This window comes from Phyllostomus hastatus, unplaced genomic scaffold, assembly GCF_019186645.2.
Source record: "Phyllostomus hastatus isolate PE091 unplaced genomic scaffold, TTU_PhHast_1.1 phas_contig_196, whole genome shotgun sequence".
Taxonomy (NCBI): Eukaryota; Metazoa; Chordata; class Mammalia; order Chiroptera; family Phyllostomidae; genus Phyllostomus; species Phyllostomus hastatus.
Genome location: NW_025333709.1, coordinates 4,653,546 through 4,724,684, shown reverse-complemented (window position 1 = coordinate 4,724,684; position 71,139 = coordinate 4,653,546). Strand labels below are relative to the sequence as shown.

The 71,139-nt window shown below is 50.5% G+C and overlaps 1 protein-coding gene across 3 annotated transcripts; it reads left to right on the top strand.

The window, feature by feature from the left end:
• The first annotated feature begins 32,680 nt into the window (after positions 1-32,680).
• HS3ST1 (heparan sulfate-glucosamine 3-sulfotransferase 1) lies at positions 32,681-61,962 on the top strand. 3 transcript variants are annotated; one of them, XM_045834386.1, is made up of 2 exons: positions 32,681-32,794; positions 59,608-61,962. In XM_045834386.1, exon 2 carries the CDS (start codon positions 59,717-59,719, stop codon positions 60,641-60,643), a length of 927 nt encoding a protein of 308 aa, XP_045690342.1. In that variant the 5' UTR covers positions 32,681-32,794; positions 59,608-59,716; the 3' UTR covers positions 60,644-61,962. The 3 variants fall into 3 exon arrangements, with proteins under 3 accessions (XP_045690342.1, XP_045690341.1, XP_045690343.1); XM_045834385.1 differs by lacking the exon at positions 32,681-32,794 and adding an exon at positions 33,190-33,534; XM_045834387.1 differs by lacking the exon at positions 32,681-32,794 and adding an exon at positions 36,303-36,384.
• The last annotated feature ends 9,177 nt before the right edge of the window (positions 61,963-71,139 follow it).

Below are 71,139 nucleotides of genomic sequence, written 5' to 3'. Positions count from 1 at the left end.
ATGTAGGAGAAAACACAATATACAAAGGGTTTGGTGCTATCCACAGTGTCAGGCATCCACTGAGGGGTTGAATTGTATGCCATGCAGATAAGAGGGGGCTATTGCAGTTCAATAGCATTTAACTACACCAGTCTTGGGTCACGGTCTTCACTCCCAGAGGGCTTGGATCACATGGGTAAGAAATAAGGAGAAATAATTCTCCAGAAGAAAAATAGAGATTCTGTTACAGTAGACAATGAGTACTGGGGCAAAAGCCCACAATGCCTGCACATCAACACTGGTTCTGTTGCTGCCATTTTTTTTTGCTGCTGTTACTGTTTTTTTTTTTAATTCTGCATGAACAATGCTACCATAGCTGAACACGTTCTTGAGTCGCTCCGCCATAGTGGACTTACTTCACCTTTTGTGTTTGTGCATTGCCTCTTTGAAAGGGGGTATCTCTCCTTGTCCATCCTGGACATGTATGAATCAGGGATAACAATAAGGTGAGGTGACCTGTATAGCTGGTTGGCACGGGGTCTTCCTATTAGTATTGACCACGTCACAAAAAGCCTTCTGATAGTGGGAACGAACTCGGTCGGACAGATGTCCAACAAACTCAGTTATGTCACGTTAAGGGCTAGTCCTTCTTTCTCCAACAGGCTTGCTCATCTCAAGACCCTGCTTTCCTTCTTTGAGTTGTGATTTCGTGGTCTACAGAGCATCAGGAGTTAAGTGAACAAAGTGAGCTCAAAGGTGTCTACTAGTTTCACAATTCTTATCAGTCAGCCCTCAGCAGTGGCATTGCTTGCGAGGGAAGTGCAGTGTCTTTGGGGACCCTGGGAAAATCTGGGGGTGTTGAAGTGTTCTGAGTTTGTCAGGACAAGATTAAAAAAGAAAGCTGATCAAGAGGCCAGAGGGAGTAAGCCCCAGGGCCCACTCCACCATCCCAGTGTCCTCCTCTGCATAAGGCAGCAGCAGAATCGTTGATCCACGGCCGGGACAGAGAAAGTGGGCTGTTGAGGGTTCTCTTTCTGAGGGTGGAGCAGACAGGGGTATATTAGAATCACCTGGGAGATCATTTTTAATTACAAAGAGAACACTCTCAAGTACCATTCTGCCCCTACCCACTCAAATTAATTCTGATATTCTCCTATAAGAGCCTTGGATAATTTGATAAAACCTCGCAGGTGACTTTGATGCATTCCCATTCTCCAAGGCCACCCAGCCCCACCTTGCCCACTGAGAACCACGGTCTAGATGATGTTTAACTCCCATGGCTGTTCCCTGACTTGATTCTGACTCACCATTCTATGCACTTTTTTTCCATGTATGGGAAATCAGTAGAAAATGCAGAAAGATCTGGAACCACCTCCATCATCCTACTTTCCACCCACTGCCTTCATCTGGGCCAGATTGCAGACAGGGCTCCATGCCACCAGGCGCGCCCAGAATTCAGGACACTGTCCCAGCCTTGCAGCAGCCTCAGCCTGACAGGCTCAAGTGACGGAGGCTGCCCCAGGCCTCAATGCTGACTTTCCCAGACAAACACACTGCAGTGAAGAGTCCAATTCTGCAGCCCCAGTCACCGCCTTCCATTGTGAGGCTCTGACCGAGATAAAATATGGCAGGTTCAGAAGCTCAAGTCTGCCTGACAGTCCAGCATCAAGGCCTGCCAAGACAAGCTGCTTCATTATCTTTCTGGCAAAGAGGGGCAAATAATATTGTTGAGTCAGAAATGGTCAACAGTGGTAGACGCTTTATCCAGGGAAATGTTTGTCATCTAATGCCATGTTGGGCTGTTAACAAGTCATTTCCAGAACTGCTCTAAAAATAAAACCATCTTTGTCTGATGTGATATCATTACCACTATTTATTACCCAAACAAAACAAACAGATCATTGGAAGACTGAGAATTCATCAAATGAGAAGAGATTAGAAAGCTAACTGAAAGGACAACTGTGGCATTGGAAATCTCTGCTTTACCAGAGATACTCACTTTTAAAAGGGAAGGACAATTTAAAAATTAGACCATCATGGGTTTTTCCACGAAAGAAGGGGTCAAAAGAACAATATTGAGTGATTATGTCAAAAAACCATGCGGCATCCTTTGCATTTATCATCTTATTTAATCTTCAGAATAAAGTCATGTTGAATTTATAGGTGAAAATGTTAAAATGCCTGAAGTCACCAAGTAGAATGAATGCCAAGATTTCCCAGTGTGTACATGGGAAGAAACTCTCCTTCTTCCTTTTCCGGCACAACCTTGATATGTCTCTCGGTTTAAACTGGAGGATATTTTCTCTCCTATACAGAACGTTCTGCCGCCTCCTCTCTGGAAGGGTGGAAGTCGTGGCGGTGTCTAGGAAGAGCTTTAGTCATAACCACAAATCACTGTGCATCGGACCACACACTCGTCTGGGACTCTTTGATAAGCCATGTGTGCGACTTGCAGACTTTTGTTTTTCTGTGACAGAAGCCTACATCAAATTGGCAAAAATAAGAGGGGAATTTGGTGAACACAGGTTGGGTCATTTGACCAAAGGGCTAAGTAACTTCATGGGAGAAATACAGGGATCTGTTGGTCTTTAAGAAACCTGCAACCAGAGGCTCAGGATGCTTCCAGAATACTCTCTCTCCATCCCTACCCCTCCTGTGTCTGCGGTCTCTGCACCATCCTCACTCTCTTGCTCCAGACTGAAGCAGGAAACGTGCCCCCCAACCTCTGGGTAAAACTGACTCACACTCATCCCAGTCACAGTTCTCCCAGTGAGCTCACCTTGTGTCGGGTGCCCATCCTTGGGTCATCCCCAAGGGCCAGAGAAGTAGTTCTGTATGACCATGGTAGCTTCTGTGCCAACCACAGAAGTGAAGTGGAAAAAGAGAACTTTCTAGAACAGGGAGGCTATTGGGATGCCAAAACCACTGACACCTAGCACACAAGGGAGGTGCCTAGGCAGGAGGCAAGGGAGAAGCTCTGGGAAGTGCCTGTCAAGACTTCGGCACAGGCACGTACGTCCTGATTCATTCTTTAGACTGTTACTGGCACCCAAAATAGAAGAAAAAAACAGTAAGACTTTGAATAGGCACATTTCCCCCAACAGGAGGCTCCCTCAAACCTATGTAGCAGTTCTTTAAGTGAGTTTGAGGCACGATGCCAAATAAAACTGGATTCACTACTACCCACTATGTGCAGTGGAGGAAGGCAGTCAGGTGTTGTGGCCAAGAGGCTGCCAGGGTTCATATCCACTCACGTGACTGTGACTTTGGTCTAGTTACCTGCTCTTTCTGTGCTTCAGCACGCTCATGGGGAAAACCAGTATCTATGGCAGCCAGGGCAGTGTGCTCCTCGAGTCTTCTTTAGGAAAGAATGCGATGTTCAGCTGAGAGTAGTGTTGTCAGCTACCACCGGGCCCACTGCAGAATTCGAGTGGAGGCCACGCTCTTCCCAGCAGCCCCTGGTCAATGACAGGGCGTGGGGGGCAGTGCCACGGGGAACTCTGCACAGAGGCAAGCTTGGTTCTGGATCTCCGCCTTGGACTGGCCAGAACTTTGTCCAAGCCGCGTCATGTCAGAGGCCCATGCTACCCAACCCTGCTTTCTCCAGACTCCCCTTTAGGAAGTTTCAGATCTGTTTCTGGATCTGAAGCCTTTCCTCACCCAATCCTGCTTCCTTTTTCTTTCTCTGTTCCAGGCAAAGTGTCTGCAAGGCCGCCTGCAGTGTCTGGGCCTGTGTTTCCATGGATGGCCATGTTACCCCAGTGCCATGCTGCTCCAGGTCTCAGCCCTCAGATCACGGCTTTCTACACTCATTTTCTGGAAAAGACCACTTAGTTTCTAGAGTTTTGATGCCCTGTCTACGTTGAAGATGCAAAGTTGTGACTCCAGCCCCCAGCAGTCTCCTGAACTCCAGGCCCGTGTGTCCAATCCTTACTTAACGTCTCCGTTGGCTGTCCCATAGGAGCTCAAGGCTTAATGGTTCAAGTCCACACTCTGATCTTTCTCCTAAACCTATCCTCTTTTTTATCTTTCCCGTTTCCATAGGGACTCTATATCCACAGTTGTTAACAGCAAACATGGCAGTGTCATCCTTGATTTCTCTCATTCTCTCATAGCCCACACCCATCGTAGCCGCAAATCCTTGGGGCTCCGCCTAAACATGCAATCAGAGCCTCACCAGTTCTCAGCTGCACCACGTGCTCTTCTCCAGATCACTGCAGTATCCTCCTATTTGGACTTTCTACCTCTGACCTTGACCCATTCGACCTATTTTCAACACAGCAACCATAGCACCCTTTAGAAGGACAAATGCTGTATGAGATCACTTAAATGTGGAATCTGAAAAAACCAAATTCATAAAAGCAGAGACTAGAATGGTGGTCACAGGGACCGAGAGAATGGAAGGACAGGAGAGATGTTGTTTAAGAACACAGTAAGCCCTGGAGATCTAATGCACAGCAGAGTAACTATAGACAACAGTGTTGTGTTATGTCATCAAACTGGCTCAATGACTAGATCCGATTATTCCAACCACAAAATGAAATGATTATGGTACATGATAGAGGTGCTGTCTGTACAAAGGCAATAATAGTACAGTATATAAATGTACCAAATCAACATGCTGTATACCTTAAATCCATACCATGTTATAGGATACATATAGTTCAATAGAAATTTAAAAATAAAGCATCAGTCCTCCAAATAGACCCCATGTTTTCTGGCCCCTCCTTCACAGCTGTCCCTCCTGGTTCACTCACTTCTTTTGCTCTAATCATGTGGACTTCATGGCTGATGCCCTACCTTGGGATTTCGTGAGTGACATTCCTGTGCCTGCAATGTTCTTCCCCAGATGTCTGCAGACCTCCCTCTTGCCCCTCCTTCACATTTCTGCTCCCACGTCTTTCTCCAGTGACATGTTTCCTGAGCTCTGTCTGCAAAACGGCACACCCAACACACCCCTTTCCTTTCCCTGCTAGCCTTGTTTACAACACTCTTAAAGTCTAACACAATTGATTTCTGTCGTATTTCTCTCTTTTCAGTCACTAGGATGTAAATTCCAGGAGGGCAAAAATTACACTTATTGTATTCCCCGCAGTATTCCTAATGCTTATTTCAACATCTTGAGTGTGGCAGGAACCCAATAAATGTCTTGTATATAAATTAATGAGTTAAGATAATAATAGTGCTGACTGCATAAGAGGTTGTGACCTCCAATAATTAATGTAAATTACTTAGTCCAGTTCCTGGCACACAATAAGTACTCAACACCCATAAGTTTGTGTTAATAATATTAGCAATTTTTAGTCATGGTTGCCTTATGAAAGGTGGACATTTAAATAATAGTGTCCATTCTGGGGACAAAATTTGAAAGCAATGACAAGGTATAAGCCACAGAAATCTGAACACCTCTCTATAAATCTCTTTGTTCAGATTCTTGAACAAAAAACTTTAAGATAACACATCCTATGTAGGTGAACCATGATCACAATTCACTTACAAATGAGAACTCTATTTTACTGTTTTTTAATAAATTAACTGCATTGTAATACTACACAGTAGAATTCTAGTGTAAATGTCGACCTCTTTCTTAATAGTGTGAACAGTTTAGCCACGTGTAACTGGAAGATGAAACTGGTTTGGTTTACCTGGTTTTTTCTTCTTTGTTGCCTAAATTTTGGGGCTGTTTTTTTTAACAAATATATTTGGAGTGCCTGCTCTGTCAAGGCACTGTGCTAGGCAAGAGGGGGTCCATCATCTAGTGACACAGGCTTGGCTCCTCTCCCCGAGGAGCAGCTGCTCCACTGGTGAAGAGGAGTCACGAAATAAGGAATCTGAACAGGTAGGGTTGGCATAGGTACAGAAAGTACAAGATGCATTTGATAGAAGTAACTTAGCTTATGGTGGAGAAGTAAGATTAAAAGAGATCATACTTTGCTTCTCGTGAGAGGTGGTATTTAAGAATGTCGAGTTGTCCCAGTAAAGATGAAGTTATCCTGGTAGAGGGCAGGGTGGTTCCAGGATGACGGGAAATATGTAAAATGACTCAGAGCCGGGAGAGAACATGAGGCCTCAAAGTCTTGGAAGCTCTGCAAGGGGGTTTGAGGGCAAAGCAAGGCCTCTCTGCTGTGTCTCGTGAATGGCTTGTCCACAATGAGGAGAACTTCCTAGAGTCTTGGTAACCATAGAAAACCCTTAATCTTTCTTTAATATATGCTCAAAGTTAACTTTTCATATTAATGGAGATTTTCTTTTTCTGCAGTACACTCTGAAAAATGTCTCCTGCTCGCTTGTAGACCCTGGCTAGGATTTTCTCTCTGTCATCAAGATCCTTCAGTTCTGTCTCACTCAATTCCAAGAACTTGCAGCTGGACTTGGTCTTTGGACCTGATCTTGTCACTGGGCTGGAGCACGGGCTCATCCCCCATCCTCTCCATGGAAAGAGTAACTTCCCGTGGAGACAGAGGTGGACATAGATCTTGAATGTAAGCAGGACCTGGGAGCCTTGGCTGTTCCTTCTGTTACCAGGCCTAAACTAGGCACTGGGAAGACTCCTTGATCCCAGGAAATGTATAATATAAAAGAAGAGACAAAGCATAAAAACGCACAAGAAGAAATGATTAACAATACAATAAAAAAATACAAATGGAGTGGGTCACCTACAGAACAAAATAGAAAATCAAAAATAGAGAGGCCATCACAATCAGAAAGGCAGCCCCACGTCAAGACAGGGTGAACTGGGTCGTGAAGAATGCGCAAGATTCTGGTAGGTGGGCAACAGCTGGGTAATCCAGCAGAGAGGAGGGGGAGATGGCGGGGCCAGGGGGCCGGGAGGCAAGGGAGATATGGTGGAACCCGCAATGAGTGTTCTGGCATGGGAACGGACCCTCTCTGCTTGCAAACTTAGACTCATTTGTTCATTCAAACGGGGGCATGGCTGTGAAACACCTAGGATTCTGCAAACTTTTACAAAAGTATTTTCAATCAAACCAAGAAAACAAACAAACAAACAAAAACCCCACAATGTTTAAAGAGTAAAGGCATGAGTCATAATCATCAGCTATTTTACAGTGTAAGCTACTTACGTTTGAAGCTCAAGAAATTACAGGCGTAAGTGCCTAAGTACTCTTCAGTTGACTTTTAATTAACCTCTTTTCCCATTTCTCATCTAGGGAAATGGAAAAATATTTTATAGTCCAACAAAAACTGACTTTATAAAAGAATTACACATATTTGAAAGTCACTTATAATAATCTTTCAAAACATGTAATGTTTGCAGCTGACTCAGGCCTAGCTGTATTTATTCCTTATCAGTCCTCCTTATTTTGCCATCGCTTCCTTCTTAATAAGATTCAGACAAAGCCTAGCCTTCTGGATAAAAGGGAAAACCCACAGTGATTTCAAAATTATTTCCCCTCATCAGCCCACATCTCATTAGTCGTGATTCCTTCCTTTTAGATTCTGATCTTTGCAGGTGCTTTTGTTGAAACATTATTTAAAACATGTGCTCCCAAGTGGGTGCCCACCTCTTGTGCAATTATTCTTCTTTTATCCTTCAAGTGGGAGATTTGTTTATTCAGCTTAAACTAAATCTCAATTTTTAAAAAAAGGAAGAGATTCTTTTTTTTCATCTCCCCACTACCTTTTAAAAGAACAAGATGATGCCAGATTTGCCTAAAAGCAATTATAGAAGCCATGTCATTCAATTTTCATTTTGATGATGGCGAATGACATCACCTAGCTTCCATGGCCCCCAACATAATGAGGTTTTTGTACTTCCTCTCACCACTGGTCACCAAAAAGGATTCACTATTGAGTCAGTCAGGGTGGGCTAGGTTGTGCTGCAGTAACAATAAACTTGGCAGTCACAGTGGCTTCACACAACAGAAGTCGGTTTCTTCCATACACAAGACTAATGTGGTTTGTGTTGGATGCTTCTTCATCCAGTCACTCAGGGATGTCAGCTCTCTTCACTGTCACAAAGCTTCCTTAATATGTCACTTCTAAGGTCACTTCACACGGGGGGGAGAGAGAAGGAAGAAACATACTGGCTGGTAACTGCCTCAGCCTGGAAGTAACTCATGTCATTCTGTTTCTGATTCTCAGGCCTGCAGGAGTCACTGGCCTCAAGCAAGGGAGAGTAGGAAACGAGGGGAACACGTAGGATACTGAGTGAGTAAGAACCTCTTCTGCCTCAGGTACGTGATTGGTTACATTGGCTCTATGCTAGGCCATGTTCAGAAGAAGCACATGGACAATGTGAAATTTTCAGCAAACTGCAATCATTGTTCAGGCGTGGCCCGGACTGCAAAGTACACACATTCTGGAAACAGAGTATAATCACCGCCTGGCTGGCCACCTTCCACCACATTCCCTTTGGCAGGTCTCGAAGACACTCTGAACCTCAGTGTCTTCATCTGTGAAATGGGGAGAAAACCCACATAGCAAGGTAGTTGGGAGAATTCGTTTTTTTTTAAAACCTCACTCAAGGATATGTTTATTAATTTTAGAGAAAAAGAGAGAGAGATAAACATGAATCTGTTGTCTCCACTATGCACCCGGACCGGGAATCGAACCCGAAACCTAGGTAAGTGCCCTGACCTAGGATCTAACCCACAATCTTTTGGTACATGGAACAACGCTCCAACTGACTGAGCCACCTGACCGGGGCCAGTTGGGAGGATTACTTTTATGACCATAAAGCATCTAAGGAAGGGTCTAGCAAATACTGCATATTCAATTTTTGAAGTAGCAATTAATATTATTATATTTTAGCAAGAATAATAAAATGGCGATATCATTATCATTTTGCAAAATAATTAAGTAGTTACATTTAATTTACCAAAAATAATGAAAACAATGTTGAAATATAAGCGTCTCGGAGACTTTCTAGTTGAGTTCAGAATCAGCTCTAACCCTGCATTTAATTTACTTTTAGCAGAAAATGTAATATATCATTACCTTTAGAGTTTCTCATTTCAGATGAAAAAAATTGAGCTTTTAGAGTAATTGCAAAATTTTTAAAGGGACCTCAGTGAAAGCAGAGAGGTGAGTTTCCATGGCAATATCCGAACAACACGAAGGGGAGGGCAGGAGGAAAGGAGAACATTTAATGAGCACTTACACCATGTTAAGCGGTGCTCCTGGCTCTTTGCATCCAATACCTGTCTAAAACCCAGGAAAGAGCTGTGAAATCAACATGAAGGTCATGGTTTCATGGAAGAACAAATGGGCTCAAAGGTATCAAGACTTTGCTCAGTCAACCACATACAAGGTGGCCGGAGTGGGACCTCACTGTGGCCTGCCGCAGGCGTCCAGGCTTTCTCTCTGCACCAGTGAGCCTAGGACAATTGCAACTCTTGTAACTTCTCATGCCAAGTACCGAGGGTTTCCCTGGCCTTTCTTGGAGCTTCTGTAGGGTGAACATGCAAGCGCCCCTCTCCAGCCTGCGTTCTCACAGCCTACCAGCCTCCTCTTTCCTTTTGAACAAATTTCCTCTGCCTACTTGAAGCGAGTTCTTCCTTGCGGTAGAAGCCCGTGATGGAAGAGGGAGAGTGTGGGAGAAGAGCGAAGTCACCACCACGCTGGTCCATCCCGGTAAGGAGGAGTCGGGCGGGGTTCATCAGTGGAAGCCAGATGCAGGGGACCGCTGGAGGAGTAGCGGATGTGGGCGTGGTCTCAGAGGGTCTCCCCGCAGACTGCTTATTAGTTGGAAGGGGAAAATAGTAACCACAAGGCGGTGAAAAGAGATGGCATTTTGCGCGATCCGAGTCAGCCTTTGCAACGAGGGACGGATGGGCGTCACAAGCCTCTGGTGTGACGCCCCAAGAAGGGAGCACCGTCGTCATTCACACGCATTGCCGCTGGGAGGCATGCGCCCTGAGTCCAATCAGAAGGAAACATCAGACAAACCCCCACCCGAGAACAAACGACGACAGAGGGCCTGCATTCTTCTAAAATGTCAGTGCAGGAAAGTCAGGAAGATCGAGGGACATTCCAGATCGAAAGCGATGACGCAGACATGGCCACCGAATAATGGGCCAGATCCCGCGTAAAGGACATTATCGGCACAATGAGCAAATACGCAATAGTAGAAGGTGGATGGGATAAAATTATTATTGTAACAATGTTAGACTCCCTAAAAGGAAGAGTATTGCGATTAAGAGAATATCCTTTCCTTGTTTTAAAAAAAGTTGTTTTTGATGACAGTTGACTGCAGTACTAGTTTCAGGTACACAGCACAGTGGTCTGACATTCAATAACTTACTCAGCGGTCCCCCCAATAAACCTAGTATCCACCTGGCACCATACATAGTTATTACATTACTGACTATAGAGAATATTTTTATTCTTAGGAGTTGCAATATTAACAAATGAAGGGGAAGAATGAAGCAACCTGCTTTCAAATGGTTCAAATAACAAATAACCATTTAGAATTGATAACATGCACACACACACATGTGCACGGATACATGTGTCTAAACAATATATGTGTCTATATAAATGTATGCGTATGTATATATGTAGAAAGAGAGACAGAGGTGATAATAAAGCATATATGGCAAACTGTTAAATATTGCTGAATCCGGAGAAAGTATATCCAGAGGAAGAGACTGTATTTGCAGCCATTCAATGAGCTTCAGACAGTTAAACAAATGGACGTTTCTATGAATAGCGAGCAATTACCATGTGCCCATCACTGGTGGTGGATTGGCTCAGGCAGGTCATCCGAATTCTTTCCCAACTCTTTAAACAACTGTTCGAGTGGAAACTCTGTCCTCATTTTCACGGTTAGGCACGAGGACATTGAAAGAGGACACGGCAGGGTCCTGGATTTGAATTCAGATCAGACTCACCTCCTTCCAGGACGAGAAGGGACGGTGCGTGGATGTCAGACAGGGAAAGGAGCAGCAGCCCCAGCCTGCAGGAGCTCCCGGCCCCCGGGAAGGGCAGTGAAGGGAGGTGGACAAGTAACCAGAGGCCATAGTGTGGGTTAGTACGCTGTTAAATTCTCCCAGCCAGTACTTCCAGAACACCCCCCAGGTGCCAGGAGCTCCACTAGGCCCTCTGGGACCGGAGCTGTGGACGGCGGAGGCCGGGGCTTTGTTCGCCCGGAGCTCCACTGCGGGGCCCTGGATGTGGCCGTTACAAGTGAGCAGAGCGCCGTGGAAGCACACCTCTGGGGCCTGGACCCAGAGCACAGGGTAAGGCAGGCTCCCCGGGCACGCGACGACCGCCACTTGAATGGATGTTCAGACGTGGATGAGCCTGTGAGAGTTTGCTCATCCACACTGAAATTCGCCTGCTGGACAAGGGGTGACACAGGTGTTCTCCGGGGTGCGCAGTCTGTGCTATTGCCGGACTGAATGGGTGTGTGTGAGTGGGCGCATCCCCCCCGGGTGAGGAGCCCAGTGGGAAGGGCTCCCCTAGGAGGCTCGCCCCTGTGCCATCCTTCCCGGTCACCAGACAGAGCTGGCGAGCCCCAGCAAACCATCTGCGAGAAGAATCTGTGGCGGTAGCCTGGTGACTAACCACAGCCATGGGGGGTTCCCTGGCTTCTGTGTGTCACTTCTAGATGAGAGGAAATCTTTTATTAAGAAAAGCCATTCAGATAGCATTCTCGCTCTCTCTCTCTCTTTCTCTCTCCTAAGTTGCCCAACACTTTTCAGGCTCCTGTTCTCACTGAGGGGAACAAAGCTGCCTTCCGGAAATTGTATCTTGAGGTTCTGTTCCCCCCAATGCCGTGCAAAGCCGGCAGCCCCATGCCCACGTAGGTGAGGAACAAGGGCCCTTGGCTCCAGCCAAATACCACAGTCGCCATAGTCACCAAACCATAAGCTTTCACTTTTATTCAGTGCTTTGCCTTACATGACCTCACTTCGTTTACGGAGGTGACTTGCAGAATGTCAGAGACCCTTGTGGGTGACATGCCTGGGCATTTCCACGCTCCTTCTGGGGATGCCCCGGGAACCTGTGACAGGCCTTGGGCTAGTCCCTGGCGAGGGTCAGGGTGGGGGTCCGGTCTGGGCAGGGAGCCCAGCTGGCTGCGGTGCCGCCTCTGCTCAGCCAACCATGCCAACCAGGCTGGCTTCCTTGTGCTGGCCCCACACACCGGAGTTCCAGCTCAAATTTCACTTGGAAAATAGATCTCATCGCTGCGGACAAAAGGAAACTTTGGCAACTACTGATCAGTTTCAGGGCCTTTACGAAAAGAAAAAAAAAAGCAGAGGCCCAGAAAGGGAAATCATATGCCTAAATTAACAAAGCTAATTAGTGGCAAAGTAAGAACTGTGTGTTCCTCCTAGGTATTCTCTTGGTTTCTACTGTAGGGTATGGGATTGCTGGATCTGGCTACACCATCAGAGTGATGGAAAGGCCCAATGATTAGGTCTAGGAGGGGAAATAACATATTTACTAACTTCGTAAAAGCCCTAAAAGCTATAGTTCCAGCATGTGCTCTGCACCCCCGTCCCCCACGGGCCTGTGGGATCTGAGTGGTCCGACCCTGAGGGGCCCAGAAGGTCCGGTGCCCCCACCTCTCCCTCCCGGAGCCTCACTTTTCCCTCCAGACGTTGATCCGGGCACATGAGGCAGCACCACAGCCAGGTCGTCTGGCTCCTGACGGTCCTGCCACTCGCCGCTCCCCAAACTAACTAGAAGACCGAGTGTGAGGTTGAACAGAAATGTCAGATGGTCTTTTCCAAGGTTCCAGTTTCTCCAAGCTGCCGTCGGGATCCCAGGAAGTCAGCTTCCAGGCAAAGCAGTGAGGCCTCGTGGGCAGCCTTCAGAAACCGCGGCAGGGAGGAAGTGCCCCCCCCCAGCTGCAGGAGTTCCTTCGAGAGGGCCAACTCGGGTCTGTTTTAGCTCCTTCCTCTGAAGGTGTGGTGGGCCCAGGGACCTCACTGAGGGCACGGCCACCAGAGTGGCACTGTGGGTGCCATCCGGAGGAGTGGGGCAGGGGGTGGGGGAGGCTGGGCACTGGCTGCAGTGGGATCAGCAGCTCCAGGAAGGTGAGGGACCACGATTCCCAAGCCCCCAGTGGACCCAACACACGTTTAAACACAGTCCTTTCTTCTGTAGAGAAAAAGCACTGTCTTGCAGCGTCCTCACCTACAGCTTCTTGGGGTGGTTTTCACAGCCACTTCTTTCCTCCCTGCCCAGTTGTTCTCCCTCTGCGTCTCTCTGCCTCTAGCCCCCTCTCTCTCTCTCTCTCCTTGGCTCTCTTGCTCTCTTCTCTCTTTGGCAAAACAGCATCACTTCTTGTTCTGTCCCCGCTGAGAGCACCAATTATATTTATTTTTAAAATGATGGCAACAGTGAAATTACCGAAAGCCATAAAGAGCAGTTAAGAACTAAAAGCTTGAAGTGCTGATGCTCCACGAAATTAGGCTGATTTGATAGATTCTAGAGTCAGGCAGCGACTTCCTCTGTCGTGGGAGCAGAATGTGATCTTTTTGTTTCAAAAAAAAAAAAGTGGTTAAGTCGGTATTTCTTTGATGGTGTCTGTGGGTCGTTTCCTCGCTGGGAAGACAGAACGCTCGTTTTCATAGTCACAAAGGGAAACAGGATTGCCTACTCGATTTTCACAGCTCAGGGCATGTACTAATAGTCTCGGTTTCTTTTTCACTCCGACTGCTCAGAGGAGCCAAAGATAAATAAATGTTATTGCTGTTTGTCATGTTGTAAGATGATAATGTTACTGTAGGTAGTTAACTAGATATTAATGAAGAGAGCAAAGGGAATTAGACATGGAGCTTAATAAACTGGGGAGCAGGAGCCTGTTTGCTTCACCGGGAAGCTACAGCTTCACACCCCAGGGGACCACAGCCTTGCTCTGCACGGGGATTAGCACTCTTCCCTCCCCCTCTGTGGTGCTGGATTATTGGGGGGCACAGGAGAAGGTGCTGGACTACAGAGGCCTGCTAGTCCAAGTAGGGCATGGGCCCATCAAAAAGCCCACAAAAGCTTGGGAAGTAGAGTAGTCATTTTAAAAAGCACCTGTTCCATTCCAGATCCAAGCTAATATAACTCCAAGGGAACAAGAAGCACACGCGCTCTCTCTCTCTCTCTCTCTCTCTCTCTCTCTCTCTCTCTCTCTCTCTCTATCTATCTCTGTGGCACACTCATTCCATGCATTCACGGACTCCCTTGCCCCAGAGCACATGACCAGGTGAGTCTAGCCACTACTGGGCCCCACAGGACTAACCGTTACTATGAAGCAAAAACTCTGGAAGCTGGCTTTTGTTTTGGACATGTTTGGACTTGTTTCATGGCAGGACAGAGAGGGGAGACAAGGGCAGCCTTCCACCCTAACAAACCATCTTGCCACACCACAGTCTCCTGAGCCTGAGTCCTGGGACTGCTTCCCTCAAGATCCTGTGGAAGAGCCTGATTTCCACCGATAATAATGTTAACCAAATAAACAAACGGTGTAACCTGTCAAATATGCCGCAGGTACTAGCCTATAGGCTAGAGTACACCAAATGCCTCATGTTCAGCTTCATGCATATGTATGTGTATATGTATATGTATATGTATATGTATATGTGTGTACATGTATAGGTGTGTATGTGTGCATGTGGCAAATACGGGCATATTCAGCTTCCGTGGAGTTGTTTTTCTTAAGCTTAAGGCCGACTTGCCCTGGTGAGTAGTTTCCAAGCTGAATGACCTTTACCCACTCTCCTCCCCGCTGTGGATCTGGCTTGACTCACCCACAGGGTATTTGCTTTTACTAAAACGGGAAGGGGAAAGGCCACGCCTCGCATTCTGTGATTCAGAAACGAACGAGGCCCAGGGTCGAATCTGCGTCGGGGGCTGAGTGAAGGCCTTCACAGGATGAATGTGGAGGGAAGGACAGGAAGCCCGGCGCACCCCAGACCCAGAAACCCAACGCGGAACCCCCCTCGGCCGATGTTTTTGTCCGAACCTGGAGATTAAAAGGACGCTGCGTGTGAAAACACTGTATAAACGTAAACCTGTGTACATTGCCTGCGTTTTTATGACCAAGGACCAAGCAGGATAACGACTGAGTGAATACTGACATGAGGCTGTTGAGGCACTCACCTCAGGCGGCAAAGCCCTTACCAAGTCCCCGGACCTGGATTTCCAGCTCGGTGCTCTGTCAGCCGGATTACACAGCGCTGCAAATGTGGAAATGAATTCCACAAACGAGAAGCCGTCATTCGCCCGGGGGCCAGGCTCTCCCCTGTCCCTGGCACCTGCCGGGAAGAGACCCAGTGGAACGCCCCCGCTTACCTGAGATAAAGGGCGGCGCACTCAGCGCTGTGCGGCCAGGTGCTCTGCCCTCAGGCCCCGCAGCAGCAGCTGCGTTGGGCTGCAAGACACGCAAGCCTTCCCGGACTGAGTTATTCTTCCCGGTGTCCAGGGATAACACTCCAAACTCCGAGTTACAGGCAAACCTCTGTTTGCATTCCAACACAACCAAAGAAAGCAAGCTCAAGACAGAGCAGTTTAATCAGAGTATGCAAATCCCTCCTGTGTGTTAACAGGCCGTGCCTTATGCACAGGAGAGGACAGCACAGCCCGGGAAAGGGGGGGATGAAAACAAAGCAAACAGTCTGCGCTCCTCCTCAGGGATGTGGTGGGGAGGGCGGCGAGGGGTGAAGGGCCACCCACTCGCTGCCACGGGTGCCATCCTGTGACACCGTTCCCCACACTTAGCTTGCGAGGTGCCTTTGGCTAAGCCTCTGGAATGGCAGAAAAGTGAACACATACATGGCAAACCGTACGCTACTATTTTGTAATTTATCTTTAACGTGCATGCATTAATGTGTCCTTTTAGGTACAGTTTCATGAGGTTTGACAAACGCCTGGAGGGGTACAGCTACCACCTCGATCAGGACACGAAACAGCCCATCGTCACACAAGCGCTCTGTGTTCAAAGACTGCACCCAACCTGCACCCACGGTCACCGCTCTGGGATCTCCATCCCTGTGGCCTTGCCGTCTGCACAATGCCACGTAAATGGAAGCCTGGTTGCATTCATTGGCACAACGTGTAGTGTGTCTTAGATTCGCCCACGTAGTTGCGTGTATCAGTAATGTGTTGTTTTTTGTGGCCTTGAAGCATTCTATAATACATGGTGAGTAAAAGGTCATTTGGGTTGTTTCCAGGTTTGGGTGATTACTAATGAAACTGCCATAAACATTTACTTTCAAGTTTTTGTGTGGCATGAGTTTAATGACTTCCTTGGGTAAGTACCTAGGAATAGGAGTGCTATAAATCATACGGTGAGTACACGTTTGACTTTTAAGACACTGGCCAATGGTTATTCAAAGTGACTGGGCCAGTTTGCAACCCCATCTGGGATGTACAGGAGAGCATAGTTAGTCTACAACCTCACCAGCGCTGAGTATTGTCAGGAGTTATCACTATTGTTATGTTTATTGCAGTCCCAATGAGTCTGGAGTGGCACTCCACCGTGGTTTCAGCCTGCATTCTTCTCATGGCGAGTGCCACTGAGCAACTTTTCAAGCGCTCACTTGCCGTATGGTTCTTCAGCCAAATGCACAAACCTTTTGCCCACTGTTAAATGAGTTGCTTTCTTACCACTGAGTTCACTCAATGATGTCTAAGTTAAAAATTGTATTAAGTTATTTTTATTAAGTAAAAGGCAAGGAGCCCAGATCATTATCCGTGGAATCTGGATGCATGATAGCAACAGAAAGCTAGATTTTCAAGAAGCCCAAATGCTTACCGTTCTAGAACAACGTTTCTCAAAGTCTCGTGTCTAAGTGAATCGTCTGGGGGTCTTGTTAATAACGTGGGCTGTGAGGGAGCAGGTCTGGGTGGAGCCTGAGAATCTGCATTTCTAATGAGCTCCCAGGAGCTGCTGCCGCCAGTGTCTGCATCCAACTTTGACGAGAGTCTAGAAGACCCTGGCTCAGACCCCCTTGTCTAGCCCTAAAGCTGACCTGCACTCATCATGCAAGTCCATCTTCGTTTTCTTTTGCAAGAAAAATAAACGTGAAATTAATGACTACATCAAGGTAGTTACCTCTCTCCCTTAGGACGTAATGCATAACCAGTATGCATTACGGTATGCATTCAAGGTCCACCAGGACCTTGAATAGGTATGTCACAAGTCTCTCTACCAAATCCCATCCAAAAATTATGCCATCACACCATTTAATTTTACTACAAAGGAACATAGTGAGATCTTCATATTGGAGTTATGCCAGTGAAGAAATAATATGTCCCCTATTAAAATGTAGGGGTTTTTTGTCCCCCAAACACTTTGATGTAGTCACTGGTTGCAGTCAAAACGTCCTGTATATCTCCACAGAAACAATGACCTTGGAGTTCATAACTAGTCTCCAGGAGTCCCAGCACCTTATTTAAAAAGCCTCATCCACAGAGGGGAAGAAGTGGGTAGGTACTATCTAAACGTTACTTAACATTGCATCAGATATAAAATAGAAAAACATTTTATTGCCCAGGGCTCCTGGAATTTCTGTTACATTTCTGATTAAAACAAAACAAAACAAAAAAAAAACAAAACAAAAACAAAAACCAGAATCCTGCTGGGCCAGAGAAGGCAATCATCTATGATTTTGGCAAATGCAGACACTTTTTCTTAAGGGAGGAACCAAGATGAGCCTTTGAGATTGAGGAAAAAAAAAAACAAACAAAACATTAGAATTTCTGTTTTCATTCATCTTTTGAAAAAATTCCATTTGACCAATGCCGACTACATCAGTTGATACGTGGCTCTGTACTCCGCCTCTGCATCACAGAGTGGGTAATAAAGAACCCCACTTTGAACACACGTTTGAAACCTCTGAGAGCTACTTGAAAGGAGCTGCCAAGTAAGCAGTTAGACTATGGGTGTCAGTCACAAGAGAAGGAGGGCTAGCTCCATAAACCAACACGATGTCAGAATACAGAGAGAGGTGGACAGAATTGCATTGATGGCCAAGAGAGGCATGCGTGGGAGGGAATTCTACCATTTAAAATTTTGTGGAGGAGGAGGATCAATCAAAAAGACAACAAGACAGTCAAGAACGTCAAGAGAAGCAGGTGTGTGACCGGGAGAAAATGGTATTTCAGAAAATAGCAGACAAGGTACCCAGAAAGCCTGGTTAACCCCATTAGATGCTGGTGGAGGACTCGGTGAAATGAGACAGAAGATGCCGCTCAGTCTGGTTACGGGGACACACAGCACGGCTGAGCTCAGCCAGATAGTGGGACTCTCGAAAGACCACAGTGAGAACTGCGAGTACGTCACATTCACGCCAACGAGGAAAGTCTTATTGCTCACAAAAGTTTATCTCACTTTCGGTAAAGAAATACATGCATCTTGTAAGTGAGTTTTCTGAAAACTCAAGAGATGCAAAAGCTGACAAATGAAAATGTGTTTTAAATTTGTCACCAATAATTCCATCCTCTGAAGACAAGTCCTGTAATAATGTTGTGTGCCTAACTCCTGTGATTTCTCACTTGGTAGGATTTTTGTAAATTTTTCATATAATTGCAATTATATATTTTTAAGATTTTATTTATTTTTTGAGAGAGGGAAAGGGAAGGAGAAATAGAAGGAGAGAAACATCAATGTGTGGTAGCCTCTCGCGCACCCACTACCAGGGACCTGGCCTGCAACCCAGGCATATGCCCTGACTGGGAATCAAACTAGCAACCCTTTGGTGCACTGGCTGAAAGCTCAGTCCACTGAACTATGACAACCAGGGCTAATTGCAATGATATTTTATGCATTATTTTTTCACTTCATTTTTGAACACACATGTTTTAAGTGCAATATAAGCATAGTACACCATAAAGTGAGCATACCACACAGATGTTTATCCCATCAAAACTGTTTCCAATGTGAAGGTTATAAAGAAAGCTGAAATGAGCATCTTTCTTTATAAAGCTTCTCCACAATTATTTTGGACTATTTTCTCGCAGACGAACAGCCATAGGGAAAGTTCTAGGTTCAATGTTAGGAGCACCTTCAGACTCTGAGGACCTGCTTTAGAGGAGCATCCGTGTGCTGCGGGAGGGCGGGAAAGACCGCAGGGGACCCAAAGCGAGATCAGAAGCTCTCGGCAGCTTTCGTTGGGCAGCATCGATGCACACAGCTCCTAATTTCCTTCCTTACAATTCTCTTTCCACCTCTTCCTCCAAGGACCTATAGCTTTGCTAAGACTGAGCAGTGGAACATCACGGCCCACAGAAGAAGCGGGTTGTGGGGAGAGAGAGAGACACTGGAAGGGAAGAAATGGGAGGGAAGGCAAGAGAGCAGGAAGTGAGGGGAGAGGGGAAGAAAAGAAGAGACCATTTGCTACTACTCATTTTAAGAAAGCCTCATGTTAACATATTTTTCTCCAGATATTGTCATTGTCACAAATTGAGACATCGGCATAGTAGACACTTACCAATTTCAGCTTCGCTGGCACCCAGCCTCCTCCCCCTACTGTACTCCTGGTCTCCCACGATGGACACCCCTGGCAGTGGGGGTCCAGATGAGGAAAACCCGCCCCTCACTTGAAAAGGAAGGCAGCCATGGTTCTTCTCAGCCCGGGCTGGGTTAGCAAGAGAATGGCTCAGCAACTTGACAAACAGTTCTGAGGTTTTGATTTTGAAAGAATGATATAGTCACATGGGAATGAAGGTCATTGTCATCACCATGGTAGCCTGAGCTGGACAGCCCCCATCTCTGCTGGCACCTCTGCTGCAGCCTTGGACGGTCAGCTCTTCCCAGTGATTCTCCCAGTCCTGTCGTCTTGCCTCCCTGAGCCCCGATAACGCTTTAGCAAGTTTCTCTGTCACCTGAGTCAGCCCGAGACGGCCTTCAGTGTTTGGAAAGAATGCTCTGCCTGGGCCCAGGGGCAGGGCCAGGCTACATTTAGGATTTTGGACCTAACCTTTATGACAACGGAAAACTATTGTGGGTAAGAACTCTCTCAGCACAGGAATAATTACCCAGGGGGTGACAGAGGCCTAGAGAATAAGTGGGAGTGAGGGAGAGAAGAGCGTTGGCAAGAACAAGAGGCACAGTGCTTGCAGCACCCACCCCCACCCCAGACTGTCACACCAGGGCTCAGGGCTGTGCCACTTCAGCACTATAAGAGGCTCTTGACACCAGGGACATAAAGACCAGGGACTGAGAGGCTGCCACTGTACACACCTGGAAATAATTACAAGGACGGATGAGGGTGCCAGGAGGGACACGTTATGCCACTTCTCTGCAGACTCCAGGGCTGCATTTTGTCCAATTCGCGGGGCCACAGAGAATGAACAATCTGATGCCAGTCTGCTCTTCTGACAGCTCCTGGCCCCTCAGTGCTCGTCCCCAACGTGCTAGGCAGAAAGAGACCACCACAGCGTGGGGCCGCCTCTCCCAACTTCAAACAAGGGTTTCCTAAACTCCACTGAGGAGCTTCTCCTGCCACTCTGGGTAAAAACGTAGCTCCCCAGCTCTGCCCCAGGGATGCTGATTCAGAGGGTCAGGGGCAGGACCTGAGGATGAAGTTCTGCCATATGACTTTTGCCATCAAGTAGCTTGAAAAACACCACTGTAAAGCCCCTTTCCTGGCCATCGATGGTATCATCCGGAATTGGGTAGTGTGAAGGCCTAGAATAGTGATTCTTGATTTTGCACGCACCAGAATTTCCCAGAGAGCTTGTGAAAATACAAATTACTGGTCCTACCTCCAGAGGTTCTGATTGAGAAGGTCTTAGGGTCTGAGAATTTGTATTTCTAACAAGTTCTCAGGAGATGCAGAGGCTGATGGTCCTAGACCACACTCTCAGAACTACTGACTTAGAAGGAACACAGTGCCCGTAGTGTTCAGTCACTGGGGTCAGGCCTTGGTAGTCATCAGTCACCCGCCCCTGGAGAAAACCCCCTCCCAGTCAATAGCAGTCAGGGCAGGACAGGGGAATCTCTGCCAGAATCAGATACCTGGAGGCATCTGAGACCAAGCCCCCTCCCCAGTGTGTTAGAAGATAAAATCTGGAATTCTCAAGGTGGTCATCATCTACTCAGAGATCCAACCCAAATCTTGACCTCTCCAGACTGGGCAAAGAGCGAGGTCAGAGGAGGGAAGGAGATGAATGCCTGCTCAGAGGTGATGTTCCTATGCCAGAGCCTCAGCGGACCCCAGGCAGAGGCAAAGCAGTGACCCAGAAACCCTAGGGCCTTGGGGCACATCCCCGAATGTTGGGGAGAGGACAGCTGAGATGTGGGGACCTCATGCTGGAAGTGGTAAGAGAGTGGGGACTGGGGACTTTGGCAGGACCAAGCCACAGCTCCAGGCTCCAACTGGCTGTGCTCTGGGGGCACCGACACCCACAGAGCTAGGACCACAGAATGCAGTGTGTAGCATCTCCCTTCAGGAGGACCTGCCCAATGGCAGGCTTGTAAATGCAAGTTCTTGGCACTTTTTACGAGATCACTTTCAGTACTCATTCCAGCCCAATGAGCAGGTACCATTACACTAACTGCTCCATCCCTTACAACCCAGGAAACTAGGGCACAGGAAAGCCAAGGATCCTGGTGACCTCCCAGGTGAGCACTCCGTGGAGCCACATTGCAAAGCCAGGCCCTCTGACTGCAGAGGTGGCAGGCTCCACCTCCACGTGCCCCTGCATCTCCTTAGCAGAACACTCATTTCTGGATTATCTGCTGCCTTCAAGTCACTGTTTTAGCCACTTGGGGTAGGAACCAGAGAAGGACAATGATAATGCAGTAAAAGAGAAAGACTCCTCTCCCTGCCTAGAGAAAGACTGTAATCTGGTAGGATGGACAGCCCACTCACAGCCAACTCTGAAACAGGCAGATTGCAAATACGGTGTCTGTGTCCAGGCACAGGTTATAGGGACACAGAAGAGAGAATTATGAAAGTAGGTGACAAGTCTTGGACATGGTGATAGAGGAGGTGAATCTAGGCCCTCAACACACTGCAAGCAAGATAAGATAGATAGATAGATAGATAGATAGATAGATAGATAGATAGATAGATGGATCCCTTCAAAGTCGGTTGTTGAAAGAGAATGTCTTAGAGGAAGTAGCAACTGATTCTAAGGCTCTGACCTCATTTTCTCAGCTTCTCCTTTGCTCTGAGTCTCTCTCTGGTTCCCCCCATCACCATCCAGCTGGCCTCAGGGAACAGTAATCTTTTTCACAGGCACCGGCCCTAACAGAAAAGACCTTTCCATTAACTCCTCCACTGTGCAGCCGAGGTGAGGCTGGAATTAGAAATAATGAAAATCAATAGGCCTCTCACTAAATGCTCAGGAGAAGAAACAAGAAAATAAACAGTCTCATAATATCAGAACTTGGTCCAAGAGGCTGCACCCTCGAACACGGAGCCCTTGGGGAAAGAGCTTCATGCCTCATTTTTTTCTCCTGGACCCTGGTCTCCCCGGGCTTAGCAGGTACTATTTTCATCCCGACCTGTAACCTGGACTCCTCAAAGTCTAGACGAGGAGACGGAGAATTACCGTCCTTGGGTCTGGTGCCTGTCCTCTCCGGTGCAGCCTCCTTTGTTCTCTGTCACCTCTCCTCCAAGCAATTGGAAGTGGTTGACTCTCCTCCCTGGCCTTTCATTGCTTTATGGACTTTCAAAGAATAACATGGCTACCTCGTCTGAAATCAAGTCTGGGTGCTGCCATCAATTAACTGCGTCAATTAGATCTAGACATTTAACCTTTCTGAGTGTCTGTTGGTAAAATTAGGCGTTTGAATTAGTAGTTATCCTAGTCCCATTTAAGATCTCTCTATAATTCTGGGGCCACCCATGAGCATGAATCAAGTTACTCATAGCATCTGTTTTGCCTCAGCAGTAATCCATTAAAGGGAATTGCCTGAACCTGAAAGATCAAGTCTAAGGCGAAGGTCCATGTCCCTAAGCTCAAAGCTCCTTTTGATTACAAAGCACAAGCCTGAGTGAGCAGGACAGCGGATCCTGAATTCCTGATCTCTATATACACATAGTATTTCAACTGCATTAGGACTAAGGAAGTCCAGGAGTCCTTTCTGTCTGTGGCAAGCTCAGCTGCATATAAAAATAGCACAGCGGGTAAAAACCAAAATACCTGGTCATCAGCTTCTCCCTCAGGCCCCGAGTCCAGGTTCTGAGCCATCGGAAATGACCAGCAGGAGTCAAGTTAGCCTCATGCCCTTTCCCAGGAACTACAGGCACTTTCCCAGGAACTACAAGCCGTGGGCTGGGGTCCTTCCCCAGTGGTCTGTCCGTACATGTGTGCAAGTGACTCATAGCCACTGGTAGTTCAAGTTTCTTTTTGTACATGAAGATGTGCCTAGAATTTAATATGATGATGATCAGGACACAGTTCACATTCAAAGAAGAGAAGACCACCCCCGCCCCGCCATGGGAATCTCAAACTGCTTGAGGTGACCTCACTGACATCAGCAATATCTACTGTCGTATCAAAGGTCCCATGACGGGCTGGAGGCTTTTTACCACTAAGCAGCCTAGAGCACTAGGTGCTTCCCCTTTGCCAGGAGGTCTGGGAGGACCAGACCTGGAAAACAGAGATTTAACAGAACCAAGCTGGAAACGCCTCCCAGTGAGAATACAGGAGAGATGAGGACTTGGAACCCCGAGTTAATAGAGGATCAAAGTCAGGAAGCCAGGAGGGCAGGAACCAAACTCTCAGGCCTCAGTGCAGAACCGAGGAACCCAGAAGGTAGGGAAAGAAGAGAGCTGGACTATTGAATGAGATTGATGAGCAGGTTATCCTGGGCAGACGCTAGAAAAAAATCTGTTGTCTGAGGTTGGATACTAGGTGGCCTTTTAACATCCTAGTGATGTACATGGCACTCATCCAAGTTTCTAGAAGTTGACCCAACCAGCAAAAAAAAAGTGAAAGACAATGGGTGTATTTTCTGAGCTTCCTGATGTCACTGGCTCCCCACTGAACTTCATTTCTAACCCCCACCCCCGATTTCATGGAATATTAGTTACACGTTGCTGAGTAACACATTACAACAAAGTTAGCAGCTTAAAACAACACACATTTATTGTGTCACACGTTCTGTGGATTAGGAGTCCAGACCGGAATGTGTCGGGCTCTCTGCTTCCGCGTCTCATCTGAAAGCCACCATCGAGGTGCGGTTCAGGACTCCCTTGAAGGTTCGGCTGGGGAGAGACACTCTCCCAGGACCACGTGACTATTGGCCGCATCTGTTTCTTGCAGGCTGTAAGACTGACTGTCGTTGAGGACCCACCTTCAGTTCTGTGACTTTTTCCAAAGGACAGCTCACAACACGCATGGCTTTCTCATATCCAGCGAGGGAGGGTCTTGTAGCCCAACGATGTTACAACCTCATGTCACAAAACCGTGTACGTGCAGTCACATTAACCTTCTCACCTGTACCACATCCCAGTAGCCCGATGCAAGTTAGAGGACTCGCCCACACTCAAGCAAAGGGAATTAGCAACAGCATGAATCTGGGGAAGTGGAGGTCGTGGGAGCCAAGTCTGTCACAAATAAATAAAGATGCTCGTTGGCAGTGCATCCCAAAGCTACTCTTCTGTTCTCTTGGAGAAATTAAACAGACGAACCACAGTATATGACATAGTTAAGTGCAGGCTCCTGGAGCAGACAATGGGGCTTGCTAATCATGCCAGAGTTGATGGGACAAGGTGGTTTCTCCTGTCTGTTGGCTTGCAGCTGAATTTCCATTCCCAGGAATAAAGACTTTTTTGTCCCAAACAGACAGGATCCATGAACCAGGTGAAATGAGGTGGAAAACTCAACAAGGAAAAGTGTTAGGGCCTATATTTGGGTCCCCTAAACCCACTGCACAAGTCGAGGCAGAGCTTGGTAGCAAAGGCTCGTGAACAAGGCTTAAGGGATTTGGTTGACTCACTGTGAATCAGCAGCGAGGAGCAGCTGCCAAAAACAGCAAGGGCTGCATTAGCCTCCGTGTAATTAGTCCAGATGGAGGAACAGTCCAGAGGAGATGGCCCTGTCTCACCGGTGGCGCTCTGTCCACCCATGCAGATGGACTCTAATCCCACACCCCGCATTCTGGGACAGACACGGGTGGAGGGGAGCCCCTGCAAAGGAGAGCCCCCAGGAGGGTGAGGGGACTGAACCACGGAAGACAACACAACAATGAGGACAGGAAGGAGTATTTAATCTGTACAGGCCAACTCCTGAAGTGGGTAGTAGCAGTGTTTTAAAACTCTAGAAGGCTGTCTTACAGATGAGATATTTGAATTTTTAGACGAGCCCAGGGAACGGGGCCCACATGCACAGTGGAAGCCCTGGAGGATCGGATTTCTGCTCAGGGGGACGAGTCTCCCCAGGAGGCAGAGCCACCGTAGTGGAGGACAGACAGGTATCGCTGGAGGCCTTCATTGGGTCACTTCGTTCCTCAGCAAACGGTTACTAGTTCCTACTGGCTGACAAGCACCAAACCATACAGACACCCACAAAGAAGGTGTCTTCTCTGTCTTCAGCATGTGGCCCTTGAATAAGACAAGTGGACACACAACCAACACGCCCCAAACCTCAGGCACCTATTTCTTGCCCATGCCACATGTGACTCCATGTGCGCTGTCCTTCTGAGAACCAGGATAAGGGAACTGGGGGTGGGAGAAGAGAGATAAAGCTGATGGGTATTTGTGATGCCCCAGAAAGCGTCTTCTCAGAGAAGGCTAATCTGCTCACATTTCATTGGCTGAAGAACGTCACATGGCCAGCCCCAAGCTCAGTGGACAGAGAGGTGCAGTGGTGCCACAGGGGGGCGCTAGACAGCAGTAGGCAAGAATGAATGCCCATGAAGGAAGCAAGAGCAAAATATCTGAAAATAATATGGTTTCCCATAGTACCCTTGGAGACACCCTGTGAGCGTTGCAAGGGCAGGGTTTTGTGAAAGGTGTAACTCTTCAAAAGAGATTTCTTGGATGGACAAGACCATCGTCTTGACAGTCTTGGGGCCAACCACCCTCCCTTTCTAAAATCACCCTTGATGCACACACCCAGGGTTGGGCAACAGTCAGTTTACTGTTGTAATACAAATAAAAAATATGATACTTAATAAATTATAACACAAGAATAAACTCTGTGTTTCACATCCTCACAACTGTACACCTACTTTTGCCTGTGCATGTATACTTATTAATGGGACAATACATTTCAGTGGGAAGGTGTGTAAATTAGTTAGCTCTGACCTAAGTGGGAAGGTTTTCTGGCTTGCCTGGGGAGAGAGGCAGAAAAAAAATATACAAACTTTCCACGTGGGGAGGGAAATCTATAGACATTTCAATAAGGTAAATGGAATTTCACAGTGGAGAAATCACAACGGTGAAGAACTAGGTTAAACCCAGGGAAGAAAGACAGCGAATCAGGAGAAAAACGTAAGAAACTGAATTGAAGTAAGGGGCCTGGATGCACCCGCCTGGTGGCTGCTCTCCATGAGGAATAACAAAGCAAAGACTCTATCCCTTTGGGTTGGGAAGGCCTAGATGATGCCTCTCCTCATGCTCCCCTCCTCAAGGAAAGAATTTATTTCATCTGTCTGTGACAGTTTCACACATGGAAGGAGTGAAAGCAGGCTGATTACAGTTTGCGTGTGTGTTTGTTTTTGAGAAATCCTCCACTGCTGTGGGCAGCGCGAGCAAAGCCATTCCCCACAGGACACGAGAAAAATGGCCCCCTTTTTCCTAAGCGCGGCTGGCGCGCCAGGGGACTTAGTCGGACGGGGCAGAAAGGGGCACTTAGCCTAAAATACTTCACTGCTCCCATTGCGTGCCCTTTAATTTTTAATACACTTTATATCTGAGTTCAGAGAGGTTTTGTTTTTGTTAACCTACCGGTTCAACCTCGTTCTGTTAAAACTTTTGGAATTAATATGCCAAATGCCAACTGCACCATGCAGTGGCCGTGAGGTGAATGCATTTTCAGTAATGTTCGATTTGAATGCCACCTCGCTCTCCGCAGAGGGAAAGAACAGTTTGCAGGTTTTAAAAGCGGTGTGGTGGTGCGGAGAAAATCACAACAGCCATTGCTCTGCAAAGCTACCCCTGGGGCCCCGGGTGGACACCATTAGGGGTGACTATGGTGAGTTCCCGTCCTTCTGGGTGTGAGAAGTCACTGTTGTCCAAGGCAAAGCCTGGTGAAGGGACATACGGAGGCCACTTTAGACTTTTGTGTCCACGACCTGCTAGCACTGTGATCTTGGCTCGTAGCCAAGACTCAATAGTGAGTGTTACTGAGCTCCTGCTCTGTTCCACATAAGGGTTCTAAGCTAAGCGTTTACATGTAACGGCTCGCATTATCCTGCAGCAACACCGTGTAAGAGAGGCATTAATATTCTTCGCATGCTATAGATAAGAAAACGGAGGCACAGGAACTTCCCCTATACAGAGAGATCTTCCATAAATCAATAGCAAAATGATAAACAGCACAATACAAAAATGGGCAAAAGACATAAATAAGCACTTCATAAGAGTAGATCCAAATAGTCATTAAACCTAAGAAAATGTGCGTAATTTCATTTGTACAAAAGTCCAAACTAAAACCGAAATGACACACCAATGTATACCTAACAGAGTGCCTAAAATTAGAGGCGTGATGCTTCCAGTTGCTGGGGAAGAGGCAGAATAGTGGACACCCCCGTGCTACTGGTAGGCGTGAGTGGTTTGACCTCTTTGGAAAACACTTTGGCATTAACCACTCAAGCTGGGCATCGGCAAGTCCTGTGGAGCGACAGTCCCGCCCTCAAATGTAGAGCAAACGTAAATGTCTGCACTGGTGCATCGGAAAACACGCACGAGAGCGTTCGCAGGAGCACGACGTGGGAAGGCCCTCAGGTGGAAGCAACCCAAATGCCACCAACAGCAGGGTGCCTGAGTACCTTCAGCGTGTGACCCAGCATAACGCTGCTCACAGCGACAATGAACTTCAGCGAGCTCTGAGCAATGAGCACCTGAATTTCATAAACAATGCTGAACGACAGGACTGGGCCCAGAATACTGTACGATCACATTGAAATAAAGCACCAGAATTTGCAAAATTATATTAGTTTATAAGAAACATTGATGCTTGATCATTTTAAACATGAGATGCTTTTTGTTTTTTCACTTAAGAGCTACATTGTCTGAGCTTCAGTGTATTCTGTGAAACACGGAGCACCACCATAAAGGAGAAAAACCTATCTTCAGTTAGCCCCTGTGAGTGTCATTGTGAACCCTCTCATAAGAAAAGTATATAAAAAAATGGGGAAAGAGAGACCTCTCAGAGCTTTGGCTCTATTTTCAACCTGGAATCAAACCAAGGCTTACAAAGGACACGGCAGCACTGTCAGTTTTCAAGGACAACAGAGCCACACTCCAGAGGACTCCAGTGGGGACTCCAAGAGGGGAGAGCTGCTAGAACAATCACACGCGGCCTGTGGCTGAGAGTTCGGGGCAGGACGTGAGCGTGTGGGCACCACGGTCCAAAGGCTGCTTTGACCTTCCTTGTGTACAGAAGACGAACCTCCTAACAATGATCAGACTGAGTGGCGATGTTTCTGTTCCTGCACGTCCGTGAGCTCCTTCAGGTAAGAGGTTCCATTTTATTAAATGTAATACAATACACAATTGTATATATTCAATGCATTTTCATAAGCCTGTGCCCATGTACCTACCACAGGGTGCATATGAGGAGGGCGAACCTCCCGGTACCCTTGAGCAAGGCCAAAGGAGAAAAGCAGCAAGACATGCCCATGACAGCACCAGTCGCCCTTACTCCCCGCGGACCTGGCATCGGGGGAGCCCCGACGTCCCATGGCTCTGAAGCATTCCCGCACTCAGCAGGGTCGAATGATTTGGACAAGGCGGCCACGTCAGGCCTGCGATATTGCAGTTCTTGCAACATTGATCTGTGTAATTTGGGGCAGAGCTGGGCTGGGGTCGGAAAGAAAAGCTGTGCATTGTCTAGGGCTGTTTACCCAACACAACAAAGGGACCGCTAACCGGGTTTGTGCTGTGGCATTAACCACGCACACTTGACCTGAGTCAATGGAGCCTTCATCCTCGGCGATGTCCTCATCAGCCAGGGGCCAGCCCCTCCCTCACAGGCAGGAGGCCCCCAGACGCCTTCGAGGCCTCTCCAAAGTGTTTTCATCGCTTTTGAAGTCAGAAGAGAAATGGGCTTCCAGGCCTCAGAAAATATTTAAATAAATAGCAATATGTTCACGTTTACCTCAGTGCTGTCACGACGTGGAGCTGTCAGTGAACTTATTTATTTTGGTGAAGGGCAGGTGTCCCAAAGGCAACTAGAACTCCACCCAGTAGATCAGAGACATGAAGGGGGGATAAAATCCTGTTTTCAGAAAAAAAACCATCAAGCAATCACACATGGCCGGACCGTTTTCAAGGACACGCAGGTAAAGTTGGGGGACACCGGCCAGGCTGGCAGGGGAGGCATGGGATGGGTCAGCTGGGTCGGGAGGACCCACAATCCTTCACAAGCCACACGTTTTGGGGATATGACCCTCATTTTCCCTCTCACAAGTCTACTGCTCTAGCTAATGAGCAAATCAGAAGAAACAGAAAGAATTCTAGACCTCAGCACCATCAAACTAGGGGAGTTCATTGAAGATACCACTTTTCACACAGTGCAATCATGGTCTCTTTGTTTTGGTCAAAAGAGTGAAAGAATTTTTTCAAACCCACCTCCCCCGTCCCCACCTCCCCACCCCCAAACCATTCTCTGGGCCGACCATGGTATTTCTTATCTTTTCTCATCGGTTCCACACAGGATCCCGTCCGTGAGGACGGGCAGCACAATTACAGTTCGACAAGACGCATCGAGCTTCCCATACAACGAGGGCCTTTTAAAAATGCACTTGACTTTTCAGGTGATTCAGCAGGAGGAGCCATTAGCGCACCATCTAAATCGGGACTTGGAAAGTTTATTAAAATTCGATTTTTAACCTGATCCCCATTTCCTCTGCTTATAAAAAAAATCCCACTGGACTGCTTCATATTCATGCTCTTAACCTGAAAGATTCAAACGGCCATTATGGGAGGAAACACTTTACAGGGGAGCCCCACAGGCTGGAGTCACGGATAAAATCACGCTGAGCCCAGGCAGGGAGAGGCGCTGTGGACCCTGGACGTCTGCCCGGGAAGCAAACTCTCTCTCCTTCTCCCCCTTCCCCCCTCCCCTTTCTCCTGGTCTCCCTCACATACCTGTGGGGGGCGGGAAGACAACCAGAAATAACGAAAGAAAACATAAGCAAACTATTCAATCTCAGAAATCATTCCAGTAGAAGTTTAGCTTTTACTTGGATAAACTACCTCCTACCCCGGTGCCCTAACTACTCCCCCGCACTGATGCCATGGCTTTGAACTTCTGTGCCTTGTTTTTGTACAGTGGAGAAATCACAGCCTCTAAGAAGGATGGTGCAAGGATAGAATGTGCAACTCGTGTGATGCATTTTGCACGGCGCCTGGCACAAACACCTTGAATGCCTCTCAGCGGGTGTTAGGAAGGATTGCTGACCAAATTCATAGGTCAGTTTCTTTGTTTCCATTTCACTCTTTCAGCCTTTGTCTTCTGCAGAACGGGGTTTGCAACCTAACTGACATGTCGGTGAGTTTGGGGAGTAAGAAATAGGTTGTGGGTGTTCATCTTGTTTCCCCTTGAGATCTGATTTTCTGCGCCCTGAGAAGAGAGGTAATGACCCAACTTCCCAGGGGGGCTGGCATAGTGCCGAACACAGACTAGGTGCCCAATAAAGGCTTGGCATGTTCGAATATAGGCAGCTTAGAGGTCACCGACTAAAGCCCTCTCAAGTTCCAGTTGATGACACTGAGTGAGAGGGTCTGGGGCCACACTCGGAAGAGTGACGGCCACACTTCTGGTTGACTCTTGTCCTGTCTCCTACGAAACCCCTTTCTGAAATGGAAACATGTCCATCCTGAACCATGACTCCTTGGGGGAAGTTCAGTTTAGAAAACTTTCTCTTTTGTGGAGAGTATATTATGTTTCAGATACCATGCAAGATTTGGGAGAGACAACTAAATCACGGTGGCCAAGTTCAAAGGCCTTCTAATCTAGTGGGGCAGACAGATCTCTAAGCAGATCCCTTCAATAAAATGTTCAGGTTACAATGCAGCTGAGTTTCGGTGATAGGAAAATGCCTGTAAGGAAACCTGTAGCTCATGTCTACAAGAGGTCAGGGAAGGGGGTTGAGGAGAAATGACAGAAAACCAAATAAGAACCAAGGAGCCAATTAATACTGTCTTATCTATCTGAGTACAGGAACACCGATCGCTGATCAGCGAACGTTGGCTGAAATTAAAGAGCGTGAGAAATGAAAGAGAGCTAAAATCCCAGTCTGCAAGCTCTCGTCCCTCGCCAGACCGGCTGGGAGTCACGGGTTGAGTGTGAAGCTTCCGACAGAGGCCCAGCAGGGGCTGCTGCGGCTGGGTTCTAGCTCCTTTTCGGGACTCATCCTGGGGCACTAAGCAGGTCGGTGAACCCGTGTCTGGCTCTGTGGGTGCCAATCGCACTGCCAGCCTCCCTCCGCGTCTGGCAGATGAGTTGTGAGACTCACGCGCTGGGCACCAAAGCACTGTCCGCTCTCGCGGGGAAGGCATCCCAGTGACTCAGAGCGTCGGAGCCTCTCCCTGTTTAGACGGACTCCTATGTGACCTGCATCGGGCTGAGCTTCTGGTGGGAGCTTGAGGACACCAGTCGTGCACAAGGGTTGACCTTAGACGGACATTTCACCCGGAACAACCTCCTACGTGACTTGATGTGACTTCGTAGAATGGGGGGGAAGCCCTTCTTTTAAAGCTGGTGTCAACATAAACACCACGACTTTTCAAAGTGGGGCTTGAGGCTGACTTTTAAACCTTCTTGTATACACACATATATAAAACTCACATATCCATCTTAAAAATAGGCATGTCGACAGTAGTCTGGTTCGAAGACGTCACCAGAGTCACTAAAACCCCTAAAAGCTTACTTTCCAAAATAAGGGTTGTTGTCATGTCGGCCTCACTGATGTGTCTGCCTTTGGCTTTATCAGATAGCCAGAAAATGCCGGCCTTTGCGCTGCTTTCTAAAGGACAGCCGGTTGCATTACGCTAGGGAGGAGGTCACTCTCCTCTGGGTATACCGTCCCTTAGGTGGGACAGTGTCCATAAAACTAAACAAAGTTCATGAAAGGTTTTCAAAACTTAGGTGGCATGTTCAAATTCTTCCATATATTTAGGTTCCCATATTTAAGGTGTGGAAGATCTACTGAAATCTCATCTTTAAAAAAAAAAAAAAAGAGGACTGTCCTTTGACGTTCCTTTGGCATTTTTTAAAAAACACATTTGCTGGCCTGCCTTTGCAGTGACTTGCTTTGTTCCGGGTCGGCAGGGGAGCGGGCAGACCCGCGTCCCCCAAGGAGATCCAACCCCACGCCCCTGGGCATCTGAATTTGAAGTTGAACTACTGAAAGCTGGCCGAGTTCTCGCCGCCAAATCCCCCACCTACCAGAACTGGGGGAGGGGACGGGCGGGGTTGTGGGGGGTGGGGGGACCCTGCTTAGTTTCAGAGATGACGTGTGCAGGCCGGTGCACGGGCAGAGCCGCGCTGAGTTTTCTGCGCTCTCCGGGCGCGTGTCCTCGTCCTTTGCTGCCGGGCGCCACACCGAAGGGAGGGGGCGTGTTCGATGGCGACCTGGCGCGCGCCGGAGCGGGCTCCTCACTCGGATCCCGGGTCGGGCTGCCCTGCCGCCGCCGCCGCCGGCGTCCCAGCCCCGCCGCGGTGTGAGCTCCAGAGGATGGCTCCCTCTGCTTCCCGAGCCGCGCGGAGAGAATCGGGGCCTAAGGTGGGTCACCTGCCGGGAAGGGGACACGCGGCGTGGACGCAGAAGGGAGGGGCGCAGGTGCCCGGCACCTGGCGGGACTGCAAGTGGAGGAAGAGGTGGCCTCAGGGTTGGCACCTGCCCTTTCCTAGCCGGGGGAGGGAGTTGCTGCAAACCCGGACGCCCCAGGTTTGCAGCAAAGGCACCGTCACCTTACCCACAGCTGGCCCCGCCCCCCTGGCCGCGCCCCATCCGTCACCCAGCGAACTGAAACCCGGGGAGCCGCCTCTCCAGGTGGGCGGGGCCCACTCCGCCCCTACCTGCCGGCTGAAGCCGAGAGCGCGGCAGGGCCCCGCCGCCGCGGGCGCCGAGCGGCGAGCGTTGCACCCAGCGGGCTCGACTCGGGGCAGCGCCGGAGCAGACCGGGCAGCAGCGGGCGCTCGCGATCTTCCTCTGCCCGGCGCGGTCTCCCTCCGGGCCCGGCCTCCTGCGTCCCCTCCTCCTGCCTCTGCTCCTCCTCCCGCTCCTCCCCTCGGCGGGACTCGGCTGCGAGGCTCCCGCCCGCAAAGTCTCCAGCGTGCGGGCAGCCGCGAGCCGCCGCCGCCGCGGACGGGTCTCTGGGCGCCCGCTCACCTTCAGCGCCGCCTGCCTGGCGGCGTCCCGGAGCTCCCTCCGCCCGCGGCCCGTGCTGGACGGCGCTGCCCATGGCCCAGCCCGACAGCCGACTTCGGGCGCCGGACCGGCGGGACCGCGGCGCCGCTCAGGTGAGTGAGGCGCGTGCGGGGCTGGGGCCACCGGGCTGGGGAGCGGCAGGACGTGGGGCGATCGAGGTGGCCCGATCTGGCGTCCTGGACTTAGGGCACGAGCAGAGGCCGAGGTGAGTCGGGGCTGGAGCAAATGTAGTGGATGTAGGGGAACGAGGAAGGGGAGACTCGGGGGCGTCCTGTGCTCCTCAGCTCCTGCCTCGGCCCCCCACTCCCCCCCGGGCTCCGCAAGCCCCAAGGGACTGTTTATATTTTGCGGGCAGGGGAGGTATCTGGGTCTCTCACTCTTAGTGGATTGGACCTGAACCCCTCGCAGAGTCGGGGGTTCCCTCTCGTCCACCACGGCTCCCTGGTGTCGTGAGGGAAACTGGAGCGCAGAGCGCAGCGCATCCCGGGTACCACTTGGGCTGGGGACTGGGGCGGGGACGCGGTTAGCAAAAAGTCAGCCGGTCCAGGGAGCATCCCGGGTAGGGACGCCTTGGTCTAGTTTGCTTCTGCATTCAGCTGGAGCCGGGACGAGATGGGGCATTTCCCCGGGGGCGGGGATGCTCGGGACCAGAGAGACCGAGGCTCCCGGCCTGACAGTGAGTAACCTCTTTCCCTAACGGCAATTGTACACGGTCCCGATTTTTCCTGTTACTTTTTATCCCCCCACCCCACTTTTTTTTTCCCCTGCCTCTGTTTCTATTTCGAGCACCACGGGTGTCCGCAGCGGGTGAGGGCGAGGGGAAGTGGGGCGCCAACCCGCGGTGGGAGCGCGTAGCCCCAGTTGCGAGCGAAGGGCACCCTCCAGGAACCTGACATCTCCAGGTGCGCTTTCCAAGCCGGGTGACACAGCGCGCACTGCTCCCCTCCTGGCCCCACCTGCCTGGGGAGCCTGAGCGCGGGGTTTGGCGAGTCTGCGACCGGATGGGGAAGCCGCGGGATCAGAAGGCGGGTTGCAGGGCGCGGGGTGTGCTCCGCGCCGCAGTTGCTGCCGGTGCTTTATGTCCTACACCTTTTGGACTCGCAGGGCCAGCGTCCACGCTTCCTCGCGCACACAGAGAACCCTCTCTCCGGAGGGCAAGCGGGGTGGGCACCCTTCCCCCTCGGCCCCCTACTTTGCAGGACCAGTCGCATCCTTGCTTCGCCTTGCACGAGTCTTGCTCCTCCCCCAGCATTATCCGCCGGCTATTTTTATCCAGCCCTTGTACGAAGATGCTGGGGGCCGGGGCGGGGGGGTGCGATTCTGGGGAGGCGAATCCAAATCCACTGTCCTCGCGCTGAGCTCCCAGAAGCGGTCCCCTGCTAGCAGGGAGCAGCCAAGGCATCGGAGAGGAGCAGAGTACGCCCGCTCCTCCTCTAGCAGCCTGAGCTCGGGGAGCCCGGGTACCACCGGCTCCTCCGCTGCGCCGCCCGCCGCTCTCCAGCGGAGCCGCTCCCTGGACCTCACCCCACGCGCTCCGGCGTCGGTGCTCTGCCGGCTTCTGTAGCTGCCGCCAGTGCGCACGCAGGATCCTTTGGGTCTGACTTGGGCGTTTTCATTTGGCAGCGAAATCTCACCATAATTTATTGAAACGCAATTCGCAACTTCCACTCAAGGGTTAATTTCAGGAGTTACATCTTTAAAAAATATATAAAAAGGAGGGAGAGAGAACCCAACTTCTGCCTTCCTGCGTTTCTAAAGGCCATCCTTGGGCGCTGGGAATTCTGATTTTGCTTTCCGCTCTCTCAGTGACCACTGGGCACAATTACAATAAGCCTGACCTAGTGAAATTCTGGGCGGTGAACACTTCAGCTGCAAATCTGGGCGTTAGGCTTTGCATTTCCAATTGCTTAGACGTTTCCCTCCCAGAGGGTTGCAGGAATTACGTATTGAAAGGGACCCGTTGTGTTACATAAGGTTTTCCCCAGCGCTAGGCAGAGAAGGATCAAGAAAGAATCCTTTCCAGGAGTCAGTAGGTCCCCCTAACTCTTGCGGCAGAGTTTGACAAGGCTGACAACTTCGTGACTAAGCACTCTGAAGTCCGCGGTTAATTAGGACAGTAGCGTCCAATGAGGACACCTTCCTGAGGCTTCTTGCGTGTTTTTCTGGGCTATGGATCCAGGCCAGGGCTGCCTGGTGTACGCGGCACTGTAGCTTTAAAATGGGAGCTTTTTTACTTGGAACACTGGTGAGATAAAGTGGTACCTTGAACTTGAACGATGGCATCAGGAGAAACCCAGGGCTCTTTGGCTCTGGTGCAGGTGTGCCTGGTAGGACGCCTCAAGTCCAAGGGTCTAAGTCAGTGTCTCGCACCGCGTAGATGCCCAGGAACCCTTTCTCCCGATTCCGCAGGGCAGCTGGGCTTTGCGTTCTGGTTGTCAAAAGAAGACATTCTCTTACTGGAAAAGTACTGAGGTCTTTGAAAGGAAAAGCAATGCGGAAGGTTTTCGTTTGTTTGTTTGTTTGTGATTAAAATGTGACGGTGACTAGAAGGGGGCTCGGAAGAGGGGCTGGCTGGTGTAAAATTGCTTGACCCATGCTTGACCCGGACCACGGCACCCACCCTGAGTGCGGCATGCCCACTGCGAGTACTACTGAGTCGTGTTCCCTCTGCCGAGGCTGGGCTTTGCAGGGAGGAGCAATGTGGATGTCTCGATGGGATCCAGCCTGTACCCAGGGTCCTGGCTCAGGCTCCAGGCTCCAGGCTCCAGGCCACGCCTCTCCGCCAGGGTGCCTGCAGGAGAGACTATTGTGGAGGGGTGAGGAGTTTCAACTTCCTGGCTGCTGGGTGGGAAATGCAGTAACTTTCCAGGTATCGTGGAAAGCCATACTTCTCCAGCTGGTATTGCTGGTAAAAGACCTGGGTAGTTCCCCATCGCTTTGCGGTAAGTACCCATCTTCCTTCAGATCTCACTAATGGCCCAGGGCTCTCTTGCTTGGCTGCCCTTTCCCTGTGGGGGAGTGGGGAGGTGATGGCTGAATCCCGAGTCGGCTTCTCTCCCCGGCACCTTAAGCTAATGAGGTTTCTCTCTCTGAACCCCAGATCCTTTCTCTGCAAGACAGAGACTGGAAGATTGTTATTAGAAAGTGAAAAAAAGATGCATGTGAAGGGCATATTGGAAATTCCAAAACACTGATGGAAAGGTCCAGGGTTACCTAATTTGCTTTCCCTGCAAATGTCATTTCGTCTGTTTTACTGTTAATTGTAGTTTCTGTGTGTCTGTATGAAGTACATGGAGTGAACGTTAAATGAAGGGGAGGCTGTCACATAAGGCTCCAGCAGCTCCTTGTGAGAACTCTACCTGAAACCCACCAGCACCAGGCCTCCCTGCTTCTCAGAACCATTAGTTTCTGAGTTTAGGGTCAGAGTAAAATGCGTTAGAGGCCTTTTTTCTTTTTAGCTTAATGCATTTTGCACATCTTAGGAAAATACAGTTTCAGAAGAAGAGGCCTGCTATTGATTAATCAAAAAAGACGGGAAGTTGCAGATGAGTGTATCCACTGGGGAACAGTGACACATGACCAGTTTCGGGAGATGACCCGGGTGTCCCTTGTCATCAGCATAAAGGACTGGCCCTCAATCACATTTTCAGCATTGCTCAAAACACGTCCCCAGGACATAGCTCAGTGCCTGGCACTTAATGGAGGATTGACAAGCATTTCTGAAATAATGAGCGGATGCTGGGACTGAACCTTCCCAGAAACCCAGTGCTGCGCGCAGGCGGATGGCATCCTTTCTGTTTTGCAGAATCAGAATGCGCAGTTCAGAGGAGTTCATTAATGTTCTGGAGGTAGAAAGGATCCCAGACTGGAGCTCAGGTCTGTCTGTTCTCATTCCACGCCCTTCCCTGGCTGGTGCTGGATGGCCCTCTCCCTCCCTCCGCCACTTAGAGTCCTCCTGACCCAGGAGCACTTCCGCGTTTGGGAAGGTGCCCAGCATCCCAACAGCCCTCTTATTCAGGTGGCACAGCCCTCCTCTCACAGAGAGACTTCCTGGTGGGAGGTGGGGCTCTGTCTCCTGGTCCATCCCTCCAGACCCTGAGCTGGGGCTCTGTTGGTGATCTCACCCGGGGCCTGGAATCTTGAGGGGCCAGCTGAAGGACACAAGGGCAGCTGAGTACTTGCTGATTACTGTGAGTCATGAATCAGGTGGCATGTCCAGCAGCGTGGATGCCCCAGGATGCCCCAGGGGTGCAGTTCTCATGCGTGATCCTGGCACGTTCCTTGGTGTCCGGGTTCCCTTGATCTTTCTCAGTGCCCAAGCCCAGGCTTGCCGCCTCTCATCCACTGCTGGGGGTAACCCACGGCCCCAAGTCAGCTCCGTTTCTCTGTGAGTTAGCCCCATCTACAATCAGCTGACGGCAGCTTCTCAGGCTCATCTCCTGGCGGGGCAGGGGGCGGCCTCAGGAGTGAGGCGTTTTCAGCTCCTCCCTCCACCCCCGGGGAATGCGCCCCTAGCTTTTTCAGGCCGTCAGAATAATACTTAGTGGGCCACAATTTGTCAATAGTTATGGGGAACCATGAGAGTTCTAGAAAAATGAATACATTACTCTTCCAAGGAATAGCCTGAACGTAACAGAAATAGATCCCAGGAGGCATCTTTTCTTTTCCCTCCAGGCTGCATGTTTTTTGGTAGCTTTCCAGTAGGGGTCGCACACTCAAATGCATTTCAGCGGCCAGGCCGTGAACAGCCTTGGAAGCCGGCCTGGGGCCCTGGCCAGGGTAAAAGGGGTGCCACCGCAGCTCAGACCCAGCACGGGGTTTACCAGTGAGACCTCAGGCCCAGTGTTGCCAGAGCTGTTCATTTGTCCGCTTTTAAGAAAGGCTGTTAGTTCACAATTTTATATAGGTTCTGTTGACTTTTCAGTACCAGCAGCTAATTCACTATTTTTAAATAATACCACGTGGGCCATAGGAAACACCTCCGTACGTAGGCCTCGTATTTGTCCCACAGGCCCCGAACCTATGGCTTTGGGGTGGGGGGGCGGGGAATAGAGAAGAAATCGGTTGCGATGTGAAACTTAGTGAGATCGGTTACGCGGAATACCAAGGCAAGGACGGGAGTGCGCGGCGTGGAGCGCGGGCAGTGTTCCCGTGAGTTAGCCTTCGCGTTCTCAGCGCGCTGGTCTGCGACGCCCCTTGTCTTCACCCCAGTGAGGGGTTACCGCGATCAAACTTGTTGTTTTAACACGTGTTTATTGAGTGGCAGCCGTGCACCGCCTGATGTCCTGCTCACTGGTGAGGCTGCGCGGAGTGAGACAGGCGGGAATCCTTGCCCCGCGCTTCTCTGCCAGCGGAGGGGACAGGTCCAAGGGAGACTGGCCAGTGACACCTGTCCTGTGCTAGACAGTGATGTGCTAGGGGTAGCCAGTCGGCGGAGGGCCACGGAATGGCAGGGGGCCGCAGTGAAACCAGGGGCCTCAAAGTTGAGCCTCTGACTCGGTACAACCGAAGTCAAGCTTCATGGCCCAACATGAAAGGCTTCCCAGTGTGGGAGTTTGGATGCTGGAGTATATTCTGGGAGTCATCATGGTGGGTGGACCCCTGAGCACAGGTATTGGGAACTGGCCAGGCGCCGGGCACTGGATTAAGTGCTAGAATCCATTCATGCACGAAACCAGCAAGGGCCAGGCCTCGAGGAAATCATAGACCAGCACGAAAGACGCTGACGCGTGATCACCAACGCGTAGGTAACTCAGGTGAGCGAGGAGCGTGGGAAGGAGGGTGGAAGTTGACGCTGGGAACTCAGGCATTCAGCATCTCCGTCCTCGGAGCGTCTGAGTTGTGCCAGGTTTAGGTCCGTGCTCCTCAGCAGGCTCGAACCCCGGCCTTACCATTAGTGAAGATATTCTGAAACTTTAATTTCTTTACCTGGCAGAGACATTTTGTACTATTACAAAAACTTGTATCGCAAACAAAAATGAGGTATTTTAAAAACGTGTTCTGTGTGTGGAATGCACCTGTGCCCTTGAACCCCTGATACACGCTGTCTCCAATCTGCCCCAGGCTCTGTCCTGGGGTGCTGTTGCCGGGGAAGATGTGATCTAGAGAAGGGGAGACACAGTTCTCCATCTTGAGGGGCAGCGGGCCCGTCAGGTAAACTGACAAGGTTTCATGTGTGAGGGGTAAATGCACAACGATTGGGCAGACCTTTCCGTGAGAACCCACCCCCTCCAACCACCCATCCATTGCTTTCATGGCCGCCGTTTCTCCCAGGGCGTGCTTTGGTTGCAACACTGCTTACCTTCTTCCTCACGGGCTCCCCGCACAAGAGGCGCCCTGGAGAGCAGGGTCTGGACACGGGTGCTCGTTTCTCCCACCAGGTTCTGGAGCACTGCGTCTGGCTCCAGGAGTTAGTTGCTCAGGAAATAAGCAGGAGGAAACATTTCAGCCTCGGGGAAATTTGGAAAGGCCTTCTGAGGGAAAGGAATATTGAAGGAAAGAGCAAAGCATGGAGAAAAAAGCCAAAGGAGATGATCAAGCAGAGTCAGAACTGCCGGTGGCCCCCAAGCCCTCGTTGGGAACTCATTGTCCATTTCAGGGGTCCCCCATGGGGTCCGCCCCGGTGAATAACTACCACATGGACACAAGCCTTCACAGCGTAGATTCTGGCTATGCAAAACAACGAAACCAATGAAAGAACGATGAAAAAAGAATAAAAAGGATGACAATGGTCAGTCCATACGTCTATATCGTGTGGTAGCACTGGCTGTCTCCTCTTCCCTCTGTGCACAGTTCTTCACGGGAGGTGGAAGCTCTTAGCATCTTCATTTTATGCTCAAGGAAACTGAGGTCTGGAAGTGAAGCAACTTTTCTCAGACCCTCAGGACGAAGCCTGCAGACCCTGGGTTCAGGGCGGAGACTCTCCACCCACCAGGCGTGAAAGGCGCAAGGCGGAGACTCCTGAAATCCCTGGAGGACCCAGTGGCCCATATTTCCTGTAAGCGAAGAGACCTATTTAGATTTAAAACATTGACCTCGTTCTCCTTGTATTCATCAAGAACTTCCATTTCAGCACTTCCTGGGCTCCATTTGGAGTCTCGTTGAACTTCCCCTAGAATTCCTGCAGATCCGGCGCAAGGTGCGGTGGGTGATTTTCTGTAAACGCCCTCACTCTTTGGTGGAGGGGAGCGCATCAGAGCCCTGTGTCAGCAGTTCAGATACAGCAGGAGAAGGTGGATTGCAGATGCAGCCTAAATGAAAGGCGAGCTCGCCGAGCTGTGCTCGGGAAAATAAACACTTCGGCGGCAGCGAGAGAAAGCGGCTGGGCGCCTCCCCTGCAAAACTTGCTTGCTCTTTACTTACATTATGTCTTAAACCAGGTTTTTTTTCTTCCAGCGTCCTGGGTAGGAAGGAGGGAGAAGGTGTCAATTACAGATTTCCAGATTTGATTTTGGAGTTATTCTTGTGGGGCAAAGCACGGCTTTTGAAGTCACAAAATCTGTTTGAATCTCTCATCTCCTGCTTACTGACTATGTCATCCCAAGAAAGAGACAGGCTTTCTGTACCTCGCTTTTTTTCCTACATTCTAATGTGGATTAAAGGAGACTTCCAGTGTAACACGTTTAGCATAGTGCTCAGAAAAACTTACAGTCTTCTTGTGTGGAGTTGCCAGATTTACCAAATAACTATATAAGACACCTAGTTAAATCTCAGTTTCAGATAAACAACACAGAATGTTTCAGTATAGGTATATTCCAGACACTAAGTATTAAGAAATTACTTATTTTCTGCAATTTAAATCTAAGTGGAAGTCCTGTATTTTATTAAGCGTCCATCCCTATTCGTGTGGTAACAGTTGTGAGTGATTAGTGAAAGTTCTAGAACCCTAAGAAGCTGGAGAGGAGAGAGTTCAGTGACCTTGAAGGTGAAATGACTTAGCCAGGGTCTGGTCTGAGGAGCAAAGGAAGCGTTGCTTGCTCTGGTGGGCTGAGTGACAGAGTAAACCAAAGCAACCTTAGTTTTTGCTGAAAGCAGCAAAGAACTGTGGACCGCATCAAACTTTTCAGTGCATTGAATACATGAGCCATATTTTCTCCCGTGTCACGAAGGCACGCACAGAGTACGCCCAACACCCTTTGGAAAGAAGGTATTTCAGACCCGTGAGGCCACCAGGTCAGCCTTCAGCCCACTATGGCAGCCCCCGCACCCCCCACCCGCACTCAACACAAACATGGCTGTAGGGCTGGACTTGGAAAGAAGGAGCTCACACAGGGGCCCCACTGAGCTCGCTGAAGGGGTACTTTGTGCTTTGAAAACTCACACCTGCAATTGCCCCCTCCTTCGATGGACCCAAAGCTAATAAAACTGTGAGAAGGCCTTTCAGACCAGCTCCTCCCGAGGAGATGACCTCGGGGTGCACCCTGAGACCAAGCTCTCCCCCGAGACTGCAGGCGTGTGTTGCTCAGAGGATGGCTGTGAAAATGGCATGTTTTTACTTCAGGTAATAACCTGGTGAGGAACTAAATTAACAACCCTTTGGTTGCATGCGAGCGTTTCCAAAGAAGGATGTTGTGTTTTCTTCAATAGTGAGAGCTGCCTCATGCCGAAATAACCAGTTTCTGTTGCATAGAACATTACTGCCCACTCCTCACTTAACCCTGGCCGCTCCCTGGCCACGTGTTCAGATGGACTGCGGACCAGAATGAAGGCGGAGCTGCCTGATGGTTAGCGTGCAGGCTTCGCCAGCCAAAGAGATCCGGTTAGGGTCCTCCCTGCCACTTTCAGCCATGGAATAGGAGATGAGTTACTCCTTATCTCTAAGCCTCAGTTTCCACCTCTGCAAAATGGACACAATTAAAATTATAGCAGACGGTCTCTCGGTGCACCTTAAACCAAGTGAGTTATGTCAAGCATTTACACACCACCTGGACCACAGTCAGCATTTTTAAAAAAGGATGCTATTAATAAGGTGGCGAAAGCAATGCAGGCCTCTAGCTGCAAACTCAGTGTCATGTCGCAGAGACCTGGGGTGGAATCTCATGCACCGTATTCATGGGGGAGTGTCTGAGTCCTTTGCCCTTTTTTTTTTGTTTTTTTGTCTTAATTAATATAATTCAAGCAAACCTCATGATTTCATTTTCTGGGCCAAAAGATTAGAAGCAGCAACGTAGAAGAGATCTGGAAGAGCTGTTGGGGGAGGACACAAGACACGGAGAGAGAAAAGGAGGGAAGGAGAGAGGGCGGGAGGAGGACACCACAGAGGAGAAGACAGGGCCGGAAAACTATTACAAGCAGACGGGAGAATCTGAAGAACATGGGAATCCAGCGACATTCCGTGGCAGGGCAGTTTTCCGGAGTCCCTCGTTAAATCCCCCAGATACAGAAACACCGTCATTCGAGTAAGTCCACACCCTCTGGTTCTCCCAAGGCTTCTCGGGACTCCGACTTAATGCCCGTAACCTTGAGGGAAGGTCACAAAGACAGGAATGGTGGAACGGTGAAGAATATGGCTTGTGATCTAAAAGTGTTCTCTGACGGCGTAAAACCACAGATAAAAACTGAAGACAAGGGGACTGAGTGCCATCTTGTGGAGGGACTGGCCACGGTGCCCCTGGTGGTCCTCCTCGGGCTTCCAGAGGGCTGCTCCTTTCACTTTGGTTTTCAATTTCTGTTTATTACTCATCAGTGCTTACTAGAGAGAGGGCCAGGGCCCCGTCTCCTTTCCCGGCTCCGCCCTGTGGAACGCTGCCCTCCCTCCTGACCCTCCTCACTCACGTCACGGGACACGGCTGTTTCTGGGGCGCCGGAGCCTCCTTGGGGCGGGGGCCGCGAGGAGCCCCCGGTGACTCGGCACTGGAGAATGCCTTCTGTGCCCCAAGGGTGTGCACCGTTAGAGGTGTTTGACCTTGAGGAAGGGATTTTGTTTTCCCGAAGCTGGTTGCCTCGCCTGCTGAATGAAGTTGCATGGCTCACGGAATCTGGCTGGGAGAATCACAGTTTAGCATGCACATCCAACTCCCTTCGAGGGCCTGGTCCCAAGTGTCTGTTACATGCAGCACTTAGTGGTCCTCACGAGCTTTTCTCTCTGATAAGCCTGAATTTGTTTGAAAAGGAGATCAAGAATGTCACTTAGGATCTAGCTGTGGAGTAGCGTCCAGTCCTGTGGGTCCACTTGGTGGACGCTGTCCAACCGGAGAGAGGACCATCGTGTCCCCGGGCAGCCCTCTCCACCTCTGCTCTAACGTGGGAACAGAGCAAGGGTGGGGGTCTCGGCCTGCAGAAGATTTCCCAGTAGGCCCCGTTACCCAAACCCTTGGTCACGTGCACACGGAATGACAGAAGAGGAGACTGAGGCACACAGACCTTTGAAACAGTGCAAGAGGATGGTTAGGGGGACATGGCGACCCTAACTGATCCCTCTTGCTTCTGAGCAACTGTTTACGCTCATGCTCACGTATTGCATTGGGCGACTGGTCCCGCTCAGCGTCCTGAGCTCTGTCTTATCGTCATTCTCAGCTGAAACTCGAACCTCGTTTTCTTCTGGTTTCGCATTTTTCTCCTCCCTAGCTTCATAACTTTTACAATCACTTTCAATCTGCAATACAGGTGTGGGCAAAAAAAAAATAGGCTTACAGTTGTTCATTTGGAAAATAATACAATAATTAATCAATAGTAATAAAGGAATAAGTCTTGTTTTGTGTCACCTACTTATGCCGACCCCTGTATTTACGTTCATCTCTCCCCCTGACCTGAGCAAACTTTGCAAACATAGTCAGGTCGCTGCCCCGTCCCCTGATGCGGCAGGTCCCACGCAGCCCCGTTATTTACCGAGTCAGGACTCTTCTCCGCAAGAAGAGAGCTGAGCCCTGACCCGCCACTTCCCCGCCACATCCCCATGGGAAAGGTTATGACTCCTGCAAACCTCGAGTTTTCTTCGTGGTTTTTAGGGACGTACTTTTAGACACCTGTTGACTTAATGTTTCATCTGCTTTAGTGGGTTAAATGGTAGGAGGGTGGGGACATTTGAAGCGATCAAACGTGAATGAGTACCTGGCACCCACAAAATACTTGTTGAGTGAAAATCAAACACCGAGGACCCCGGCACCCTCTTTTCCTCGGAGCCGTCAGGACTGAACACGGGGACCCACCCGGAGGGCTGAGTGCGCCGGGGGACTTCACAGCAGGCCCTTCTTTGCCTGCTTTGCTTTCCACCGTGAATGCGAGGGCGGAGTTCAAGTCCGCAGCCTGGCAGCCGCGTTCTCACCTTTCATGCGGCCTCCCTCCCCGTTTTGTTCTGCACGTACACCTCACAGTCTGGCCTCAGGACTGACACCTGTTGTTCCCCAGCTACGTCAGGAGGAATGTGGGCGTTTCCACCATGGCCACCTGCGGTCCCCTCTGCCTCAAACCCCTGCCCCGGTCCCCTTTGTCCTCAGGTTCAGACTGTACCGTTCTTTCAGGTCTGTCTTGGATGCTCTCCTGACCCGCCTCCTCCCCATCCCGTAATGAATAACTCTGTGTTTATGGCCCCAGGGAGAAGATCTCTCATCTGGGCGTGTGGTCGGCTTGTACCTGCCCTTCTGTTTGGAGGTCAGAGCAGCCCTGGGACTTGTGTGGGCTGTGCAGGTTCGAGGGTGTCCCGCCCAGCCTGGGACTGTAGGAGGCGCTCCAGCTTTGCACACGTTGTCTTCCCCTGTGGCGCGGTGACCTGCTTGCTTCAAGTCAGCAGGCGTGCCGTCTGTCTGGGTTTCTGGGAGATTTGAGTAAGCAGAGTCCCTCTACCAGCCCTCGGAAGACACGCAGGCCGAGGGCGGAGGCACCGGGATGTGTAGGTCTCGGCGAAGCCGAGCACGGCCACAGTGAGGCGCTGTGTTCAGTTGTCCCTGGGTCGCGCCTTACCACCCAGGAAACGGCTCCCCATCCCCCACCCCACTCCCGGAGCAGGACACACCAGGGTTCCTGGAGCTTCGCCCCCGCCCCTCAGGCGTGGTCCAGCGGGTTCCACAGGGCTGCTGCATGAAATGTGGATTTATGCGGCGTGAGTGGGGAGGGCCCCAGGTCCTGGGAGCTGGCAAGTGAGAGTGCCAGTGTTGGAAGTAGAGAAACGTCAGTCTTCGAGGGCAGGAGGATGGCTCAGCCCAGGTTCCCTGAGCTCAGACGGGTCGCCATCCTTTGTTGCCCCACGACGGGGCCAGAAGCACCCGAGAAAATGTCCCCTGAGCCAAAGTCAGCGTCAGCCGGCGTGGTGTCCTCTCCGAACCCGCGCGTGGGGGCTCTGCGCGCATCTTCCCCAGCCTCGCAGGCCCCTGTTCCTTGGATGCGTCTGCGGTTGCTGTCCCGAAGGAGACGCATGCCTCTGCCTGCTCCTACCCCCAGCCACCGTCCCCTCTTCATGGCACAGAGCAGCAGAAGGGCTCCCGCTGGCATCCAGCCATTGGTTGGGACTCTGGTGCCACCAGCCACCAGGCCCTGCTGTGTTAAACAGTCCCTTGTGTTCAGAACTGCCCTCACCTGCTGCCTTTTCTTACTTGAATGGTTCTTTATGGGCCTTTGCTAAAGAGGGTACAAAGGCTAATGATCTCATAGTCGTTGTCCTCTGAACACAGTGGATTCAGAGCCGCTTTATGCCTCGTTCTGCTCCTTTTTGTTTTTTTGTGTTTTTTTTTTTGTCATCTAGCTCTCTCTGCATCGGCTCTCAGCACTCATGATTTTCTGCTTTTCTCGGAGAATGCTTTTTTCTTACTTGTCAGTTTTTGGAATGTAGCAGTTCCTTTCTTCTAATTATTTAAGCAGACTAGTTGTTATAAAATCTAAGTTATTGCTATTATGGCCCTTTTATTTTTCTCTTCAAGATAATTGCATCAGGCTACGGTGATTGAGCTAATATCATTGGTTCCTATGTCCTGAGGCTCTCCCTGTGTCGTGTTAAGTGGGCTGGCTTTTTTTCTCTGCAATGCTTCATTAATTCTTGTAGCCCCCCAGCATAGGAGGAAACACTCCCTTTCTTCAGATGGGGAAACTGAGGCTCGGAGAGGAAAGAAGCTTTTCTGTGGGCAAACACGTAAGCCAGGATTTCAACTCCAGGAGATCTGAACTCACTTGCTTGGTCTTCCCACAACATGTCCTGTATTTCTCGATTTTCCTATTTATGTATTTCAGGCTGGGCTTCAGTTGAAAGCACTGAGCTTGATTTTTGTTGCTGAGAAGCTTTGGATATAATGCTGTTTTTCTTCCTCTTTTGTTCTGGGGATGTCTCAATATCCTTTATAGGCTGGCCCCTTATCTAGCCAGTCCACCCCTTCATCATGGCCGAGGTTCAACTAATATTCACTCAGTGAACACGAGATATGCTCTGAAAGCAGAACAGCAACGGCAGTTTGGGCGACCGGACCCAAGGGAGCTGCCTTTCCCCCTAGCAGCTGTACTATTTTGCCTCAGCTGTGTAGACACACAATGCATGCCGCCAACTGTAGCCCACGACGTGGTCCGCTGACACCAGCGCAAGTGACAAAACTTCAGGGTTTACTTTGACCTGGGTGGAGTTTGGGATGACAGTGCCCTGCCACGACACACAAGCATTCTTTTTACTTCTCTAAAGCCTTCGCATTTTAGATGGATAGAAGAGGGCAGACGCTCTCAGAACTTACAGCACGATCATTTCCCTCCGTGAAGGAGGCTTAGAGCACGTCTCAGTCTCGGCCCAGGCCCCACAGAGGTCAGGCCAGGACTCGGGACCAGACCCCAGCTCCTGACGCCCAGCTCAGCAGCCGGCTCGCTCGTGTGCGTGGCCCCTTGCCGCAGAGACTTTGTCGAGATGCATTCCGTGTGCCTGACGTGACCCGTGTTGGCGGTGTTGGTCATGGGAATATAACCTTCATCTGCCACAACCATGGATAGCGGACCTCTGACATTGATGATGGGGATATTTAGCGTCAGTTTTCTCTATGCCAGGCTCTCTTCTGAGCCCTTCAGGTAGCAATATCTCCTTTAATTCTCACAACAATTCTAGGAAGCTGATACTGTTACCAGTCCCACCTTTCAGGTGAGAAAAGGAGGCAGGCAGAGGTCACGTGACTTGCTCTCGGCCAGCCAGAGGGAGTAAGGGATGGAGCCAGGATTCAAACCAGCAGCCTCTCCGCTCTGAGCTGTTACAGTTCGTCCTGATGATTCCTGAATGTGTCCCCCTGGTGCCAGCTGCTTTCAAATAGTTTAAGTTATCACAAATAAGTAGTATTGTAAATGTGTACAACGTAAATCGTTTTGTGTCAACATTCAGAAAGAATAGATGGTCAATCTGGAGATGATTTAACTTAACGTACAGTGTTGTATTGAATCTGAAGCCACCGAAAGTACAGGAGGAGTTAACAGGAGACCGCAGCGATGGCTGCGTTCGGTGCGACACCCAGGTGGTGGTGTCGTCCTGCACGGATTAAACGGCACCGAGACACTGCAAGATGAGTGAGGTGATCAGGCGGGCATTCCCTGTTTAAAGTAAATTCATTCTTGATAAGTTCAAGCTCAAACCAGAGGGAAATGAAATACTAATTCATTCTGCGGGAACTGGAGCTGAAGAATCTGGGAATCTTGGTCGCGAATGCTGTTTCTAAAATGTCCCCAGTGAGGGGCCAAGAGAAGTCGGAGCCGTGCCCGTGGGTGTTTGTGGGGTGGGGGCGGGGAGGAAGCAGCTGCGCGCCCCGTTGCATGGTCCAGGGCTGTCCCGTGAACCGCACCAGTTCGATTCAGAAAGGGAGGCCACACGGGCAGCGCAGAACCAAAACCAGCCCAGGCGCTGTGCTCCGGTGGTTTCTGCGCCAGCGGCGGGGGGGGGGGGGCGGGGCCGTGTCCGTCACTGCCCCCTCCCTCCTGCCTTTCACCGCTGTTCACCTCGATACCAAGGGCTTGCGGAAACGTCTGTGTTCAGGTGACCAGGTAAACCAAGGGCATGCGTGTCGGACAGGAACGGCAGAGACAGTCCCTCGGGCCAAGCCTGAGCTGCGGTTTCCAGGGTTTTGCACTAACTTGCCCCAGCTCACAACGTGGCTGTGGCCTCGCTGGGGTTCAAGAACCTTGTGCTTTATGCCATCACTGCGGTGCCTTTTCCCTCCCACCATTTTTCCTTTTGTTCTTTTCTTCACCACACCCCGTCACCCCCTCTCCCCTTTGGCAACCTTCAGCTTGTTGTATGTCTCTGTGGGTCTGTGTCTGTTCTGTTTACTTTTTTCATTTATTTTGTTTCCTTAGATTTCACATATAAGTGAAATCAGATGGTATTCGTCTTCATCTGACTAATTTCACTCAGCGCGATACCTTCTAGGTCCATCCATGCTGTCGCAAATGCAAGGTTTCCTCCTTTTTATGGCCAAGTAATATTCCATTGTGTGAACCACTACATCTTGATCCATGCCTCTGTCAGTGAACACTTCAGTTGCTTCTGTGTTTGAGCAATGGTATGTACAGCGGTAGGGAACATCGGGGCGTGTGTATCTTTTCAATGAGTGTTTCTGGGTTGTTGTTTTGCTAAGTAAATACCCAGAAGTGCAATTGCTGGATTGTGTGGAAGCTCAGTGTGTTTCATAGTGGCTGCACCAGTTTGCAACCCCACCATCACTGAACAAGAGTGCCCTCGACTCCTCATCCTCATCCGATACTCTTATTTGTTGATTTTTTTATGGCAGCCACTCTGACAGTCATCTGTGCATCTGTCTCGGGTTGTCCCAGTCGCCTGCGGCCTGGTGCAGCCCCATGTCCCCACTGCCCCCCATACACTGTGTGCAGTGCCAACCGAAACACCCGCTCAGCCCCGCCCTGCTGCACCCTCTACCTGCGTGCATGTCCCCGTGGGACTTCCCGCACAGCAGACCCCACGTCTCCTCCCAGATTCTGCCTGCAGAACATCGATGGCCTTTCCCGGGGAATCCCGCCAGGCAGGCCCTCCCTGCTCCTCCACGGCTCTGCCCCTCTCTGCTGGACCTGCGTGCAGCTGGGGCTGGATCCGGGCTCACGTGGAACCTGGTGGTTGCTTTCCCTGTGGTTTCGTTGCATGCGTGGCTTCTCCTTTTCCGGGTGCTCCCGCAAACAGCAGCTGCATGATGTCTGCACCCCCAGCAACTCCATCCAGTTTTAGAAACCTCGGAGGTGCCTTGTCCTATCACGTGCAGGCAAAGTGTAGACCTCAGGCATCTGCCTCTGAGACTTACCCATTAGTCTTTTATTTTTTTCTCCAGTTCACCTGATGTGGCAACTAAAACTCCTGTTACATGCATAAAAATCAGAAGTTTTCACATCAATATCCATGGTTGAATCTCGTAAAAGCAAAAGATCAGACCGCATCGGTCCCTCGCCTCGAACAGCAGCTGCAGAGCTGTCAGCAGCTGGCTTCTCGGGAAAACCCCACCCAGGGCCTCTGGCTGCAGCCCCGACCAGTGACCCCCTTGCCCGAATCCAGCAGACAGGTGAGCACCACCCCTGGACGGACTCACACAGCAGAGACCTTGTTATTATATTTCTTCAGAGAGCTGTATATTAGTCTGCTCAGGCAGCTGTAACAAAATACCATGGACTGGGCAGCTTAAACAACAGCAAGTATTTATTTTTCACAGTTCTGGAGTCTGGGGAGTCTGAGATAAAGATGCCAACAGACTCAGCTCCTGCTGGGAGCTCTCTCCTGGCTTGCCTATGGTGGCTGTCTGCTCGTGCGCTCCTGTGGCCCAGAGATCCCTGGTCTCTCTTCCTCTCCCATCGTGGGTCTTGCCCTCGTGACTTCCTCTAACCCTCATTCCCTCCCAGAGCCCCGCCTCCAAACGCCATGTCACTGGGCACAAAGGCTTCAGCACCCGCATTTGGGAGACACACCCAGTCCATGTTGGCTTAAGAAATGAGGCCAATCCTCCCCACCTTTCCCAGTCCAGGGGAAGAATTTACTTCAGTTTATACATATTCCTTCTCAGCTGCAAACTGCTTAATGTTTTGTTCCCCAACACAAAAGCAGCACAGATTCCCATGCCTTGGGGTCCGGTGGGACAGGCACCAGGAGACCGTGGTTTCTGATTCAGCTCAGGCCCCGCATGCTTGAACTTGGCATTCCTGTTCTCTGCCTACCTCAGTTCTCCCTTCTGCAGGGGTCAGGACAGGACTCGATGGTGGCTTGTGGCCCTTGGTCCCTGATGCCTCTTGTGTCTTTCCTGGTTGTTTCTGGGGAGATGGGTGGGACTCCTGGGTGCTCGCCATCCAGGGAGTGATACCACCCACTGCCCACCCAGCCAGGAGGCTCCCACAGCCAGAGGGCACCCGTGTGGCCATTGGCTTTCACCTGGAGCAGGCACTGAAGCCACACACAGGCACGCACCAGGGTGGCCGGCTCCCGCTCCCTGTCTGCCGGCACAGTCCCCTTTCCACCCGGCTGCACGCAGCGATGGGAGAGGCCCGGCCGCCCTCCGGTCACAGAGATCCACACGTGCTGCCTGTGCCGGTGAATCTCGGCCTCTCCCGAAGGACGCATTTAGGTCACGTGGCCTGCTGTGCACTGGCAGCGCAGATCCCACTGGCGGTGGAGACGTAGCTCCTCCTCCCGTTCCCTCACGGGCGCCTGCGCACGGCTGCCCAGCACTCGGAACTCAGGAACGCCCCACTCACTGCGCACACCTTCAAAACAGAGAGCCCGGCTCCCGACCCGAGGATCGCTGTCTCTTCCCCCATGAGCCTCTGTGCGGTCGAGTCACTGCAGTGCTCAGATCGTGCACAAAGGCATTTGACTAATTATCACCCCGGCTCAGCGTACACCAACCACATAGCTTCCTTCTTTCAAGGACAAAATAGCTCCCGTGATCTGAGGCTTGCCACGGGCCAGGCAATATGGTAATGTCCTCAGCATCCACTAGACTGTTCCATTTTCCTCGCAGCTGGAACGGACGGCCAACGCGTTCCATCTAAGGCTCCGCGTTTCGATGCTGCCGGCAGGATTTTCAGTCGTGGAGCTGAGATTTGAGCCAGCTGTAGGGCTCTGAATCTTTTATGAAATCCACCATCTCCCCTTCCCCGCCCCCACCCCCGGGATAATACCACCCCTGTGGCCACACCAATCCTTCTCTAGTTTGTCCGCCGCTGCTGTTTTCGTCCCGGAATTAAAAACAAACTGCCCAACCACAGTAAGAAACAAAACCAACAGAAACTGGGCCACGCTGGCTCAAGGCCAAGGCAATTGGAATCCAATTCCAAATGGGCACAGGCGTTCCAGACTCACAGGGCCCTCCCTCGCCTTCCAAGGGCCGAGGGTGGGCAGCCAGCTTCCCTGGGAGCTCATCAGGAACACAAACACTCAGGCTGCTTCCAGACCTCTTGGATCGGAATCTGCCCTTTGAAGGAAAGCTCCAGGGCACTGGTGGGTGGGTGCACACATGTGAGTTTGGAAAGCGCTGGGCTGGACGATTGTAATGGGGCAGCCAGAGCTCCTGGGAGGGGAGCTTCATTCGCCTCCCCCCGGCAATTCCCAGAGCAGATCCTCCGGCCCTAATCTCCCATCTAAGTTGGAGAAGAAGGCTGCGTGGGCTGATGTCAGCCCCTGTGGGGACAGCCTGCTTTGTTCATCCTCGCTGGACCGTGGAGTTCTCAGAGGCTCAGAGACGACACTGCAATGTTTTTTCTCCTGGCCCCAAATCCCTGCTCCTGTCCCCACACCATGCTTCCCTCCCTGGCTTGCCGAGGTGCCGCTTTCCTTCCCTCCTGGGGAGATATGTTCATGTCCCAGTTACCCTGTTGTACATATGGAACGACCTCTCAGCCTTGTGCGGACGCAGTCAAAGAGTCTACCCCTTTTCCGGGGGGGAAATGCGGCCATCACCCTCCCTTGCCCCAGACACTGACTGCGGGCCAGGAACGCTGATGAACATCATGTGGGCTGACAGTGGGTCCTTTCTACGCTGAACTCTTTCCACCCATCATCCTACCTCACAGCGATGACCACACGCAAATCCAAGTAACAGCGCATACCACCCTTGGTTGAAGACACTGTGTAGGCTGTTTCTGGGAGGCTTGAGCTACCCGCTGTCCTTTCTGAGACCGACAGGCCCGAGCTGGATGTGTTTCTCCTGTCTTGGTGCGCAAGGGGCCCTGCCGGGAGAGACAGCTGCCCCCGCTGCCCAGTGCTCATAAGCAGTTGTGCGCGATGAAAGCGAAGGCCTGCCTGACTCTTGAAAGGGAGCAAATGATCTTATGCTGTGGATGGCTCCGGAAATCAGTAGGATAGGGGCATGACAGTTCCGGTGTCTGCACTGCCCCTAATCAGCCTGCAGTGTATCCCAGCAAATTAAATCACTCAGCGCCCTGGGATGCTTGGGGAGAGGCAGCCCCGCGTCGCAGGAGCACCGCTCTGGTCCTCTCTGCTGGCTGCACTCCCCCCTGCCAGGAATGCTCCCCCCACCCCAGGGGGCGGCGCAGTCACAGGAGAAAAAGGGCAGTGCAGTTAAAGGTGGCCTGCGGGATATTACTTTTCCCACTTCTTGGGTCTGTGACCTTGAGAAGGTCATTCCACCTGAAGAGCATGTTTTCCTATTTGTCCTGGGAGGAGAGGCGCTGTGCTCTCTCTTCGGCTTGGGGGATCTCATTTCATCACGGAGGCATACGGAGGAGGCACATTCAGCCCACGCTGCGGAAAGGCACCCTGGACCCAGGCAGGTTAGAAGCTTACTGGGGGTCCATTCACTCGAAGAATTCTAGCCTGGGCCTGTCCCACTACACAATCTCCTTTGTTTTTCCATGACTGCGTACTATCTTTTCATTGCTTAAGAAGTGAAAAATAAAATGAGGAGAGCCACCCCCTGGTATTGCTGCAAGTATCAGAGGGGGTAATTTATACCTGAGGGCAGACCGCCTGGCACCCGTGGGCACTCGGTGAACAGTCCCTTCTCTTCTGATCCTTTTACCGAATCCCTGAGAGGAAGTGCAGTGGAGAGCTGTGACTGTCCCCGTTGGGGAAGAGACTCTTGCCCGTGACAGCTGTGCCTCCCTCTCGTGTCGAGGGGCTGGGAATGCGTCCACAGACGGATCGCAGACACCGCTGTCCCCGAGGCACTGCATGTCCCTCCTGTGCAATTCTCCGGGTATTTCACTTTATCCATGAATCTTCCAGGGGTGGGACTCGGAGAATATACTGTAGTTAATTACACTTGAAATCTAGGTCACGATGTGGATCATGGAATAAGAAGACGGAAGGACAAAATTAAAATATGTTCAAAGGGTGACTTCACTGCTTCCCCTCCTTTTTTAATTAAAATATTTTCCAGACTCAGGTGACTTTGCCCAACTGCCATCGGAGATGTTGCCCCACCCCCCAACATCTGGTTTCTGCTTGACTCTCTAGGGATGGAAAACTAGCTTTTTTTTTAAAATTAGTTTTTTACATAGACAAACTATCGAGTTTCCTTTTTTATTGAATTGAAAGTCTTTCTCACTGCCTGCAGACATTTGCCTTGCCTGCCACCACACTGGGCGGGCCCATGCAGCAGACAGGCGCACCAGGACCCACTGTGGCCCGGAGTCAGGCCCGCGGCTGCAGCCGGCGGCCCAGGCCCTGACAAGCAGCCAGCACTGCACGGATGCTCCCTGCCGAAGAGGCAGACAGTGAACGAGCAGACACGATTTCGGAGAGTGCATGAGGGGTATAAAATGGATGATGTAAAGAAAGTAATTAAGAGAGAGCAGGTGGGCTCCTGCGTCGGGGACTGCCAGTATTTGAAATGAAACATGCATGCCAAGAAAGAGCCAACCCCAGGAACTTGGAAAGAGGGAGGGACAGCGAGCGCCAAGGCCCAGAGCTGGTGTGAGCCTCTTGCGTACAAAGGAACAGAAAGGCCAGTGAGGCTGCAGTTGGGTTTAAGAGAGCAGGTGGGGGCTGGAAGGGCAGGCAAGTCCCATCGTAGGGGCCCCCAGGGCCTGGAAAGTAGTTTATATTTAATCCCAAGCACAATGGATCCTCCACCTAGCAAATTCCATGCCCTCTGTGGGTCCCCCACATCTGGCATGAGGTCAGCATCTTCACGGTGGGGCCCAGGAAGCCTAGTGTTGCTGATGGGAAAGACTCTCTTCTTTTGAGTCCTTGAAACCTAGGACTTATTATCCCTGCCAGATGAAGGAAACAGCCTCCCCCAACCAGGGAAGGAAACAGAGAGGGGACTGGATCACACTTCGGGCCCTTTGCACCCATCCACGCAGAGAAGGAGGGGTTCCGGTTGTGCATCCTCGTCTGGGGCCCTTCTAAGAAACCCTGGTTCAGCAAAGACCTGATGCCAGGCATGAAGGGTCAATAGGACCGGGAGCTCACGGCGAGGAGCCCAGGCCCTACTGCTGCTCTCATGGGGCATTGCCGAGGACTGAAGGGGGGAGTGAGGCTCTGCCTGCCTGGGCCGAGCTTCCCACTTAATTTCTCTTAAGCCTCGCTCCCCTGTGAGGCTGTTAGTTCTCTTGGGGACTTGCGCTGAGCCTGCTCAGGGCCCTACCTGCAGTCGCCAGACTGGGGTCTGCTCAGGAGCAAGTGCCACCGACGGCAGCAGCCACCACTGCTTTTGGCGAGGGGCGTGGCCTGGGCTCCAGATGCTGCCAAGCACCCTGTGCCTGTCCTTGCCAGCTCAGGGCTCAGACATTCAGAAAGTTCCATTTGTTCCATGTTACCTGGTTCGGTTCTGGTGGGAGAAGAATGAATTTGTCTTCGTGCTGTCTGCTAACTCAAACTTGCCTCCCTGGTCCTTTTCCTGGTTAGGAAGCTCCTCATTTGTGAGCGGGGGGGGGGGGGGCAGGGGGGGGGTCTTGCCTGTGGGAGAGCACTTGGCACCCTACAAGGGCTTCCAGGTAAGCATCCCCGCTCTGCTCCATGCCCTGTGTCTCTGTGGCGTCCACCCCAGTTGCCACTGACCATGTGTGGCCTTGAGATGCGCTGGAAGAATAAACGTGTACCTACTGGATTGTGAAGACTTAACACACAAAACAATGCAAAAATACCATCTTAAATGTATATGGTGATAAAATTCTGGGTATATTGGTTTACATTAAATATTTCTTTTTTACATTGTATTAAATATTAGGAAAACTGGGGTCAACTATAATAGCATAAGCAATAAAACACAATAAAAATTATTGAGGTCACATTGTTTAATCAAATCATGTAGGTTTTGAGTGTACAATCCTATAATCCAATAAGTTGCATTGTTTTTAGTGTGGCTTCTAGAAAATCCTATAATTCCAATAAGTTGCATTGTTTTATTGTGGCTTCTAGAAAATTTTTAAGTGTATGAGTGGGTCATTTTAACGTTTATGATACAAGTAAATACAATGCATGATTTGTCATAGGGCAAGATTTGACTAAGTATCAGAGACACACAGTGATTACTGTCATCTTTGGGAAGAGTCACTGTTACCTCATGAGATGTCCTCGTTGCCTGAGGAGACTGCCGTTTTTCTGAGGAAGTGCAGAAACTGGGCCATACTCTTGTCTCTACAATTCCCCCTCTGTGTGACTACCACGGGGGGGGCCGTGGGTGGCATTGCAGAGGACAGAGGGCATTGGTGAAATGGGGGGTTCCTCTCAATGCCAGACTAAAATGTTAGCTCTGTACCACAAACTCAAGACACAGTTGTTTGGTGGGTGGAGAAGTGCACGTGGCTCGCACTGTTTGCTGCTGGAGAGAGCTTGTCTGTGCACAGTAGCTCCCTGACACCCCGTCTCAAGGTAACCGTTGAGGGGGTGGAATCATTACCACGTTGCAGGTAGGAGATGGCAACTAGGAGAGGTTAAGTCAAACCTAGAAAGGATTTCTCACTCCGTAGCCTGTGCAATTTCTTTTGACTTTTCTACTAAATAGAACAAATGAATGAGTTCGACCCTATGTTGTATGTACCCCATGTATCAGCTGATTCTGGAGTTGCTGGCCAGGAGTTGTCACTGCTAGTGGGTTTGGAGGGGCACTTTCTTGTTTTAGGACCCCCAAAACATTGCCACTAGTGGGGAGGCAGTGGTAATGGCAGAGAGAGCAGAGAAGTAGAATTGAGGAGCCACCGGTTCTAGGCCGGGACTGTCTGTGTGGCCTGGGACAAGTCACTGGGGGCCTGCTCACCTATGCAGTGAGAGGCAGGGACTCTTCACTGTGACCCTCTTTTGCTCTGACGTTCGTAATCCCATTGTCAAGATCCGTGTGGCTCAGATGTCCTGGCTCACAGGCCCACCGGTAAGCTTGGAGATCTTTGCTTTTCTCAGAGTGTTTCTAAAAGGCCGAGAAATTCTAACTATGCCTCTGAGAAATTCAAATGAGCAGATGACCACAGGAAGAAGCTGGCTCTTGATGGTCATTGTGGATGTGGGTGCGTGATATATTTTATACATACATGTAGATATGCATGTGTGTATGAATGCATATATACATAATGTATATGTGCATCATAACTTAGCTAGTTTCATACATGCACATGCTGTACATATGGCTCTCTCTATATATAGCTCATACATACATGCTCCTCTCTCTATTTCCCTCTCTGCCTGTCTCTCTGTGTGTATGAGATTTTAGCTAAGCTTTTATTTTCCCTATAGCTCAAATATTAAATATTTTGGGAATGTAGAAGGCTGACAATAAGCAAATACATTTTTTTGAACATTTAAAGTAGAAATGAAGAGCTTTTAAACGACTAACTGCCCAGTTTATTATTCTTTTATTTCTATTTTTGAAAGGACACACTATATTTAGTTTCTCCTCTCTGCGACTGCTGGCAATTCCACTTTAGGAAATAGACCTCGGAGGGGCACCAGGCTGAGCAGGACGCCTGGCAGTAGGGTGGGAAGAACATTCATGCACTAGGGCTTTCCGACCCTGGCCTCCAACTCTGGCACTCCGGTGCTGGGGGACTAGGACCAGCAGTGGTTTCTGGGGTCGGAATAAGGAGCAATAAGATGGAGACAGCACCGCCCACCGCTTCACCCAACCCACCCCCTGCACAGGTGCACACACGCACCCACACTCGTGCACGCACAGACCCACACAGGCACACATGTGCACGCATGCACACACACAAATGGAAAAGGCACACACAGCCGGTCCATTCCGTAGTCCCACATGAGCAGCTGAGAAGGAAATGGAATTTTCCTGAAACATACTGAAATGTTCAATTGACTAAAGCAAATGGCCCATTAAATTGAGCTTATCCAATCAGTAGAACCAACCTTGAACCACATCTTGTTTGGCCAGCCATCCTTAAATATTTCTCTTTTTTTTCCCCAAAACAGTTATGCCAGTCAATGTTGCCAGTGTCTTCTCCAGCATCCGGTGATTCTCTAAAGGTTTCCAGCTATTTGATTCCTTGTTCTTTAATATACACTTTTTCCAAACAGTTAATACAGTTGGCATCTAAGGGAAATAGACCAATCTGCCCTGGTGTGGTTCTTTGTTTATGCATTCTGGACAAGTTTCAAACTAATGAAGTGAATTTTAAACCTGGTCTAAAGAAGATGATGGGCCCCCCTTGATGGGAACATTTTCACCGGTCCTGGAAATGCCCAAGTCCCCAAGCCTGGTCTGTCTCTAAGACATCCCTAACTGTGTTTAGTAGTTAGGCAGGGACCTCTCAAAAGGCAGCTCCCACTCCCCTCTGTCTGGGAGAGGGTCGAACATGGACTGTTCATCAGCACCCAGAAAACACGAACCATAACTCATCCGTCTTTGGGAACTGGGTGCCCTCCTGCCCAGCACTGCCGATGTGCTTGAGGGACTCAAATGCCCAACTGGGACAAATCCCAGATGGGGAAAGAGGAGAAGGCATCAAGGAGGCCGTTTGTGGAAAGACAGCCCTGAGTTTAGAGTTTTGAATTTGGGCTCTGAATTTGGAAATGAACTTTGTGGTGGCCTTGAGCAAGACTCTCCTCTATAACTATCCTGCCACCCTACCGTACAGTGTAGGGTTGTGGTGACAAGTCAACTGAGCAGACCCCAAGACCACTTTATAAATAATATAGCTTTGCATGCATGAAAGGTTTTCCATCTTTCTAGCAACCTCACGTGTTTATCCCTCTGGCCCCACTTCAAGCATTCCCTCTACTGTGAAGCCACCCCCCCCAACTGTTTCAGGCAAAATGAATGAACATATGCCCTCACGGTGTCCTGCCTAAATTATGGTCCTAACATTCACCGTGTCAGTGCCGGGAGTCAGGTTGCATTGGTCAGCCTTTCCCGAACTCGTGCTGCTGCAAGAGCCACACCAAAGCTCAGTGGCTGAAAACCACCAGGACGCATTCCCACTTACAAGCCCGGTGGCTCTGCTTTACCTGTCTCTCCTCCTCCTCCTGGGACCAGGGGCTGACCAGGGCACACGCTTCTTATGGCAAGAGGGCCAGGGGAGATACACGAGGCCTCTTAAGGCCAGGACTGGGGACTGACGCGTTGTCATGTCTGCCCACACGCCAGCGGCCAAACACAAATCAAATTGTTGGGAAGCACATCCCCTCCACAATGAGGCCGTGGTGCACATCCAAGAACTGGGTGCCGGGAGAGCCGAAGAATTGAAACCAAACAATCTTTCATACAGGCTGACCTGCGCTATTAGATCGGGAGCTCCTGGTGGGCACGGCCAGGAGCGTTGTCTGCCCCTGTATCACCGGCCCCTGCACCTGGGGCTGGCAGGGGGTGCGAGCTCCGCTGGTGTTTGTTGAGGTCCAGAAGGCCCTCCCAACTCTTTCCTTTATAACAGAGTTTGGCAAACTATGGTGGCAGGGACAAGTCTCTCTCTCTCTCTCTCTCTCTCTCTCTCTCTCTCTCTCTCTCTCTGCAAACAGAGAACATATAAACTGTATGGGAAACAAAAATATATTTAATGACACATGAAATTCTGTGAGGTTCAGATTTCAGTGTCCGTAAATAAAGTTTTATTGGCACACAACCACACCCATTCCTTTGTGTATTGTCTGTGGCTACTTTAGAGCAACACAGCGTACTGGGGGTTGCCATAGAGACTCTTTGTCCCTGAAGCCTAACCCTTTCCCGTCTGGCCCTGCACGGAAGCTTTGCCACCCTCTGCTTCATAGGATCAAAAACCTGAGAGAGCCCCAGGGAGGTGAATGCACTGCCCAAGACTCCAGAGTCTTAGCTCCATTAAGTCTGTGGATTTGGGGTTAACATTTTCTCTTCTTTGTTTCCTAGTAATTGGCTACCTGCGACACCCATGTGTCACTGACCAGGAGGCATTTCCTGCGGGAGCACTTCATGACCCTGCGACGTCCAGCCTAGTGAAGCCACTGTGGTGTCCAGCATGGCCACGCTGCTCCTGGGCGCAGTGCTGCTGGTGGCACAGCTCCAGCTAGTGCCTTCGCGCCCCGGGGCCGAGCCAGGCCAGCAGGAGCTTGCGCGGAAAGCGGCCGCCCTCCAGGACGAGGCCCTGGATGGCGTGGCCCCCAACGGCTCAGCCCAGCAGCTGCCGCAGACCATCATCATCGGCGTGCGCAAGGGAGGCACCCGCGCGCTGCTGGAGATGCTCAGCCTGCACCCCGACGTGGCGGCCGCCGAGAACGAGGTGCACTTCTTCGACTGGGAGGAACACTACAGCCAAGGCCTGGGCTGGTACCTCAGCCAGATGCCCCTCTCCGCCCCGCACCAGCTCACGGTGGAAAAGACCCCCGCATACTTCACATCGCCCAAAGTGCCTGAGCGGGTCCACAGCATGAACCCGGCCATGCGGCTGCTGCTCATCCTGAGGGACCCGTCGGAGCGCGTGCTGTCGGACTACACGCAAGTGCTGTATAACCACGTGCAGAAGCGCAAGCCCTACCCGTCCATCGAGGAGTTCCTGGTGCGGGACGGCCGGCTCAACGTGGACTACAAGGCGCTCAACCGCAGCCTCTACCACGTGCACATGCGCAACTGGCTGCACTTCTTCCCGCTGCGCCACATCCACATCGTGGACGGCGACCGCCTCATCAGGGACCCTTTCCCCGAGATCCAGAAGGTCGAGAGGTTTCTGAAGCTGTCGCCGCAGATCAACGCCTCGAACTTCTACTTTAACAAGACCAAGGGCTTTTACTGCCTGCGGGACAGCGGCCGGGACCGCTGCTTACACGAGTCCAAAGGCCGCGCGCACCCTCAAGTGGACCCCAAACTCCTCAATAAATTGCACGAATATTTTCACGAGCCAAATAAGAAGTTCTTTGAGCTTGTGGGCAGAACATTTGACTGGCACTGACTTGTCGTAAGCTAGGCTCAGAGCCTTTCCTACTGTAAGTTCCGGGGTACATCTAGGGGGGAAATAATTTTAAAAGGGCATTTAAGCTATAATTTATTTGTAAAATCCATAAATTACTTCTGTACAGTATTAGATTCACAATTGCCATATATACTAGTTATATTTTTCTACTTGTTAAATTGAGGGCATTTTGTATTGTTTTTCATGGTTGTTAACATTGTGTAATATGTCTCTATATGAAGGAACTAAAAGATTTCACTGCAAAAAAAAGAAAAGAAAAAAAAGAAACAAATTCTGGAGACACTGTCTTTTTTCGAATATAAGTACTTTGCCCCTGACTCAAATTAGCTGTCTATGTTGAACTCATTGGAGAATCCATTTTCCTTTGTTACTAAAAAAAAAAAAAAAAAATTCATGGTTGTTATGTTCATCTTTCCCTCCCTCTTCTCTTGTGTTTTTTTTTTTAATTTTCATGCCGTGCTGTGGTCATCTGATTTATTTTTTACTTGCATTGTAAGATGTATCTTCACTGAGACGCCCTACTATTCCTGGAGGAGGCGGTTTCACCCCGTCCCGACTTCAGCAGGTCCCTGAGTGCGGACTGTAACCCCGCGCAAACCCAAGGCAGGCAAAGCGGTGGTGAGACTGGAGAAGCCGTCAGTAACGCGTGAGAAGCTCCCTGGGATAGATACACATGTGCCCCAGAGAGCCGCGTGTGTGTATTCCTGAGCTCAGCGCTGGGAGAAACCCACAGTCAAGGCGGGCCAATCCTACAATGAAGGGGTTTAAAGCATTGGCCTTCAGAATGACCTTGGGACTGTGTCTACTGCCCCAGGTGGCCACGGGTCTCTGTGGAGCAAATTAGAATAGAAAGGAGGAGTTACGAAATGTCCGTGTGTCCGCATCTCACAGATCCTGTGACAAGCCGACTACAGGGAAGCCTTTTGGCTTTGGTGTGTCTATGTCTTGAGTCCCCAGGGTGCATTTTTACATGTAAATGCCATGTGCAAGCCTATTGCAGCTCTTTTTAAAACTTTAGTGTTGATACTAGTGCAAATATCCCATCCCCCCTTTTGCCACCTCCACCCAGCACCCCCTTTCCCCTGGCGGTCAGCACGATGCTGTGGTGTCTTCTGCCTCCGCACAGCTGGGTTGTGGGAGGAGCCCCAGCGTTCTCCTGCTGCCTTCCTGCAGTCAGCCTTCTGCAGGGTTAAATCAATTGGACTTTTTTCCTCTTGAAAGCAAAACATACTCATTACGGTAGAATGAAAAATACAAAGAAGCAAAATAAAGCCATTTCCTGACAGAGTTTATACTTACGGCAGAGGAGTGAAATGGACATTATTGATTGTTTTCTACATGCAGAAACTCATTGAAATTTTTCCCCAAGCAACCTCAGGAAGTAGGAATCATTATGGCACGTTCAAAAAGGAGGAAATAGGCATGAAGATAAGGAACGTACGTGCCCAGGTTCACATTGACTGTGAGTAAGCCAGGGTCGGGGTCCACAGACAGCCCAAGCACCCATTTTGTTTCTTTCTACACCACTCTTTCTGAACCCCAAATAAAAGGCCTGGCCTCAGAGGCAGTTCTTTTTCACTTCACCAGACAGATTCCGTCCCTGGTGCCAAAGGTCATCCAACCCAAGAGGTGTGCGGGGTCAGAGAGACGGAGCGAGGAGGAGACTGTGTTCTCAGCAGTGCTCGCAGGGAAGTGAGTCACGTTCGCTCTGTCTCAGCACCTGCAGCCCGGCCTGACCTGAGCATGGCCCACGCCCCAGGCCCTGCCTAGAGAGCGGAGAGAAGACCTTCCTCTTTAGAAGCCATCTACGTTGCCTTTAAAAAACAGCTCCCCAGAGGGCGTGGCAGGAATCCTTGAAGCAGGCTGCCCCTTATGCTGCAGTGGCCATGGTGCTTCCCTCTGCAGCACCGGAGCTTGCTTTTATCACCGCCCCCCACCCCTACTTCAGAGCTGAAGAAATGGGAGGCCCAGAAAAGTTAAATTGAGTTGCCAAGCTGCCCAGGAACTTGGTAACAAAGTGGAGACCCCAGTGGGAGGTTTCTGACTCCCAAGAGGGGTGGCCTTTGCAAAAGGCCTGTGCCCTCACGGGGATGCTATGCTGGAGGCAGGGAGTGTTGGGACAAAAGGTGGCGGGTGGGAATGGAGGAAGGACCAGGCACCAGGGGCATGCATGATCTAACAGCTGGGGCTGGCACAGTCCATGGAGGGGGTGGTCCAGTCTGAAACGATCAGTGGGTGGAAATTCAATGATCACTGATTTGGGGATGCAGGGCCCTGGGTGAGGATGTGTTCACGGAGGTCTGCCATGGGCAAGGGCTTCGGGTTCCAGTGGCTACATCTCTAGTCGGAAGGCACAGGAGTAAGAAACCCTCACTCCAGACCTGGCCCGGGCACTTAAGTCTCATGTGAGCCCGGGCACATTCAGAGGGTGCCCTGTGGTTGACCTTTGCCCGCCTTCCTCCAGGCCCAAATGCCATGACTCAGGAACCAGATGGGCACCTGGTGCCTCCCCAAACACACCCAGTACCAATTACGTTAGCAAAGACAGAGATGCCAAATGGACAGAGTGAGCTTCCTGCCTGAACCAGTCCAGGCCCAGGGCAACCTGGGGGCTTCTGGGTGGCGTCCTTTGGGGAAAGGCAGCTGAGAGCAGCTGTGTAGGACCTCGGCTACTACGTTTAGAACATTCACAGCAGATGACGCTTCTGAGTCAAGACAGCCCCCGCCCCTCCCTTCCCCCAGGAATCAGATAGTGCCAAAACCTTGTCAACACTGGTTATGAAAATCTGCAAATTCAGCAGAAATGACGCTTAGCCCCTGAGCGCGTCTGGGGTGCTGCTCTTTCTATCCCAGGAGGCTAAAGGGAGGAGTAGGAAGAAGAAACTCATGACCAGGGTGCCTGCTGCTTACTTTCGGGGAAATCAGAGGTCACAACCAAGACTACAAATGTTCATTAACATTGTGTTTTTCTTTCAAGCCCCTACTCCGTGTTTAACTTGCAATTAAGCCCTTAGGGGGTATAAAAGAAAATGCAGCAGCAAGAACTAATAGTTATTAACAGTTCTCGGTTTAAATAAAAAAAAAGACATGGAGGGGCCAGGAAGGCAGGGGAAATGACACTGTGAGCTGGCCAGGGCTCTCTCATTTCATTTACACACACACAGCTCCAGGACAGAGGGGAGGGGACTGAGGTGCAGAAAGGGACCTGCCTCGGTTGCTTTCAGACGACGAGGACTGCCACTCACGCTAAGGAACTGGTACCCGGAGAGGGGGACTGTGGACACCAGGGATCATAAACAGAGGTGGGGAGGTGACAGAGAGTCGACCACAATGCCAACACTCAGGAGTAGTAACAGATGAACAGTCTTCCTAAAGGCCGCTTGGCAGAGCTATGACCGAGATCACTTAGAGCTGACAGGCCACAGAGAGCCCGACATCGCCACGGGAAAGCTGCCCGGAGGTTGTGCTAGGGAGCCGGGGCACAGAGAGCGGTGGGCGTAACCAGAGCAGGGCACTCTGGACGAGGGCAGTTGGAGGCATCAAGACTGCAGAGGTGGGGAGGAGAGAGAGGTGGGAACCTGCAGGCCAGAGACTTGTCCGCTGGGCATGCAAACGGGTAGAAACTACGCATCAGGCAATTGTGGCCTTGACATCCGCCTTCCAAGTAGTGGCAGCTTTCTTGGCAGGGGCCCGCGCGTGTCTGTCTCCTGTGCAGGTGTGTCTGTCACATAAAAATAACTGTCATTTATTGCCCACCGGCTCTGTGCTTGGTATTTTAAATATGTGGCTTCTAATCCCCATGACAGTTCCAAATAGGAAATGCCATAGTACTAATTTTACAGAGGCAGAAGCTCAGAATCTGAGATTAAAGGTTTTCTTGCCACGATGGCAGAGCCATCAGTTGTTATTACTGGACTGTGGTCTGCGACGTCCTTCCCTGCTCCTGTGAAGTCCGTGCGGCTGTGGGTAAGGGCGGCGGGGGGGCGAAGTATGGCATGAGCATCTGTCTTTTGGGCAGGGCCCATAAGGGAAACGAGGGGCAACAGGACGTGGGGGTACACAGAAAGGGCTAACCTAGACCAGACCTTATTCAGGCAAAAGACTGGCTGGCACTGGATACAACCGGTGTGTGACAAAGCACACTCCTTCCTCGCACAGGTTCACTGAGGGAGCCCAGACTCGAGCTAGAGACCAGAGCAGCGCAACTGAGCCCCCCGAATGGCCGGCGAGGAGGGCCAAGCTGCAGACACTTTGGCTGGGGGGCTTCACAGAAGTATTTTGACCCAGGAAGTGGCCTTGGCTCCACACCTTGAGACCAAGATCCATTTTCTCCCAATTTCCCTGTTAGGTAACCCGAGAGGAAAAGCAATTAGAATCAGGAGACCTGGAGGTGAACCCCACCTCTGCTGACTGATGATTGGCCTAGTGGCCTTAAGTTCATGTTCTCAAACCCTCAGTTCACTTGTCGGTCTTAGTGGGCTGCTATTTACTTAACTCTGTTTGGGGGGAAATTAAATAAGTTCAAGGAGGTAGAAACTATAAATGTGTTGGGTATGTGACGTAATGGTAAAAGGGTCTGGGAGCTTGGCAGACAAGCCTAAACTGCTCTGAACCATAGAGCAGGCACCTGCTGCCTTTGTTTCCCCATCTGGTCCCAGCACTGGGGCTGCAGCTGTGGCCGGGAGTGCCCCTTCCAGATCCCGTTTACCAGGGAGGGTCCCCCAGTTCGCCACCAGAAGAGCTTATGGCTAATGGCTCACCCTGTACTGTTTTCTGGGGAGTTTCCTGTTGTTGCCAGGGCTGTCTTACTGGGAGGCGCCTGGGAAGTTATGCCCACCCTGTTCTCCACTTTCCTTAGGGTTGCCTGTGGCTAATGATTGACGGAGGGGAGATGGGGGGTTGGGCCGTGCGCTAGCAGCCCCGCCTCCTGGTCTCTGGGCAGGAAAACCTCTGGGGTACAACCCACAACTCAGAGCTCCTCTCCTTTATCCCGTGTCCCTGGTTACCTTACCCATATCTTCTGGAACCCACTTCCCAGCAAGTGCTTGCCCAAGAATATAGAAATCCACAGTTCAGGCTTTGTTTCTAGGGCATTCTGTCTAAAATAGGCAACTTAGAAAGGTGTTTTATTCTCCCTGAATTGCAGAGATGAGCACTCAGAACTTACTCCCCGTTACTTTTTACACTATGTACTTGTTGTCTAATAACTGACTCCCCACTGTCCAGCTTGCTGCCCAGGTAGAAACCAGTGGTCCCCAGTTCTTTGCATGGAAATGATACCCACTGATAGTGGTGATTGAAGTCCCATTTCTCACTTACCCGTGTTTTTGCTGCAGTGGGAAAAATGATAGAAGCCAGTAGATTGGTTTCCAGTCACTTGTGGTTGTGTAAGAATCCACCCCAAAACTTAGTGGTTTAATTGAACAATCTGGTGTCTCTCGCAGTTCTGTGAGGGGCTGGGAACGGCTGGGCAGGTCTTGTTTGGGTGCTCACCTGCTTGTAGCCAAACGGTGGCGAGGACCGCCGTTGTGTGGGGGTTGGACTGGGACGGGTGTCCAAGACGGTTGCCTTGTTCGCGCGTGTGATATCTCAGTTGGGGTGACCGCGGCAACTGGGGGCTGCCTGGGCACGGTCTTCTCCCTCTCTCTCTCTGCGGACAACATGGGCTTCCTCGCAGCATGGCAGACTGAGGGTCACTGGTGGGACTTTGCATATGGGAACTGGCTTTCCCAGAGGGAATGTTCCAGAACACGAAAGGAGAAGTTGCCCGTGTTGGACAGTGCGTCGCCTGACACATTCAGTGGTGCCAGGGCGGCCAGCCCAGACTCGGCGCGGGAAGGGACCTCCGGAGGAGCTGAAAAATAGGAGGCACGGTTCCCGGGGGCCCTCTCTGGAGACGCGATCCTATTCTTGGTTGTTCCTTGACAAGAAAATGGACAGAACAGCCAGCTAATGGATCTTTGGTCACACTCAAAAAGGAGACGAATACAGGTGTCAGCTCTCGGGAGTCCATTAGACTAATGCAAGCTATCATTATTAGAAGTCATCGGGCCCGCGATGTGATTTCAAGTAGTTTGACCTGAGGCGTTTGACTCCATTCAGTGCCGTCATTTGATCACACGTGACGGTGAGTACGTGACTCTGCAAACACCTCTTGTTCCGTAAATAGAACGCAGGCACAGACACTGCGTTGCTTCCCCTGTGCTTTCTTGTAGCCCCTCCAAGCCGTGTGAGAAACACATACTCTCAGAAAAAGAGCTGTGGCTGGGGGTCACCTTGGCGAATTCTGTCTTGTGTGGGCACCCCCGCGCCCCCCCCCCCACCCCACAGACCTACGAGAGCTCTGGGATAGTTCGTCACACGTGAAAGCATGCTGCTGAGGCATTTAACACTGCATATTAAAAGCTGAGCACAGAGTTCAAAAAAGAACACACGGCAGATTCCATTTCCGTTTTCTGTAATTTGGAAGTTCTATCTTTAGTAGCAATTTACATTTTCCACACAATTAAAGACTGTACCTAGTTCTAATTTACACTTCAAGTACCCAGCTCAGCTGTAATTTACATTTTTTTCCCTCTGTTTATCTGCATCCTGGTAAGAAAGCTGGGGTTTGAATCTTGACATTATCACTTAAAACGTGGGTAACTCTGGACGCCTTTGATTAACCGTTTCAGAGGGTCAGTCGGCGCATTTGTTTAAGTGAGACTATGACTTTGTTTAAGAGTCGCTGTGCATCTTACAGGACGTGAGCACAGCCAGGCCACATGGGCACACAATACACGTGCGTTCATCGTTTTTTAAATGCACCTTCTGTGGACACATCGGCAGGGTCTGTGAATAGAAACTCACTATTGGTGTTAGAACAGTCCTTCAGCTATCACTGTCCATAGTGAATGTCAAGGCCAGCACATTCTAAGTCAAGCCCATGAGATTTTGTGTGTGTGTGTGTGTGTGTGTGTGTGTGTGTGTGTGTGCCTGTAGACATAAAAAAATCCAAGCCATCGACAAACACAGTTTTTGAGGCAATTATCTGGATGGTACAGAGCTTTATGTTTTTCTGAAATATTCAAATAATGAAGAAAAAGAAGAAAAGTTTGAGTTGTCTCTTTGTTCCTTTCTTCTCTGCGTATGACAGATGCAGATTAAAGGTAATTTCAATAGAAATTTTTTTTTCTCCTAATCACTTGCAAACGTTCTTGTTTGGGTAAAGAAGGCTCCTAACTGTTTTCCAAGGACATGAAGTGACTATTTTTCAATTAGCTGTCATTGCTCTCATTTTAACAAAATTACTCCTTTAAAATGCAGTTTCTCCCTTCTCTCAGTGTACAATGTCCTACTTAGTTGTTCTCCTCTCCCTGGGGATTATAGCAACTTTGCAAAAAGAAAACTAAAAAGAGTTTTCAAATTCCAGAGATATTTTAGCCATGCCCATCTTCATCTGTTAAAATTCAAACTCATTTGTATTCACAGTCACCGAAAGGTAGGAGCAACCCAAGCATCCTCCCACAGACCCCTGGATGAATGAATATGGCCCATCCGTACAAGGAAGTGTTCTTCCGCCACGGACAGAAATGCCGTTCGGACCCAGGCGGCAACACGGCGGGACCTCAGGAACTTTATGGTAACGGAAACAAACCAGACACAGAAGGATGACTGTTCTGTGATGCCAATTTCACGGCGTGTCTAGCACAAGGGGATCATAGAGACAAGAGGTAAACGAGAGGCTGCCGGGGCTGCAGAGGGAGAGTATGATGAAGAGCACTGTGCACTAAGTGCCCGGCTTCGGAGAGATGGGGTCGGCACAGCCAGGCATGTCCTCTCTTAGTGCCCTTCCTCCCCACGTCATTCTGCCCTGTCTTCCCACAGCACGGGGTGTGTCTCTCGGCCTGCACCCCGAAATCCTAGTGTGTACATTCCTGGACGTGCTTGCAATATGTGCACGGGGGCTCTGATGTATGTAAAATAGGGACACGGGGCTCAGACACAGTCCCTGTCCTGGAGGAGCCCACGGCCGAATGGAGGAGACAGACAGGCTCAGCCTGCAAGCCCCGACAGAGCTGTGGGCAGAGCCGGGACTGACAAGGAGGCCTGGCGGGCGCCTGGATTGGGGGAGGCAGTCACAGGTCAGGGGACGTTCGCCCCCAGCTTCCCTCCACCCCACCACGAGCCACAGCCCCTGTCCCCCAGTAGAGCCCCACACGTTTATAAAGCTTTCTCAGCGATGGCTGTGTGTGCGGCCCATCACCAGAGGGGCTTGTTAGGAAGCACACCAGGCTCCACCTATAGCAGGTTCTGTTTCACGGGGGGTGAAGTTGGGTCTCAGAAATCTAGATATTTTTTGAGGGCCCTAACTGGTTTCTGAAACACACAGGATGATGGAAACTTTGTTCTGCAATTTGGGTTCAGGGGCCCAGGGCGTGAGGCTGCATCCCCACCTGGCAGAACCCAAACAGGGCCCCGCGGTGTTTGAAGACACGGACCAGAGTGAGGCCCCCAGGGCCAAATGTCCACCTCCCTTCCTCCTGTCTGTGTGACTGGGGGCGGGCCACATAACTCCCCCAGCCTCGTGTCACCAGCATTAAAATGGCAGTGATAAAGTCCCCCCTTCACGGGGCAATGTGAGAGCTGAACAATTCAACATATGGCAAACTCCGAGAACTGTGCTTGCTGAATTCTGTGGTTCATACATGTTAACCACGGCCGCTACCTCACTGTAACGCAGAGCACTACTCAAATACCACCTCCCTCGCAGGGGCTTGCCTACCCTATACCATCCTATTCCTTTCTATTTCTTTTACTCTATTATTCTTCTCCGAGCCAGCCCCTGCTTACGGACGGGGAACGGAACAGTAAATTAAAAGACAACGTTCTTTCCCTCATGAAACTTCTCTTCTGCTGTTGGCTCACTGACCTTCCCCACTAGACTCGCCCTTCCAGGAGGGCAGTGACGCTGTGTCTTCAGTTCATTCCTGAGTCCTCAGAGTCTGGGGCAGTGCCTGGCCCGTGCTATCAAAACTTAGTGAGTGAATGAATGGATCAATCAGCCATTTATTTGGTGCCCAGGGATTGACACCGGGGAGAAAGGAAAGGCAAACTGCAGATCTCTTAGTGACGGAAAACGTGATGGCCAGCCTCATGGCTCCCTGTGGTCCGCTGTGGGAAGTGAGGCTCAGAGACATCGCATAACTTCCTCGTGGACGCACAGCCAGAGAGGCACGGAGCCCGGATTCTAACCCAGGTCAACTGGACCACCCGTTCCACGCTCTGGCTACTGCGTCTGTGCAGAGCAGCACACACCGATTCATGACCAGAAGAAATAAGAAAAAGTCGGCAGAGACCCCAGTTACATACAAAGTCCCTTTGCGCTGTGGGCTCCACCGCCCACACTCCATGCAAAACAGATGCTGGGGTCTCTACACACCCAGGGGCTCAGACACCTGAAACAAGGAGATCACCTTGGAGCTTGTAGAAGAAAGGTGAGAAGGCTGGGGAGAAGAAGACAGAAATAAAACAGGGCATTTCATTGACTTTTCGCTCGCCTCAGTGTTTTATCCTCGGCCAGCAGTTGGGCGCCTGCTGTTGTTGACCAATCTGGAGGGATTTCCCAACCGTGTCTGGTGAAGGATTCCTACGCATTCCTCAGTGGAGAGCCAAGATCGCCCTCCCAAACCCCCAGCTGGGAGCCTCCCTCCTGTTCCCTGCCCCCCCACCGCACCCCAAACCCTTTCCAGAACCCCAGTGCTCTGGATGGCGGCCAGGTACTCAAACAACCCGATTCTCTCCTCACAGACAGGAAGGAACTTTATACAAACGGGCAGCTGGATCCTCTGGTTTCATCTCCCCTCTGGGGGAGATAATCGCCCAGCGAGATCTTCCTCCCCTCTCATCTGTTGTTTATCTAGACGTCCTGGGCTTGTGAACATGCTGCATGGTGTTTTAGTTCATCTACGCGCTAGGTTGGGGTTTTAGACAAATATCTGCACCTCTCTGAGCCTCAGACCCCCTTCCCCGAAGAAGGTCGTGGAACCCGGTGACCTTTAAGTTCCGGGCAAGTTCTAAAACATTTTAACTTCTCCTAGGTTAAAAAAAAAAAGGTGTCCTGGCTGGCATAGCTCAGTGGATTGAGCGCAGGCTGCAAACATGAGCATCACAGGTTCGATTCCCAGTCAGGGCACATGCCTGGGTTGCAGGCCACAGCCCCCAGCAACCACACATTGATGTTTCTCTCTCTCTCTCTCCCTCTTTCTCCCTCCCTTCCCTCTCTAAAAATAAATAAATAAAATCTTTTTTTTTAAAGTTTGTCTTGTCTTTTTTCCTCTCCATCTTTCCTTCTCCTCTCCCTCCCTCCTTTCCTCCATTTTCCTTTCCATCTTCTTCCTTTTTATTTCTTCTTCTTTTTTTTTAATGTGCCAAGATTTTAAGTAACAGGCTGTTCTAGCTGAAATGAATACCTTAAATTTTTTAACTCGTTCTGG

Bases quoted from the DNA above. Each gene is read 5' to 3' on its own strand.
- HS3ST1 (XM_045834386.1), top strand. From the start codon at position 59,717: ATGGCCACGCTGCTCCTGGGCGCAGTGCTGCTGGTGGCACAGCTCCAG.